This window comes from Elephas maximus, chromosome 3, assembly GCF_024166365.1.
Source record: "Elephas maximus indicus isolate mEleMax1 chromosome 3, mEleMax1 primary haplotype, whole genome shotgun sequence".
Taxonomy (NCBI): domain Eukaryota; kingdom Metazoa; phylum Chordata; class Mammalia; order Proboscidea; family Elephantidae; genus Elephas; species Elephas maximus.
This window is the reverse complement of record NC_064821.1, coordinates 188919158-188991246: the sequence shown is the minus strand read 5'-3', so window position 1 is coordinate 188991246 and position 72089 is coordinate 188919158. Positions and strand designations below refer to the sequence as shown.

Sequence of the window (72089 nt, the reverse complement as noted above, 5' to 3'; positions counted from 1 at the left end):
CTGGTGGATTCAAACTGCTGAGCTTTTTGTTAGGAGATGTAGCACTTAACCATGAAGTTTTGTCGTGAAAAACAGGTGAAGTTGTGCACTAAAGATTAGTAAGTAAACTCAATGTAGCCCGTGTATACCTAGTGTAATGGTTAATCCGACCCTGATTCATGCCCCTGCTTTTCTTGCTCTGCTGTACTAAGCTTTTCATGTACTCCTGATATAAGATGAAGGGGCAGCTCTGCCAAAGCACAACTGCAGTGGAGCTTGGAGGCAGCAATTCCCAGACTGGCTTTTATAACTAAATAAAGCTACACCATTACAGCCTAGGCACTGCATCTAGTCCTCTGAACTAAGGAGTCCTCCTGTGAATATGAATTTTTCCAACACTGATGGTGACTGTAGGGTAATGCTATTCATCTATATGCAAATCTTCCCTAATGGAATCAGCTTTGCTCTTCCCCGAAGCATGCTGGTGCTGAATTTGGGATGGACTTGGGCTAAGGTACAAGGTCAGGAGGGGCATGACTGGGCCAGCGGCCAAGGCCGAAGAATACCTTAGCAACAAGAAGGAAAACATCTGGGCCATGGCGTGAAGTCCTTGGGAACACTGACTGCCCAAGGATGTGGAAGAAAACAATGAGCCTTGGTCCCAGCTGGAATGGTATATAAGATTGGGTCCCTTGGTAGGTGCTAGTACTCCAGGAGCCTGGCAATTGCCTTTAGTTGCTTCACAGTTTCTGCATAGGGGTAGGCTTGGGCTTTATCTATCACTTCTTCAGGCATCACTTGTGTCTTCCCCAACTAGATAAGACCCAAGTATTTGACCAACAAACCAGGTCCCTGTGTTTTTCCCTCATTCACTGCCCATCCCCGTGACTGAAGGCCCCTGACTACCTCACAAGCTACAGTCTATAAAGAAGCAAATGAGTCAGAGGTCAGCATGACATCAGCAATACAGTGGAATATGGTCACCTAATCTCTTAAACTCCACCACTTGAGGCCAGTGACAACCATGCCACGGTGTATGGTGGGACTACACAGGTACCCTTTTGGGAGCACGGTGAAAGTCCACTGCCTCACCTCCCAACTGAAGGCAAACTGGTCCTGGCTGTCTGAGTGTGGAGGGATGCTAAAGAAAGAATTAGCCAAGTCAAGCACAAAGTGGTAAGTGTCCAGTGCCTCCCCTTTTGCTCCAACAGCTGTGTGATGTTGGATATAGCTGCAAATAAGGGGGAGTCACCTTACTCAATTCCCAGTAGTCTACTGTCATTTTCCAGGAGCCATCCAGCTTGCACATTGTCTAGACAGGACTACTGAAGGGGCTCTTGGCAGGTCTCAGAATCCCCACTGGGTATAGCTCCTGCATGGCCTCAATGATTTCTAGGTGCCCACCAGGAAGGTGGTACTGCTTAAGGGTCCTGACCCGAGCGGGGAAGTGCAACTGCACAGTGGACCATTTAGCTTTAACTTCTACTACAGCTTTTACGGCTTTCACTTGCAGATGGAACTCACCAGAGGTCTATAGCTCCAGCCTCAACAAGATATCTCTGCCCAGAATGTATTCCTGTATCAGAGCTGGTTAACTTTGTAGGCCTTTGGAGGTAGCCTTCCAATCTGTAGCACTAGTTTGACTTGACACACCCTGACAGCCCCAGCCACGTACCCATCAATAGCTGTTAGTGGGGGTCCAGTGTATAATCATTTAAATGTGTGGCCTCAGTTCCCCTGACACCCAACAGAGGGATTCCTATACCTGTGGTTTACCTTGGCCACACCCCTAGTCAAAGGGTGAGAGACACTCCCACCCCTCAGTGGGGGGAGTCTTGGGCTTGGCCTCCTCTCATGGGCTCTGGTCAATGCCTTTGTGGAACCCAGATCTTTTGTCAGGAACAATTCTACACCAAAGCAACACATTTTATAGAATAGACATTTTGATAGAACATATGGCACAAATAAGAAATGCCCTTGCAGGGAAGTGCTGCATTGACACCCCAGGCTGCTTTTCTGAGATGGATGGTCCAGGCCGGGGTTGTCTTCTGCCCTCCTATCGGCTACTTAAACCTATCTGTTGAAGTATTCAATTGCCCCTATGTCTTGGGGTGAGAAGAGTGTGAAGAGTTCATTCAAGATCCAGTGGAAGCCTCTGTATAAGATAAAAAGCCCCATTATGATTTAACTGCCAAGAACCCCCTTGCCTGTTGGCTCGGGAATCTGTCCCTGTACAGGTTTTAGCCTTGGCCAGGGTCTGGTAGGAGAGTCAGCTTTCCTGTGCTATGCAGCGTTTTCTGATGACAGTGGCAGTCCATGCATGTAGGCCCAGTCTATGAGGGTGTTTTGAATCTCCATGGATGGTCCTCTCTTAAATCCAGAAGTTGGTCGATTGCACACCTCTTTACCCTGGAGCAGACAGTGCTTCAGCCTCTGCAGTCTGCTGGTTAAGGCCGGTCTGTTCTTTGGCTGTTTCCCACTCTCAGCATAGAGGCTTTTCTGATGACTATCCACACAAGGAACAAAAATTCTCAGGGGCAGAACTGATTTTGTTATTTATTTATTTATTTTTTGTCCAGATGTTTCATCTCTATTGGGGCTTGCTTTCTATCTCAGTCCGAGGGTTGTCAGTGGCCAGGTTGAATGGCCAGTCAATTAGCTATTGCCCACGTCACTTGCGCCCTCTAACTATGGCCCTAACTACAGCAATTCCCATCAGGACTTAGAGGCAAAAGTTTACAAAGGTGTGCATTAATACATTATCTTCATCAGTACATACAATAAGGACTTGTAGGGGTCCCAAGGGACTTATCCATAGTCAGGCTGGTGTAAGTGTCTCAATGATGGTGACCTCAGACCAAAAGTATACCTCACCGGACTTTAATTGTAACACAAGACCTTTGCTCCTCGCTGCTGACAAAGAAATCAGGCTTAATCCTCTATTAAGAAATAATCATTCTTAATCATTTCTGAAAGAAGGTCTGGGAAAAGCTGGCAGAGCCCTCACTCATTTGTGGAGCCACATCACCACACCAAGCCCAAGCATGGGTCCAGCCCAGTTGCCTGGTAACCTGGAGGTGGGCCCCCCACTTTTATTTTCCCCTTACCATTGCAGCTGCAGCTAGGTTGCTGTTCAGTTTTCCTGGCCGGGTAGCTATCACTGAATTCTGAGTTCTCTTCAAGGTCACTCAATACAAGCTATCTTGAAGGGCTTTTGACTCCCTTTCCCCCCCGCCCCCTTTTTTCCCTGCTGTTTTAACTCTTACTTTGCACTGGGTGTTACAGGGTGTTCTCAGAGCCAGGGACCTGTTTATCCCCTTCAAGTAGCTCCAGTCTCACGCTCTACTGACTGATCTAGCCAGGCTTCGCTGGCCATCCGGGATTTCTCCCACAGAAAATCTTATTGGCCAGACCTCCCCACATAGAGATCGCTGGCCACCCTGGGATTTCCCCCAAAGATGCCTCTTGCTTCCACTAATGGGACACTAATATTGCAGTGGAGGAGGAATATGCTACGGACAAATCCTCCAGTTGCAGCTCTGCTTCTAGCTGCCTTAATAGGGCCCCAGTGGCTGGCTCTGCATCGGATGCCCCTCTCAATGATGCCAGTAGAAGCCACCCCACACAAGCTGCCTTGGCAGGGCAATCTGGTTTTTGCTTTGGGGCCTCCCATGAATATTGCCATTCCCAAAATAGCAGTCACACAACTCCCAGAACCAAAACACGAACAGCCTTCTTTTCTTTGTCAACATGCAAAGACTGTAGTAATTGCAACAATCCTGTGGCATTTTCAGGGTGTCCCCATACCCAAGCACAGGTCCCCAGGCATCAATAGCCTGGGCTAGTGTTCCCAGGGCATGCATACCTGGCCACCCTCTGGTCTTCCCCAGAGTAGCCTGCTTTTCCCCAAACAAGGAAAGGCATGGTGTGCCCTTCGGATTTCCGCTGACTACATCACTTGTCGGGGGACAGCCCCAGCAAGGAAAGACCCTCGCTATGTGTCCTGGCAGATAATCAAAAGAACTGACACATACCCCTTTCCAGATTCATACCTTCAGGGAAACTTACTGACACAGGCAAGCAGCTGCTTTCTCCAGGGGTGGCTGTCTGGAGCATTTTCTGCAACCACCTACCAAGGGACCCAATCTTATATACCATTCCAGCTGGGACCAAGGCTCATTGTTTTCTTCCACATCCTTGGGCAGTCAGTGTTCCCAAGGACTTCACGCCATGGCCCAGATGTTTTCCTTCTTGTTGCTAAGGTATTCTTCGGCCTTGGCCGCTGGCCCAGTCATGCCCCTCCTGACCTTGTACCTTAGCCCAAGTCCATCCCAAATTCAGCACCAGCATGCTTCGGGGAAGAGCAAAGCTGATTCCATTAGGGAAGATTTGCATATAGATGAATAGCATTACCCTACAGTCACCATCAGTGTTGGAAAAATTCATATTCACAGGAGGACTCCTTAGTTCAGAGGACTAGATGCAGTGCCTAGGCTGTAATGGTGTAGCTTTATTTAGTTATAAAAGCCAGTCTGGGAATTGCTGCCTCCAAGCTCCACTGCAGTTGTGCTTTGGCAGAGCTGCCCCTTCATCTTATATCAGGAGTACATGAGAAGCTTAGTACAGCAGAGCAAGAAAAGCAGGGGCATGAATCAGGGTCGGATTAACCATTACACTAGGTATACACGGGCTACATTGAGTTTACTTACTAATCTTTAGTGCACAACTTCACCTGTTTTTCACGACAAAACTTCATGGTTAAGTGCTACATCTCCTAACAAAAAGCTCAGCAGTTTGAATCCACCAGGTGCTTCTTGGAATCTCTACAGGGCAGATCTACTCTGTCCAATAGAGTCATTATGAATCGGAATGGACTCAACACTTTGTATTTGGATATATTGGTGTAAAAAATATACAAAAAACAAAGAAAAGCAACAAAGTGATTACATTAAGGGTCAGGATAGTAGTTACCTCTAGTGGTGAAGGAAATGAAGGGTCTTTTGAAGGGTTGTTAGTATTCTCTTTCTTGAATTTGGGTTTACTTACATGAGTGCCCAATTTAGAATTATTAACCACGTAAGCTCTAGTTTATAAGTTTTCTGTCAAAAATATTAGACTAGAGTCCTTTTCAAGAGTTTGCCATTAATGACAATCACTTGGAGTTATTCCGTGCAGCCTTGAGTAAAGACTACGTTTCAACATTCTTTTCAGAGCTTGGATCACAACAAGGACAAAATTCCCTATACAGAATTGCTGGCTATGATATGATGAGAAGCAATAAATTTGAATTCCCTTTAAGATAGGAAAACAACTAGACTTACTTTGCATTTGATTACCCCTCAGATAAGGTTTTATTTTGTTAGAATTTGAACTTATTCATCAGTTCTTTTCATCTCTTTTGTTAATAGCTTTGAACAAACATGTATTTTTAGTTAAAATGCAATACACAGAAAAAAAATACATATGACCGTAGAGTATTATTACAAAAATTTAAGCATGTGAACGCCGGCCTAATACAGCTGACAAACCTTGGATGAATACCAAAATTATTACTATGTCCTACAGACCCAACCTCTCCAACCTCATTTGCTGACACTCTAATCTCCGTTGCTGTTTTTTTGCTGCTATATTGCTCTGCCCTGTAACTTTCTACTCCCTCTTATTGAAACAATCTATCCTAGATATACCCATACCTCACTCTTCTGTTCATTCATGTCTCTGCCCGAAATGTCACTGTGAAGAACATGTCTAAACAATCATCTCTCAAGTACACCTCATGGGTATCACTCTCAGCTCTCCTCCATGCGCCTCTGCAGCACTCTCATTTCCCCTACTTAAGAACAAGGACTCTGTTTGGGCACCAGTACCAGTATCTCCAACATGTAGAATATTGCCTAGCACATAATAGGCAAACAGAAAACATTTGTGAATCAGTTAAGTAATCTCTCCCTGTATATTGAGCTGAAGACATTCTTTTCCCCATTTTACAGAGAAGGAAATGATACCTGAGGTAGTTGAAGTAACTTCTTAGGTTCACACAAGCTAGGATGTTGTTGAAATGGGTTTAAAACCACTGAAATAGTTCTTTGATATACCCAATCCAAAAGACACATCTCAAGCAAGACTGAATTGAGTGATGGGAAAGCCTGAATCTAAGACTTCAATTCATCTGATGGACATTCATCTGATGTAGCTGAAGGAAGAGTGTAAAAATGCAAAATGAAAACAAAAGCAATGTAGGCTCAACCACGAAACATGTACTTTATTGAAGAAGGAGAAACAGGACAAACTCTTTATAGGATAGAGATCACTGCCTAAATTAGATAACAGATGCCAAAGAGAGATCAGGCAAAGCTTCAATGCAAGAATGTAGATGTTGAACCTGTTCCTCATTTTCCAGTGACATGATATCAACTTCAGGATCTAAGCCTTCTCTCCATCAGCTCTTGTCTCAGAAGGAAGCCTTTTCTCCATCAGCTCTTGTCTCAGAAGGAAGGTTAGGGAAGATGTAGTCTGTCACCATGGCTGAGGGAGGAGGATGGAGTCCAGAGACTGGGAAGAGCCACTGGATCACATCATTTCATGATTCTGATGAATTCTGGTGTTGTTACTTGATTTTGGGTACACACTTCTGCTGGCAGGGTTGGAGTGGCAACACAGGAGGGCATTACTGCTGGCATGGTGGAGGAGGGCAACACACAGGTGGGCATGGCGGAGGAGGACAACACACAGGTGGGCATGGTGGAGGAGGGCAACACACAGGTGGGCATGGCGGAGGAAGGCAACACACAGGTGGGCATGGCTCAGGGCACTTAGGTGGGCACACCACAGGGCACTTAGGTGGGCACACCACAGGAGGTGGCAGGCAGGGCTGCTTACACTGCTGCTGATAGTAAGACATCTTTCCGGAGTCTCTGGGAATCTGAAAATCAACGCATAACAGTGTTGACTGTAGTGACACTCTTGCTGGCTAAGCAAGGCAGTATCCTTTGAATGAGTTCAGTCAATATTCATCTAGTCCCCAACAAAATATTCATAACTCTGTAGCTTTTCCCTCTTCCCTCTTAGCATCGTTTCCTGCTATGGATTGAATTGTGTTTCCCAAATATATCAGTTGGAATTCTCACGCCTATACCTATGGTGAAAACCCTGGTGGCATAGTGGATAAGAGCTACAGCCACTAAGCCAACGGTGGGCAGTTCAAATCCTCAGGGGCTCTTTGGAAACTCTGTGGGGCAATTCTTTTCTGTTCTATATGTCACTGGAAGTCAGAATCCACTCAACCGCTACTGGTTATACCTATGTTTGTAATTCTATTTAGAAATAGAGTTTTCTTTGTCATGTTAATCAAAGCATACCTGAGTGAAGTGGCTTCCAAGTCTAATCGCTTCCGATGTATAAAAAAGATCAGATTAGACCCAGAGATGCATACACAGGGGAAGACAGGCGTCCCTTGAGGATCATCTATAAGTCAAACAACCAAGGAACACCCAGGCCTACAAACAAGGAATGTCTCAACAGGGCCGAGACCCTGACTTGGACTCTTAGCCTCCAGAATTGCAAGAATATAAAATCTTGTTCTTTAAAGCCAGGTATTTGTGGTATTTCTGTTATGGCAGAGCAGAAAACTAAGACACTTCCCATCATCTCTCATTCTTTTTTGGCTTTTTTCTCACTCTACCATTTCTAAAAACATAAATATATCCTATATCGACGTAGCACTAGGTAGGGCTGAATTTAAATGTTATCTAGAGAAAGGATACCCGACTTGTAAACTTCTCAGCAATCCCAAAACAAATTGCTACCAATATCATCTGCCATGAAACCCTGACTGAAAGCCTAACTGATCTTGCCATGGGTTCTTTGGGAAAAACTGCAAATGCTCAAATGAAGTTCTAAGGGCTAGTACCCAGAGAAGCAAATCTTTGGAAACAAACTGAAATGTGGGACATAACTTCATTTCTTATTCCTTATTCTTCTTCCTATATGACTGCCCCTTTATCTTCATTTCCCATATGAACGTCAACAAAGCTCACCAAAGAGAAGCTAAAATATCATGTAATGACACCTGCCCTCCACAAAATTTATCGTCTTGATTTCCACAAAGCTTAAGCATTATTTTCTAAAACAAAAGAATCCACCACCAGTTAAAATCCTTATACTGCCCAATTATCCAAAAATGCCCTGCAAGTATTGCACTCACCACGGTCTCAAAGCCAGTGCCCAACTGAGTGTCAGTAGGATGGCAGCAGGCTGGTAGAGTGTCCTTTTATAAGAGCTAGCCACCCATTTACAAGGGGAAGTGGGACGATGTACTGATTTCTCAACCAAAATGCCATCTGCATGCAATTCCAAAAATGACTTACCACACTCATGCTGATTATCACAAAACTTCCTCATCCACCATCCTCCTCACCTGGGCAAATGCACAGTGATTCACTTGAGACTTTGTCTTAGAAGATGGAGCCAGTGTCATGTGGCATGTGAGGAATATGGGGGTTCTCCAACTGAAAGCTGGTAGAGTGTTTGTCTTCCCACAAATCCCCAAACACCGGGTTCCTTGTATATAAAATTTGCCTCCCTGTTCACCCTCCTCCCCAGCATCCAGCTTTGTCCCTGGGATGCAAAAAGTATGCTTTACCAAGTCTGATCTGAACACATTTACTCGTCACCAAAAATTTTTATTTTTAATGCATTTCACCCTCTTCGACGGCCTTTAGTTTTTAGGCCTCTTTTCTTGATCACTAATAGGCTTTAACAAGACCAGTGTCATCTTTCAGATATCTAGGCCATTAGAGTCACATGCTGGGGCTTTCCCTATGTCTCCATGTAGGGCAGATTTACATACTGACCTGTATCTATGGCCCTTATGACCATTAGCCTCTGTGGTCTATCAGAAACCCAAATTCTTTTTCTCCCATTTTCTTAAAACAACAGTTCAATATCTGAGCTGCATCCACTTAGAAGCTTTTGCCTTCATACTTCTAAAATACTTGGTGCTTATTTCCCCAACATAATTCAATCCAGTTGTCTTCCTCTCTGGTAGTCAATGTTTAAGCAGTATTTAGTGTTACACGCTACTAATTTGTTAACCTCCCTAGAGCCTATTTTCATCAGATCGAAATTACAAATGGCAATAATATCACCTCAAACGGTTGGTATAAAAAACTAAATGAGAATATGTACCTAAATACCTAGCATAATACACATTACATACTGACTTCTAAAGGATTATTGACAAGGTATAAAAATAATTATCCATAATAATTAACCAGCAGTCACACAAATGTTCAGATACGTCTTCAGGTAAACTGTGAGGCATTGGCAGGTTCTAAAGCAGTTTGGAAGGCACAAACTCAAAAACATCCTCAATGTCTACACATTCTTTCCAGTAAGAATACGCCTTCCAAATTTCTGGTAGGGGCATTCAATGCCTATGCCTTTCTCTGAAAGACCTTCAATACAACGATTACTGTAGTTCTCAACTGGAGTATGTTAGTGGACTAGAAAAATAAAATATTTTCTTTTGACTGTATATGAGAGGAATTCCTTAAGAACAAGCGTAACTTAGCCTGGCAAATTGAAGATGAAAACACAGAGCTCTTTTTCCTCTCATGATATCCAGGAAAGGACAGCATGGGGCAGCTGTTTCTCCATAGCACTACCAGACACAGAACTAATTTCAGCAGGCTACTAATCTTGTTTGCAATTAGGAAAGTGACTGTTTTCAGAGGTGCCAGAAGGAACAGGGTGTCATTGGAACTTGTGAGGGACTCATACAACATGCTATTTCATATAGAAATTCTAGGAATTAGAAGTGGCATGTGCTCTGGATACAGGAAATGATTCAGGAATACAAGACATTAAACAGATTTATCAACTTTAGACTTGCTTGTCTTGTCTCCTTTGGGGTTCCTAATTCAGGCATTAATATTGGATTCCAAAGTCATCTGATAAGTCATTGGGTTTATAAATAAAGTATGGTGGAATTCAGGCGGTGGGGGGTTGATTTTCTTAAGAAAAGAATTACTAATGAACATTTACAACCCTAGAGACAAAAATAATTATCCCTGGTTATAAAAAACAAAGAATCAAAGGGAAGATTGTTCATTCCTGTCAAAACTGTGAGCGCCTGAAGTGTTTGTAGAAATTAGATCTTTGCAAATCATGTACTAGTTACAAGAAGGGTACTGGCAGCTCTCCAATAAACTTGTTATTGTTACTTGCCAGTCCAGTCCATTCCAATTTATGGTGACCCATGTGTGCAGAGTAGAGCTCTTTCTTTAAGAGGTGGATTGCAAGGCCTGTCTTCTAAGATGCCTCTTCCTGGGTTCGAACCACAAACCTTTCAGGTCAGTAGTGCCACACAAACTTTTTGCACCACCCACGGACTTCATGACACCTAACGAAATTAATAATACGTACTTAATATTATCTAATAGTGGAATGACTTCAAATTTCTTCATTTTTCTCAAAATCAATTACCTACAGTACTTTTTCTATCTAATATCTCTCTTTAAATCTAGAACAGTCTCCAACACCACCCGCTTTATTTTCCTAATATTTGGTTGTTGGTAAGACCGGACCAGTTTTCTCCCTAATATCCCACCTTCTGGGCTTGTTTCATTGGTTATTTTGGTTTTACTTAATTTGTGCTTCTATTTTCCCCTCTAAATTGGAATTTAGACCTAAACTGCAAATCTCGCTAAGTGAAAGAAGCTAATTCCAAAACACTACATAATGTAGAGGTCCATTTATATAACATTGTGGAAGATGCAAAACTCCAGGGACAGAAAACTGAACAGAGTATGCCAGGGACTGGGACCAGGAGGAGAAAGGTTACGTAAAAGAAATAGAGAAATTTGAAATTACACCTTAATAAAAATTTATGTCTTATAATAAGACTAAATGGGTGTGGGAATATAACATTCTTAAGGACCAAAAGGCTTCTTATTGCAAAAATGTCAGCTTTGCTCAACCTAATCAATATAGCATAGGTGTCTCAGGGAGATAAATACTCAACTTTCAAAACAAGCCATACCAACATGGCTTCAGTCCCACAAGTCTACTAAAAATACTCCTTCTAAGTTCTACTATATCTTTCCAACCAGCAAATTAAATGAGTATTTCCCAGTTTTTATCTTCCTGGACTTCTCGTCTGAATTTCACAATGTTTTTTCAACCAACCTATCTTTCTTTAAACTTTCTACTTGTTGTTTTCCATGACATCTGTTTTCCCGATTTTCCTAAACGTGTGCCTGCTCTTTTTTCCCCACGGTTTCAATTTCTTTCTCCAAATGTCAAATGGTTCCCTGGCCCATGACTCCTACCACTTTATGCATTCTCCGGTTATGATCCCAACGACTCTTTTAATTTAACACCCACAAGTCTGTCGTTCACTCCTACATCTCCATTTGCATAGATGAGCTACTAGATTGCACTGTCTTGATTGTTATAGCCTTGGAATCACTTATGTCCTATTACCAGCTGGTTTGGGCTGTTACCAGATATATAAGCCTAAGAGTCCATTCACTATTCTTGAGTAGAATCTGATTTGGGGTCATCAAGTGTGTGGTGCAGACTGTCACCTATCCACCTAGAGAAGTAGTGGTGATAGTTGTGTGCACCAAATTCTGGGGGAGCAGGGTTTCACACTCCAAGGGGGGCAGGATGCTGACAGGCTTCCCCCAAGTGTCAGTGAGGTAGGTGTGTCTCTATTCCTAAAGCACTTTGGTGGGTGGGCTCTGCAGCTGTACCTTAGGCCCCCAATGCAAGTACCTCCTCTACAGATTGCTAGGTGTCATCATCCTTAGATGCCTAAGGCAAGAGGCTAGGTGGTCTGGGGGAGCTTCAGCCCTCAGTTCCCTGTTGTGGGTCAGTGAGGGCTCTGTTGAATACGCAGAGACATCAGACCTGGGAAACTTGTCTTTCCAGTAATCCGCTAAAACAGTTACAGTCAGATCCCTATCAGAATTGCCTTTGCATTATAATAGCCATCTTGTTCCCCGTAGGGATGAAAGCCCAAGACTGTGGATCACATACGTTTGGCTGGAGCTGGTTCTGTATTTTTTGTCCACTTAGGGAAGGATTTTTGGTCCCTGGGTATTTTGTAGCTCCTTCTCTCAGGCCAGAAGAACGGGTTAGGAAAAGACCAAAAAAAAGGAAAACCCGCAGTGTACTTCACTCTCTGGCTCCGGAAATCCCAATGTTAATGAAGCTGCCTGGGAGTGGGAGGGGAGGGTTCAGATAAATAGGAGAGAGTAGCACCCTGGAACTTAGACAAAGTTACTTATCTTGTTTGGTGATTACTGTTTTATCTGAGATTCCTGAGGGGTGTGTAGCCTGTGTGCACTGGCTGGGTCGAGATTGCCCCCGAGGGTCAGGCCCACATCCTGTGTTTGTGCTGTCTCAGAAACCGTGGTCACTTCTTGCGCTGCCAATCCAAAGCCCAGCGCCAAGTTTCCCTGGCTGGGACGCCGTACTCCAGGCTCCAAAACCAGTCGCTGCCTCCCGGTGACTTCTCCTCCTGTCAGCCGCATCGCTGCGCTGCCTGCCTGCACTGGCTGGGCTTACCCCGATGTCACTTCTGGGGGCTAGGGCTGCGTCCCGTGTTTGCGCCTTTTCAGGATGCCGTGCTCGGCTGCCCTGTGCCCAGTCCAAAGCCCGGCACAAAGGTTTCCTGACTGGGACGCTTGCTCCAGGCTCCGAAAAGAGTCGCTACTTCCCCGTGGTTGTTCGTTCTCAGTCTCCGTCACTCAGGTCAACTCTTTAGATCTGTGTTTGATGGTCAGGGTTTGTAGATTGTCATGTATGTGATCGATTCACTTGTGTTTCCGAGTCTTTGTTGCAAGAGGGATCTGAGGTAGCTTCTACCTAGTCAGCCATCTTGGCCCCGCCTCCTGACACTCTCATCTTCATTGTTGTTTTTTTGCTGCTATATTTCTCTGCCATGGACATTGCTTTTTCCCTTTATTGGAACAATCTATTTCCTCTTATTGGAACAACTTATACTAGATATACCCATGGCTCACACTTCTGTTCATTCATCCCTCTGCCCAAAATGTCACTGTGGAAGAACCTCTCTAAACAATCTTCTCTCAAGTACACCTCATGGGTATCACTATCAGGTCTCCTCCCTGCCCTCTGCAGCACTCTCATTTCTCCTACTTAAGGACAAGGAGTCTGTTTAGTCACCACTACCTGTATCTCCAGTGTGTAGAATATTGCCTAGGACATAATAGGCAAACAGAAAACATTTGTGAATCAGTTAAGTAATCTCTCCCTGTATATTGAGCTGAAGACATTCTTTTCCCCATTTTACAGAGAAGGACATGATACCTGAGGTAGTTGAAGTAACTTCTTAGGTTCACACAAGCTAGGATGTTGTTGAAATGGCTTTAAAACCACTGAAATAGTTCTTTAATATATCCAATCCAAAAGACACATCTCAAGCAAGACTGAATTGAGTGATGGGAAAGCCTGAATCTAAGACTTCAATTCATCTGATGGACATTCGTCTGATGTAGTTGAAGGAAGAGTGTAAAAATGCAAAATGAAAACAAAAGCAATGTAGGCTCAACCACGAAACATGTACTTTATTGAAGAAGCAGAAACAGGATAAACGCATTGTAGGATAGAGATCACTGCCTAAATTAGATAACAGATACCAAAGCGAAATCAGGCAAGGCTTCAGTACAAGAATGTAGACCTTGAACCGGTTCCTCATTTTCCAGTAACATGGTATCAACTTTAGGATCTAAGCCTTTTCTCCATCAGCTCCTGTCTCAGAAGGAAGGTTAGGGAAGATGTAGTCTGTCACCATGGCTGAGGGAGGAGGATGGAGTCCAGAGACTGGGAAGAGCCACTGGATTGCATCATTTCATGATTCTGATGAATTCTGGTGTTGTTACTTGAATTTGGGTACACACTTCTGCTGGCAGGTTTGGCATGGCAACACAGGAGGGCATTTCTGCTGGCATGGCAGAGGAGGGCAACACACAGGTGGGCATGGTGGAGGAAGGCAACACACAGGTGGGCATTTCTCAGGGCACTTAGGTGGGCACACCACGGGAGATTTCAGGCAGGGCTGCTTGCACTGCTGCTGATAGTAAGACATCTTTCCGGAGTCTCTGGGAATCCGAAAAATAAGCGCATGACAGTGTTTACTCTAGTGACACTCTTGTAGGCTAAGCAAATCAGTATCCTTTAAATGAGTTCAGTGAATACTCATCTAGTCCCCAACAAAATCTTCATAACTCTGTAGCTTTTCCCTCTTCCCTCTTAGCATCATTTCCTGCTATAGATTGAATTGTGTTTCCCAAAAATATGTGTTGGAACTGTCGCCCCTATCCCTATGGTGAAAACCCTGGTGGCATAGTGCATAAGAGCTACAGCCACTAACCCAAAGATGGGCAATTCAAATCCACAGGGGCTCCTTGCAAACTCTGTGGGGCAATTCCTTTCTGTTCTATTTGTCGCTGGAAGTCAGGATCCACTCAACTGCTACTGGTTATACCTATGTTTGTAATTCTATTTAGAAATAGTTTTCTTTGTCATCTTAATCAAAACATACCTGAGTAAAGTGGCTTCCAAATCTAATCACTTCTGATTCATAAAAAAGATCAGATTAGACACAAAGATGCATACACAGGGGAAGACAGGTCTCACTTGAGGATCATCTGTAAGTCAAACAACCAAGGAACACCCAGGCCTACAAACAAGGAAGGAATCAAAAGGGCCGAGACCCTGACTTGGACTCTTAGCCTCCAGAACTGCGAGAATATAAATTCCTGTTCTTTAAAGCTACCTATATTTGTGGTATTTCTCTCATGGCAGACCAGGAAACTAAGACACTTCCCATCATCTCTTATTCTTTTTTGGCCTTTTTCTCACTCTACCATTTCTTAAAACACAAACATATCCTATATTGAGGTAGCACTACATAGGGCTGAACTTCAATGTTATCTAGAGAAAGAATACCCGACTTGCTAAACTTCTGAGCAATCCCAAAACAGATTGCTACCAACATCATCTGCCATGAAACCCTGACTGAAAGTCTAACTGATCTTGCCACGGGTTCTTTGGGAAAAACTGTAAATGTTCAAATGAAATTCTAAGGGCTAGTACCCAGAGAAGCAAATCTTTCTAAACAAACAGAAATGTGGGACAGGACTTCATTTCTTATTTCTTATTCTTCTTCCTATAAGACTGTCCCTTTAACTTCATTCACCAAAGAGAAGCTAAAATATCACATAATTACACCTGCCCTCCACAAAATTCATCGTCTAGATTTCCACAAATCTTAAGCATTATTTTCTAAAACAAAAGCCCTTTCTACCATCAGTTAAAATCCTTAAACTACCCAATTGCCCAAAAATGCCCTGCAAGTATTGCACTCACCACGGTCTCAAAGCCGGTGCCCAAATGAGTGTCAGTAGGATGGCAGCAGGATGGTAGAGTGTCCTTTTATAAGGGCTAACAAACCATTTGCAAGGGGAAGCAGAACGATGCAGTGATTTCTCAACCAAAATGCCATCTGCATGCAATTCCAAAAATGACTTACCACACTCATGCTGATTATCACAAAACTTCCTCGTCCACCATCCTCCTCACCTGGGCAACTGCCCAGTGATTCACCTGAGACTTTGTCTTAGAAGATGGAGCCAGTGTCACGTGGCATGTGAGGAATATGGGAGTTCTCCTACTGCAAGTTTGTAGAGTGATTGTCTTCCCACAAATGCCCAAACCCCAGGTTCCTTGTATATAAAATTTGCCTCCCTGTTCATCCTCCTCCCCAGCATCCAGTTTTTTACCTGGGATGCAAAAACTGTACTTTACCAAGTCCGATCTGAACACGTTTACTCCTCACCAAAAATTTTTATTTTTAATACATTTCACCCTCTTCGACGGCCTTTAGTTATTAGGCTTCATTCTTGATCACTAATAGGCTTTAACAAGACCAGTATCATCTTTCAGATATCTAGGCCATTAGAGTCACACGCTGGGCTTTTCCACATGCCTCCATGTAGGGCAGATTTACATACTGACCTGTATCTATGGCCCTTATGACCATTAACTTGTTCTGGTCTGTCAGAAACCCAAATTCTTTTTCTCCCATTTTCTTAAAACAACAGTTCAAAATCTGGGTTGCATCCACTTAGAAGCTTTTGCATTCATACTTCCAAAATTCTTGGCTCTTATGTCCCCAACATAATTCAATCCAGGTGTTTTCCTCTCTGCTATTCAATGTTTAAGTAGTGTTCAGTGTTACACGCCATGAATTTGTTAACCTCCCTAAAGCCTATTTTCATCAGCACTAAGTAACAAATGGTAATAATATCACCTCAAAAGATTGGTATAAAAAACTAAATGAGAATATGTACCTAGATACTTAGCATAATACACATTACATACTGACTTCTAAAGGATTATTGCCAAGGTATAAAAATAATTATCCATAATAATTAACCAGCAGTCACACAAATGTTCAGATACATCTTCAGATAAACTGTGAGGCATTGACAGGTTTTAAAGCAGTTTAGAAGGCACACAATTAAAAGCATCCTCAATATGTATACATTCTTTCCAGTGAGAATACACCTCCCAGATTTCCTGTAGGGGCATTCAATGCCTATGCCTTTCTCTGAAAGACCTTCAATACAACGATTACTGTAGTTCTCAACTGGAGTATGTTAGTGGACTAGAAAAATAAAATATTTTCTTTTGACTGTATATGAGAGGAATTCCTTAAGAACAAGCGTAACTTAGCCTGGCAAATTGAAAATGAAAACACAGAGCTCTTTTTTCTCTCATGATATCCAGGAAAGGACAGCATGGGGCAGCTGTTTCTCCATAGCACTACCAGACACAGAACTAATTTCAACGGGCTACTAAACTTCTTTACAATTAGGAAAGTGACTGTTTTCAGAGGTGCCAGAAGGAACAGGGATGTCTTTGGAACATGTGAGGGACTCATACAACATGCTATTTCATATAAAAATTCTAGGAATTAGAAGCGGCATGTGCTCTGGATATAGGAAATAATTCAGGAATATGAGACATAAAACAGATTTATCAGCTTTAGACTTGCTTGCCTTGCCTCCTTTGGGGTTCCTAATTCAGGCATTAATATTGGATTCCAAAGTCATCTGATAAGTCATTGGGTTTATAAATAAAGTATGGTGGAATTCAGGGGGTGGGGGGTTGATTTCCTTAAGAAAAGAATTACTAATGAACATTTACAACCCTAGAGACAAAAATGATTATCTCTGGTTATACAAAGCAAAGAATCAAAGGGAAGATTGTTCATTCCTATCAAAAATGTGAGCGCCTGAAGCATTTGTAGAAATTAAATCTTTGCAAATCATGTACTAGTTACACAAAGGTTGCTGGCAGCTCTCCAATAAACTTGTTCTTCTTACTTGCCAGTCGAGTCCATTCCAAGTGATGGTGACCCATGTGTGCACAGTAGAGTTCTTCCTTTAACAGGTAGATTGCAAGGCCTGTCTTCCAAGATGCCTCTTCCTGTGTTTGAACCACAAACCTTTCAGGTCAGTAGTGCCACACAAACTTTTTGTACCACTCATGGACTTCATGACACCTAACAAAATTAATAATACATACTTAATACTATTTAACAGTGGAATGACTTCAAATTTCTTCATTTTTCTCAAAATCAATTACCTACAATACTTTTTCTATCTCATATCTCTCTTTAAATCTAGAACAGTGTCCAATACCATCCTCTTTATTTTCCTGATATTTGGTTGTTGGTAAGATCAGACCAGTTTTCTCCCTAATATCCCACCTTCTGGATTTGTTTCATTGGTTAATTTGGTGTTACTTAATTTGTTCTTCTATTTTCCCCTGTAAATTGGAATGTAGACCTAAACTGCAAATCACACTAAGTGAAAGAAGCCAGTTCCAAAACACTATATAATGTAGAGTTCCATTTATACAACATTGTGGAAGATGCAAAACTCTAGGGACAGAAAACTAAACACAGTATGCTAGGGACTGGGACCAGGTGGAGAAAGGCTGCGTAAAAGAAATAGAGAAATTTGAAATTACACCTTAATAAAAATTTATATCTAAACATAAGACTAAAGTTTCATGGGACTATAACATGCTTAAGGACTAAAAGACTTATTATTGCCAAAATGTCAACTTTGCTCAAGCTAGTCATAGCATAGGTGTCTTAAGGAGATCAATACTGAACTTTGAAAACAAGACGTAGCAATCTGACTTCAGTCCCACAAGTCTACTAAAAATAATCCTTCTAAGTTCTACTGTATATTTCACAATGTCAACCAATCCCTCTTTCTTTAAACTCTCTACTTGTTGTTTTTCGTGACATCTATTTTCCTGATTTTCCTAAACCTGTGCCTGCTCTTTGTTCCCCAAGGTTTGAACTTCTTTCTCCAAATGTGAAATGGTTCCCTGGCCCACGACTCTTACCACTTTATGCATTCTCTGGTTAAGATCTCAGCCACTCTTTAAATTTAACAGCCACAAGTCTGTCATTACCTCCTACATCTCCATTTGCATTCCAGAATCCACTTCAGATATAAGAATACCTTTGCCTGCTGAAATCTCTATCCCTATGTCCTCCAACTATCAACTGATTTTCTTTCCTATAAATGAGAAACACCTCCAGTATGCTCTACCATGTACACCTCCAAAAACTCAATAACTTCACTTATTTTGACTCTTTTTTCCCCTACTATGCTCCACTTCTCCAGTCAAATATCTAGTCTGCCAGTTTGGCATCACAAACATTTCCGAAATTCATTTCATCCTTTCTATGCTAACTAGCCCGGCCCTAGTTCAGGCCATCCTCGTCTCTTGCCCAGATTATTACCATAGCTTCCTAACTTCTCTCTCTTTCCCAGTCTTATTTTATTCAAAACCAGCTTCCGCATTGCAGTCAGAGTGACCCATTAAAAGTCAAATCTATGTCACTTGCATGCTTAAAGTGTCAGGTCCATTATACAGCCCTTCCTTCCCCTCTAGCTTCATTCTTTGTTACTCCATGCCTTGAACACTATACTGTTGTAATATCAAGATCCTTGTAATTTTTCTCACAGGCCATTTTTTTTTTCCTTCTGCTCAGTGCATTTGTTCACTATACCTCTGATACATCTTCTTCATGCTACTTTTACCTGTCTTATGCCGACACTGGATCCCTGGTGGTGCAGTGTTCAAGAGCTCAGCTACCAGTCAAAAGGTCAGCAGTTCAAATCCACTGCCACTCCCTGGGAATCCTATAGGGCAGTTCTACTCTGTCCTATAGTTGAATATGCACAGGAAGACTGGCACAACATGGTGGCATCAAGAGAGTGAAGCACAGTGAGTGTTGTTTTGTGTTCAAATATGACTGACAACCGGCAGACAAACAATTTCATGGAAGAGACCGTGTCCTGAAAAATGGAATGTGGTGAGTTATAATTTCCAAAGAGGAGACCACCTATGCCAAGGGCCCATGATTTCCCAGATATCTAGTCTTTCCACTATGTTAGCCTTCCCAAAAACATGCATCCACCTGTAGCAATCAGAAGTATAAGTAGCAGGATTAGATTTACTCCTACATAAACATCTCCTCCCCTCTCCTTGATGTAAATCTTATGGAAATTCTTTTTGTTTCCATCAATCAAGTTGATCCAAGATAAAAATAATTGGGCTCTCTGAGGACAGGAGAAACTTAAAGAAGACCCAAGTCTCTTCTTTCCTAGTCAGGCATGCCCAGGGCTTCACATGACACAATTTCTAACCCCTTTCCTGCCTTTTCTTCCTCCTTGCACCTATATGCTGAGTGGTCTGGTAGGGCAGATGTGAGAACCATTGTTAAAGTGTGTCTGACCACCAGATTTCCATGGATAGACTCAGAGAGAACTGGTTTTTGTCCAGCCTGATACCATATAGACTCCTGTGGTTGTAGTGTTAGTTGTGGTTATGGTTGAGGGAATGGAAGGTTTTTAGTCATTGAGAGTGAAGAGGGTATTGAATGCATATGAGCCTTTTCTCTCAGGGTACTTAAGTTAGTCATCTAGGCTTCTGATGTTTAACTGAAAATGAGCACATATGAGAAGCTTCTTTCATCAGTCCTTCTGGTGTTGTTGCTGTTGTTGTTCTCTTAGTCCCAGGAAATATTCCTAATAGCAACAGCAAGACAAACGGCCCCCTCTCTCTCCTCTTTCATACCTAAGCCCTGACCCTGCCCCCTCAAGTGAACAGAACTGGCACTTTCCAATAAAGGAAAGTAACATATTTGCTATCTTCCTCCTTACAATCTTCAGCTCATGGGCCTGAAGACCCGCAGAATAGATATGTCATTTCAGTCATCACTCATCCCCATGGTAGCCCACAATACCAATGTTTATAAAAACAAAGATGGATTCTGGATCTGATAAATAGCAGTCCTCCTCAAAATCCCCCTGGGCACTGAGCACCATCAGCACAAAGACATGAAATATTTTGATGTGCTCAGCGCTGTAAGTTCAGTGTGCTGGACCCTGGCCTGAAAGGGACAAAATTCAGGGGAGGAAGCTAGACAGGTAGGCATCAATCAGACCATAAAGGACCTTACATGTCATGCTAAGATATTTGGCCTTTATTTTGTAGGAGACACAAAGCCAGAGAAAGATTTTAATCAGGGAGAGTGAAATCTGTGATTATGAGAGCTTACTTTAATCATAGTGTGTACAAACGAGAAGGTGGGGCTGGAGGCAGAAGGAGTTTATTGGGCTAACATCAAAATCCAGCTGAGAACTGACAAAGATCAACAAAGGCAGAATAAGTAGGAATGGGAAGAATAGATCAGAGTCCAGGACCATGGAATATCTAGTAAAATTGGACACTGACACAATCTATTTTGACTCTACCACCACTACTACACAGGTCTCAGAACGTATAGGAGATATTCACTGCCGTCAATTTCATTCCAACTCATATGGGCACCATAGGACAGAGTAGATCTACGCTTGAGGTTAGATTCTCACTCATAGCAGCACCATAGGACATATTAGAACTGTCCTTGAGTTTTCCAAGTCTGCAATCTTTATGGCTGCAGACTGCCCTTTCTCCTACAGAGGGGCTGGTGGGTTAGAACTACCCACCTTTTGATTAGCAGCCCAGCACCTAATCACTTCACCACCAGGCCTGCTTATATGAGATATATGGAACCTTAATGACTGTGGCATGCCATATTACAGCCAGTGCTGTGAAAGAAAAACAAGTGAGCATCTCTTATGGAAAGAGAAAAGAGAAACCCTGAACTATGTAGGATAAATCTGAAAATTACAGGAAGTTATTTGGATATTCAAACCATGTGATTTGGTTTTACAACTGTTAACAATGAGAGATTGAGAGTGGACTTTGGCAGCTACTGTGCTACTAAAAGTACAATTTATTACCCTTAGACGACAGAAATTGAAAATACAAGATCTGAATCATGCCGCCTACTCAACACATCATTTTTGGGGTTTACTATTCGTCAGGCACTTGTTCAGATACTGGACTTGGCAATGGAGGAAAAGAAAAGAAAGATTCCTGTCCTCAGGGATCATATGTTCTCATGGCAGATATATGCCAAAATAATATAAAGTGACAAATAAATAAAATAATTTACAAATTATAGTAATGTTTTTCCTATTTTACCTATTGCATTGTCATGAGGACCAAGAACTCTTTATTCCCTCTACCATAATATTATTAAAAAAATATTTTAGAAGATTCAACAAAAATTACATCCTAACCAATTGTTGTTTGCTGAGGATGATATATAGATTTTAAAATGATATTGGCCTAATGTTTCCCAGGACGTATTAAACACAATACTCCAAGTTGACCACAAATGCTTCCATGATCCTATGAGTAAAGGAAAAGCTATATTCCAAATCACCATCTTGTATCTCTGAGCAATGACTTGGGAAAGGAGGAATCTGCTTTACACTTCAACAAATAATATTACTAGGACACATTATCTGACATAACAATTAACATCCACCCAAAAGAGTTGACTTCTCCCACCTACTGGGAAACCAGAGTGTTAGCCTGTTAAATGGTCACCATGAGTACTGTTGGAAATGTTCAGGTTCACAGGAGGACCCCTTAGTTGAAAGGACTCAATGCAGTGTCTGGGCTGTATTGCTGTTGTTGTTGTTAGGTGCCATTGAATTGGTTCCGACTCAAAGTGACCCATGCACAACAGAACGAAACACTGCCCGGTCCTGCGCCATCCTTACAATTGTTTTTATGCTTAAGCTCACTGTTAAAGCCACTGTGTCAATACACCTCGTTGAGGGTCTTCCTCTTTTCCACTGACCCAGTACTCTGCCAAGCCTGACGTGCTTCTCCAGGGACTGATCCCTCCTGACAACATGTCCAAAGTATGTAAGACGCAGTCTCGCCATCCTTGCCTCTAAGGAGCATTCTGGTTGCACTTCTTCCAAGACAGATTTGTTCCTTCTTTTGGCAGTCCATGGTATATTCAATATTCTTCTCCAGCACCACAATTCAAATTCGTCAACTCTTCTTCGGTCTTCCTCATTCATTGTCCAGCTTTCACATGCATATGATGTGATTGAAAATACCATGGCTTGGGTGAGGCGCACCTTAGTCTTCAGGATGACATCTTTGCTCTTCAACACTTTCAAGAGCTCCTTTGCAGCAGATTTGCCCAAACCAATCTGTCTTCTGATTTCTTGACTGCTGCAAGTAAAATGAAATCCCTGACAACTTCAATCCTTTCTCTGTTTATCATGATGTTGCTCATTGGTCCAGTTGTGTGGATTTTTGTTTTCTTTATGTTGAGGTGCGATCCATATTGGAGGCTGTGGTCTTTGATCTTCATTAATAAGTGCTTCAAGTCCTCTTCACCTTCAGCAAGCAAAGTCGTGTCATCTGCATAACACAGGTTGTTAATGAGTCTTCCTCCAAACCTGATGCCCCGTTCTTCTTCATATAGTCCAGCTTCTCGGATTATTTGTTCAGCATACAGATTAAATAGGTATGGTGAAAGAATGCAACTCTGACCCACACCTTTCCTGAGTTTAAACTAATCAGTATGCCCTTTTTCTGTCCGAACAACTGCCTCTTCATCTACGCAAAGGTTCCTCATGGGTACAATTAAGTGCTCTGGAATTCCCATTCTTCACAAAGTTCTCCATAATTTGTTATGATCCACAAAGAGAAATGCCTTTGAATAGTCAATAAAACACAGGTCAACATCCTTCTGGTATTCTCTGCTTTCAGCCAGGATCCACCTGACATCAGCAATGATATCCCTGTTTCCACGTCCTCTTCTGAAACCAGCCTGAATTTCTGGCAGTTCCCTGTCGATATCCTGCTGCAGCCTCGTCTGAATGATCTTCAGCAAAATTTTGCTTGCGTGTGCTGTTAATGATATTGTTCTATAATTTCCACATTTGGTTGGATCACCTTTCTTGGGAATCGGCATAAATATGGAACTCTTCCAGTCAGTTAGCCAGGAAGCTGACTTCCATATTTCTTGGCGTAGATGAGCGAGCACCTCTAGCACTGCATCTGTTTGCTGAAACATCTCAATTGATATTCCATCAATTCCTGGAGCCTTCTTTTCTGCCAGTGCCTTCAGAGCAGCTTGGACTTCTTCCTTCAGTACCATCGGTTTCCGATCATATGCCACCTCTTGAAATGGTTGAATATCTACTAATTCTTTTTGGTAAACTGACTGTGTATTCCTTCCATCTTCTTTTGATGCTCCCTGCGTCGTTTAATATTTTCCCCATGGAATCCTTCACTATTGCAACTCGAGGCTTGATTTTTTTCTTCAGTTCTTTTAGCTTGAGAAACACTGAGCGTGTTCTTCCCTTTTGGTTTTCCATCTCCAGCTCTTTGCACATGTCATTATAATACTTTATTTTGTCTTCTCGAGAGGCCCTTTGAAATCTTCTGTTCAGTCCTTTTACTTCATCAATTCTTCCTTTTCCTTTAGCTGACCGATGCTCAAGAACAAGTTTCAGAGTCTCCTCTGATATCCTTCTTGGTCTTTTCTTTCTTTCCTGTCTTTTCAGTCACTTCTTGCTTTCTTCATGGATCATGTCCTTCATGTCATTCTACAACTCGTCTGGTCTTTGGTCACTATAGTGTTCAATGTGTCAAATCTGTTCCTGAGCTGGTGTCTGAATTCAGGTGGGATATATTCAAGGTCATATTTTGGCTGTCATGGACTTGCTCTGATTTTCTTCAGTTTCAGCGTGAACTTCCATAGGAGCAATTGATGGTCTGTTTTACAGTCGGCCCCTGGCCTTGTTGTGACTGATGATATTGAGCTTTTCCATCATCTCTTTCCACAGATGTAGTCAATTTGTTTTCTGTGTATTCCATCTGGCGAGGCCCATGTGTATAGTCACCGTTTATGTTGGTGAAGAAGGTATTTGCAATGAAGAAGTCGTTGGTCTTGCAAAATTCTATCATTCGATCTCCAGCATTGTTTCTATCACCAAGGCCATATTTTCCAACTACTGGACCTTCTTCTTTTCCAACTTTCGCATCCCAATCGCTAGCAATTATCAATGTATCTTGATTGCATGTTCCATCGATTTCAGACTGCAGCAGTGGATAAAATCTTCTATTTCTTCATCTTTGGCCCTAGTGGTTTGGTGCATAAATTTGAATAATAGTCATATTAACTTTTCTTCCTTGTAGGCATATGCATATTATCCTATCACTGACAGCATTGTACTTCAGGATAAGTCTTGAAATGTTCTTTTTGATGATGAATGCAACACTGATCATCTTCAAGTCGTCATTACCAGCATAGTAAACGATATGATTGCCCGATTCGAAATGGCCAATACTAGTCCATTTCAACTCACTAATGCCTAGGATATTGATGTTTATGCATTCTGTTTCATTTTTGATGATTTCCAAATTTCCTAGTTTCATACTTCTTACATTCCAGCTTCCGATCATTAATGGATGTATGCAGCCACATCAGCAAATGAAGGTCCCGAAAGCTTTAATCCATCCATGTCATTAAGGTCAACTCTACTTTGAGGAGGCAGCACTTCCCTAGTCATCATTTGAGTGCCTGCCAACCTGGGGAGCTCATCTTCCAGTGCTATATCAATGTTCTGCTACTATTCATAAGGTTTTCACTGGCTAATGCTTTTCAGAAGTAGACTGCCTGGTCCTTCTTCCTAGTCTGTCTTAGTCTGGAAGCTCAGCTGAAAACTGTCCTCCATGGGTGACCCTGCTGGTACCTGAATACCGATGGCATAGCTTCCAGCATCACAGCAACACACAAGCCCCCACAGTACGACAAACTGACAAACTGACAGATAATGCTGTAGCATTATCTACTTTGAAAAGGCAATGTGGGAATTGCTGTCTCCAAGCTTCACTGCAGTTGTGCCTTGACAGAGCTGCTCCTTCATGCTATATCACACAAGAGTACATGAGAAATTTAGTACAGCAGAGAGCTTCCTTTCTAGAACAAGAGAGGCATGGGTATCAATCAGGGCAGATTAACCACTAAGCGAGGTACATGTGAGCTTAACTGTGTTTACTTACTAATCTGTGGTGCACAGTTTCACCTGTTTTTCACCACAGAACAGATGAAATTATGCACCACAGAATAATAAGCACAAGTAAGCCTAAGGATACTTTGCTTATTGGGTAATCTGTACCTAGTATGAATCCTATGGCTACTATTTATTAATCATGTGACTCTTAAGGAAGCTATTGAAACTTTCCGAGCCTCACTGTCCTTCCTTATCTATAAAATTGAGTAATAATGCTACCTTCTTCACAATGGGAATTAATTAAGTCAGTGAGTATAAAGTGCTTAGTACACTTGCTATGTTTGAGGCCATTTTTGCAGCTACTGTGTCAGTCCATTGCATTGAGGACCTTCCTCTTTTTCCCTGACCCTCTTGTTGGCCGACAGCCCCAGCAAGGAAAGACCCTCACTGTGCGTCTTGGCAGGTAATCCGAAGAACTGACACACAGCCCTTTCCAGATTCATACATTAAGGGGAAATTACCGACAAGGGCAAGCAGCTGTTCTCCAGTGGCGGACGGCTGGAGTATTTTCTGCAACCACCTGACAATGGACCCAAGCTTATATACCATTCCACCTCAGACCACGGCTCACTGTTTTTCCTCTCATGTCCTTGGGCAGTGAGTGTTCCCAGGGACTTCACATCCGGGTCCAGATGTTTTCCTTCTTGTTGCTAAGGCATTCTTCAGCCTTGGCTGTTGGCCCAGTCATGCCATTCCCAGCCTTTTACCGAAGCCCCAGTCCATCTCGAATTCAATCCCAGGATGCTTTGGGGAAGACCAAAGCTGATTCCATTAAAGGGGGGGTGTATAAGCTGAATAGCATTACCCTACAATCCACCCGTGTATACCCTCCCAATGTCCTTACAATCTTACCGCCCCCTCTTCCGCAATAGCCCTCGGACTTGGGAAGCAGAGGAACATTGCAAAACCAGACCACGTACTTAGTATAACCAGCAACACAGGAGATGACATAGTAATACGAGTCCCAATATCATTCAGAAGCCTATCCGCCAGGCAGACAGGAGGGATTGCAGGCAGCTGGAGACAGGGTTAGTCGCATCATGTTTGATAGAAGGGATGTGTTGCTGCAAGTCCTGCAGAGCCAAAGACACAATTTACAGGCATCAGAGGTATACATGCAACATTCAGTTTTCATTGTGGCACAGGTGCCAAACTGGGTGGTGGTCAGGATGTCAGTGTCCATCCTACTCTGAAAAATGACCTTCTGTATTTGTTGAGTCTCCCCATTCAGAAGGATGATAGCCCACCTGGTGTTGTTAAGCGCAGCTGTGGCAAGTCTGGCTAGTGCCCCTACATGCCACTCCACATGTGGAGTGGTGGCCTGGGGCGAGAACTGGGACAAATGGCAAAACTACCATGATGTGCGGTGGTATCTGTGCTGGGCTGTTAGAGTTTACTAATTGCTGGGAACACTGGGGAGGGTGGTGTAAACATTAGTAGCTAGGTACAGCCACCCCCAGGTGTAGTGCTCCACCCAGGTGTAGGGCAGTTACGGCCCCCCATGCAAGCCAGATATCCAAAGACACTCCTTAGGCAATGGGTATGCCCCTGCCCGTAGGCTTTCCTTTTGCTTCCTTAAGCACCTATTGGCAACAACTAGCGGGATTCTAGCACACTGTTGTCGGGGTTCCAAACCACCATCCTGCGGGGAAAAGAGGTCTTAGTCCTCTTCCGATGCTCCTAGCAAAGGGGAACTTGACCCTTTATAACAACTTGCTTCCACTTGCAGTAGGGTATAAAACACTGCTCATGACTTTCTCCAGCATGCTGTGCCTGTCTTTTGCTCCTCACCACAACTGAGACCAAAATCCCATTGGCAGTCTCTTCTTGCTTTGCCGATGCCACAGGCCCTACCCGTACCTGTCGGGGTAACAGGCTATGTCCAACTGGCACGGCTGACCTTGTATTAACACTCCTAAAGCCTTTTTTTGTTTTACAGTGAACTTTACCTGCTGGAAGGCCTCCTCTTCCTTTGTCTCTCAGTCCCACACTGCTCCTTTTTTCACAGTCTCTGTCTCTTTTCTTATACCCTCACTTTCTAGAAATCTCCCCAAATTTGTTCTTCCTTCCTTTCTTCAGTAACCTATATAGGGGACATAGGGTGTGGGCTACATGGGATATGAAGGGGTGCTAGTACTCCAGGAGCCTGGCAATTGCTTGCAGATGCTTCACAGTTTCTGCGCAGGGGTAGACTTGGGCTTTATCTATCACTGGTTCAGGCATCACTTGCGTCTTACCCAACCAGGTAACACCCAAGTATTTGACCAGCAAACCAGGCCTCTGCGGTTTTCCGTCATTCACTGTCCATCCCCACGACTGAAGGTGCGTGACTACCTCACAAGCTACAGCCTATAAAGAAGCAAATGAGTCAGAGGTCAGCATGACATCATCAATATAGTGGAATATGGCCACCTAGCAGAGGGACTCCACCGCTTTAGACCAGTGGCAAGCATGCGGCAGTGTATGGTGGGACTATGCAGTTACCCTTTTGGGAGCATTGTGAAAGTCTACTGTCTCACCTACCAACTGAAGGCAGACTGGTTCTGGCTGTCTGAGTGTAGAGGGATGCTAAAGAAAGAATTAACCAAGTCGAGCACAAAGTGGTAAGTGCCCAGTGAGTCCCCTTTTGTCCCAACAGCTGTGTGATATTGGGTATAGCTGCAAACAAGGGAGAGTCACCTTATTCAATTCCCAGTAGTCTACTGTCATTTTCCAGGAAAATCCAGCTTGTGCATTGGCCAGAGAGGACTACTCAAGGGGCTCTAGGCAGGTCTCAGAATCCCCACTGGGTGTAGCTCCTGCATGCCCACAATGATTTCTTGGTGACCACCAGGAAGGCGGTAATGCTTAAGGGCCCTGACCTGAGCTGGGGAGTGCAACTGCACAGGGGACCATTTAGGATTACCTTGTACTACAGCTTTTACGGCTCTCACTTGCAGATGGAACTCACCGGAGGTCTACAGCTCCAGCCTCAACAAAAAATCTCCGCCCAGAATGTATTCCTGTATCAGGGCTAGTTAACTTTGTAGGCCTTTGGAGGTAGCCTTCCAATCTGTAGCACTCGTTAGACTTGGCACGCCCTGACAGCCGCAGCCGCGTACCCATCAATAGCTGTTAGTGGGGGTCCAATGTATGATAATTTCAATGTGTGGCCTCAGTTCCCCTGAGACCCAGCAGAGGGATTCCTACACCTGTGGTGCACTTTGGCCACACCCCTAGTCAAAGGGTGAGGGACACTCCCACCCCTCGGTGGGGGAGGCTTGGGCTTCGCCTCATCTCATGGGCTCCGGTCAGAGCCTTTGGGGATCCCAGATCTTTTGTCAGGAACAATTCTACACCAAAGAAACACATTTGATAGAAGAGACAGTTTGATAGAACATACGGCACAAATAAGAAATGCCCTTGTAGGGAACTGCTGCATTTATATCCCAGACTGCTTTTCTGAGATGGATGGTGAGGCTGGGGTTGTCTTGTGCCTTCCTATCAGCCACTTAAACCTATCCTTTGAAGTTTTCAATTCCCCCTATTTCTTGGGATGATAGTGTGTAGAGTTCATTCAAGATCCAGTGGAAGCCTACGTATAAGATAAAAAGCCCCATTATGATTTACCTGCCGAGAACCCCCTGGCCTGTTGGCTCCGGAATCTCTCCCTGCACAGGGTTAGCCTTGGCCAGGGTCTGGTAGATGGGTCAGCTTTCCTGTGCTATCCTGCATTTTCTGATGACAGTGGCAGCCCACCCATGTAGGCCCAGTCCATGAAGGTGTTTTGAATCGCCATGGACGTTCCTCTGTTATATCCAGAAGGTGGTCGATTGCACATCTCTTTACTCTGGACCAGACAGTGCTTCAGCCTCTGCAGTCAGCTCGTTAAGGCCGGTCTGTTCATTGGCTGTTTCCCACTCTCAGCATAGAGGCTTTTCTGATGACTATCCACACAAGGAACAAAAATTCTCAGGAGCAGAACGGATTTTGTTATTTTTTATTTTTTTTTTGTCCAGATGTTTCATTTCTGTAGGGGCTTGTTTTATACCTCAGTCCGACGGTTTTCAGTGGCCAGATTGAATGGCCAGTCAGTTAGCTATTGCCCATGTCACAGTTCTCTTGTGCCCTCTAAAAATGGCCCTAACTGCAGCAATTCCCATCAGGACTTGGAGGCAAAAGTTTACAAAGGTGTGCATTAATATATCAACTTCACCAGGACATACAGTAAGGGTTTGTAGGGGCCCCAAGGGACTTAGCCATAGTCAGGCTGAGGTAAGTGTCTCAATGATAGTGACCTTCAGACCCAAAGCATACCTCACTGGACTTTAATTGTAACACAAGGCCTTTTCTCCTTGCTGCTGACAAAGAAATCAGGCTTAATCCTCTATTAAGAAATTATCATCCTTAATCATTTCTGAAAGAAGGTCTGGCAAAAGCTGGCAGAGCCCTCACTCATTTGTGGAGCCACATCACCACACCAAGCACAAGCCTGGGTCCAGCCCAGTTTCCTGGTAACCTGGGGGTAGGCCGCCCTCTTTTATTTTCCCCTTACCATTGCAGCTACAGCTAGGTTGCTGTTCAGTTAACTTGGCCGGGGTAGGTATCAGGGAATTCTGAGTTCTCTTCAGGGTCACTCAACACAAGTTATCTTGAAGGGCTTTTTACTCCTTTTTTTTTTTTTTTTTTTTTTCCTTTTTTCCCTGCTGTTTTAACTCTTTCTTTGCCCTGGGTGCTACAGGGTGTTCTCAGGCCAGGGACCTGTTTATCCCCTCCAACTAGCTCCAGTCCCACCCTCTAATGACTGAGCTGGCCAGGCTTCGCTGGTCACCCAGGATTCTCTTACAGAAAATCATATGGGCCAGACCTCCCCACATAGAGGTCGCTGGCCACCTCGGGATTCCCCCCAAAGATGCCTCTTGCTTCCGCAAACGGGACACTAATATTTCAGTGGAGGAGGAATATGCTGCAGGCAAATCCTCCATTTGCAGCTCTGCTTCCAGCTGTCTAATTAGGGCCACAGCGGCAGGCTCTGCATCGGATGCCCCTCTCAATGCTGCCAGTAGAAGCCACCCCACACAAGCTGCCTCAGCAGGGCAATTTGGTTTTTGCTTTGGGGTCTCCCAGTGGCCACGCAACTCCCAGAACCAAAACACAAACAGCCTCCTTTTCTTTCTCCACAAGCAAAGACTCTAGGAACTGCAACGATCCCTTTGGCATTTTCAGGGTGTCCCCATACTCATGCACAGGTCGCCAGGCATCAACAGCCTGGACTAGTGGTCCCAGGGTATGCATCCCTGCCCACCCTGGGGTTTTTCCCAACGTAGCCTACTTTTCCCCACACACGTGGAAAGGCATGGTGTGCCCTTCGGATTCCCGCTGACTATATCACTTGTCCGGGGACAGCCCCAGCAAGAAAAGACCCTCGCTATGTGTCCTGGCAGATAATCCAAAGAACTGAGGACATAGCCCTTTCCAGATTCATACCTTCAGGGAAACTTACTGACATAGGCAATCAGCTGCTTTCTCCAGGGGTGGCTGGCTGGAGTATTTTCTGCAACCACCAAGCAAGAGATCCAATCTTATATACCATTCCAGCTGGGACCAAGGCCCATTGTTTTCTTCCACGTCCTTGGGTGGTCAGTGTTCCCAAGGACTTCACGCCAAGGCCCAGATGTTTTCCTTCTTGTTGCTAAGGTATTCTTCAGCCTTGGCTGCTGGCCCAGTCATGCCCCTCCTGACCTTGTACCTTAGCCCAAGTCCATCCCAAATTCATCCCCAGCATGCTTCAGGGAAGAGCAAAGCTGATTCCATTAGGGAAGGTTTGTGTATAGATGAATATCATTACCCTACAGTCACCATCAGTGCTGTTGGAAAAATTCATATTCACAGGAGGACTCCTTAGATCAGAGGACTAGATGCAGTGCCTAGGCTGCATTGTTGTAGCTTTATGTATTTATAAAAGCCAGTCTGGGAATTGCTGCCTCCAAGCTCCACTGCACTTGTGCCTTGACAGAGCTGCCCCTTCATCCTATATCAGGAGTACATGAGAAGCTTAGTACAGCAGAGCAAGAAAAGCAGGGGCATGAATCAGGGTCAGATAAACCATCACGCTAGGTACACACAGGCTACATTGAGTTTACTTACTAATCTTTCGTGCACAACTTCACCTGTTTTTCAACACAAACTTCGTGGTTAAGTGCTACATCTCCTAACATAAAGGTCATCAGTTTGAATGTACCAGGTGCTTCTTGGAAACTCTATGGGACAGATTTACTCTGTGCCGTAGAGTCACTGAGAATTGGAATAGACTCAACACTTTCTATTTGGATATATGGGTGTAAAGAGAATATATTAAAAAAAAAAGCAACAAAGTGATTACATTAAGAGTCAGGATAGTGGTTACCTATAGTGGTGAAGAAAATGCAGGGTCTTTGGAAGAGTTGTTAATATTCTCTTTCTTGATTTTGGGTGTACTTATATGAGTGCCCAATTTAGAAGTATTAACCATGTAAGCTCTAGCTTATCAGCTTTCTGTCAATAATATTAGACTAGAGTTCTTTTCAAGAGTTTACTATTAATGACAATCACTTGGAGTTATTCTATGCACCTTGTATAAAGACTATGCTTCAACATTCTTTTTAGAGCTTGGATCACAACAAGTACAAAATTCCCTATACAGAATTGCTGGCTATAATATGATGAGAGTCAATAGATTTGATTTCCCTTTAAGATAAGAAAACAACTAGATTCACTTTCCATTTGATCACCCCTCAGAATAAGATTTTATTTTTTTAGAGTTTTAACTTATTCTTCAGTTCTTTTCATCTCTTTTGGTAATACCTTTGCACAAACGTATTATTAGTCAAAACGCTATACAAACAAAAAAGTACATATGATAGTAGAATATTATTATAAAAACTTAGGCATGTGACCATCAGTATAATATAGCTGTCAAACCTTGGATGAATACCAAAATTATTTCTATGTCCTACAGACCCAACGTCTCTAACCTCATTTGCTGACACTTTCATCTTCATTGCTGTTTTTTTGCTGCTATATTTCTCTGCCTTGGGCCTTGCTATTTCCTCTTATTGGAACAATCTATCCTAGATATACCCATGGCTCACACTTCTGTTCATTCATGTCTCTGCCCAAAATGTCACCGTGGAAGAACCTTTCTAAACAATCTTCTCTCAAGTACACCTCATGTGTATCACTCTCAGCTCTCCTCCCTGCCCTTCTGCAGTGCTCTCATTTCTCCTGCTTAAGGACAAGGACTCTGTTTGGTCACCAGTACCTGTATCTCCAGCATGTAGAATATTGCCTAGCACATAATAGGCAAACAGAAAACATTTGTGAATCAGTTAATTAATCTCTCCCTGTATATTGAGCTGAAGACATTCTTTTCCCCATTTTACAGAGGAGGAAATGATACCTGAGGTAGTTGAAGTAACTTTTTAGGGTCTCGCAAGCTACAATGTTGTTGAAACGGGTTCAAAACCACTAAAATGGTTTTTTGATATGCCCAATCCAAAAGACATATCTCAAGCAAGACTGAATTGAGTGATGGGAAAGCCTGAATCTACGACTTTAATTCATCTGATGGACATTCATCTGATGTAGTTGAAGGAAGAGTGTAAAAATGCAAAATGAAAACAAAAGCAATGTAAAGGCTCAACCACGAAACATGTGCTTTATTGAAGAAGGAGAAACGGGACAAACTCTTTATAGGATAGAGATCACTGCCTAAATTAGATAACAGATGCCAAAGAGAGATCAGGCAAAGCTTCAGTGCAAGAATGTAGACGTTGAACGTGTTAATCATTTTCCAATAATATGGTATCAACTTTAGGATCTAAGCCTTTTCTCTGTCAGCTCTTGTCTCAGAAGGAAGGTTAGGGAAGATGCAGTCTGTCACCACGGCTGAGGGAGGAGGATGGAGTCCAGAGACTGGGAAGAGCCACTGGATCACATCATTTCATGATTCTGATGAATTCTGGTGTTGTTACTTGATTTTGGGTACACACTTCTGCTGGCAGGGTTGAGGTGGCAGCACAGGAGGGCATTTCTGCTGGCATGGCGGAGGAGGACAACACACAGGTGGGCATGGTGGAGGAGGGCAACACACAGGTGGGCATGGCGGAGGAGGGCAACACACAGGTGGGCATGGTGGAGGAGGGCAACACACAGGTGGGCATGGTGGAGGAAGGCAACACACAGGTGGGCAAGGCTCAGGGCACTTAGGTGGGCACACCACAAGAGGTGGCAAGCAGGGCTGCTTGCACTGCTGCTGATAGTAAGACATCTTTTCTGAGTCTCTGGGAATCTGAAAAATAATCGCATGACAGTGTTTACTGTAGTGACACTCTTGCTGGCTAAGCAATTCAGTATCCTTTAAATGAGTTCAGTCAACATTCATCTAGTCCCCCCCAAAATATTAATAACTGTGTAGCTTTTCCCGCTTCCCTTTTAGCATCGATTCCTGCTATGGACTGAATTGTGTTTCCCAAAAATATGTGTTGGAAGTGTCACCCCTATACCCATGGTGAAAACCCTGGTGGCATAGTGGATAAGAGCTACAGCCACTAACCCAAAAGTGGGCAGTTCAAATCCACAGGGACTCCTTTGAAACACCGTGGGGCAATTCTTTTCTGTTGTATATGTCGCTGGAAGTCAGGATCCACTCAACCGCTACTGATTTTACCTATGGTTGTAATCCTATTTAGAAAGAGAGATTTCATTGTCATGTTAATCAAAGCATATCTAAGTGGAGTGGCGCCAAATTTAGTCACTTCTGATTTATAAAAAAGATCAGATTAGGCACGGAGATGCATACACAGGGGAAGACGGAAGTCACATGAGGATCATCTACAAGTCTAGCAACCAAGGAACACCCAGGCCTACAAACAAGGAAGGAATCAACAGGGCCGAGACCCTGACTTGGACTCGTAGCCTCCAGAACTGCGAGAATATAAATTCCTGTTCTTTAAAGTGAACTATCTATGGTATTTCTGTTATGGCAGACCAGGAAACTAAGACACTTCCCATTATCTTTTATTCTTTTTTGGCATTTTTCTCACACTACCATTTCTAAGAACAAAAATATATCCTATATTGAGGTAGCACTACGTAGGGCTGAATTTAAATGTTATCTAGAGAAAGGATACCCAACTTGCTAAACTTCTGAGCAATCCCCCCCCCAAATTGCTAACAACATCATCTGCCATGAAACCCTGAATGAAAGTCTAACCGATCTTGCCATGGGTTATTCGGGAAGAACTGCAAATGTTCAAATGAAGTTCTAAGGGCTAGTACCCGGAGAAGCAAATCTTTGGAAACAAACAGAAATGTGGGACAGGACTTTATTTCTTATTCCTCATTCTTCTTCCTTTAAGACTGTCCCTTTAACTTCATTTCCCATATGAACGTCAACAAAGCTCACCAAAGAGTAGCTAAAATATCACATAATTATACCTGCCCTCCACAAAATTCATCATCTAGGTTTCCACAAAGCCTAAAGCATTATTTTCTAAAACAAAAGTCCTTTCTACCACCAGTTAAAATCCTTATACTGCCCAACTGCCCAAAAATGCCTTGCAAGTATTGCACTTACCACAGTCTCAAAGCTGGTGCCCAACTGAGTGTCAGTAGGATGGCAGCAGGGTTGTGGAGTGTCCTTTTATAAAGGCTAGCCACCCCTTTAGAAGGGGAAGCGGAAAGATGCACTGATTTCTCAACCAAAATGCCATCTGCATGCAATTCCAAAAATGCCTTACCACACTCATGCTGATTATCACAAAACTTCCTCGTCCACCATCCTCCTCACCTGGGCAACTGCCCAGTGATTCACTTGAGACTTTGTTTTAGGAGATACAGACAGCATCATGTGGCAGGTGAGGAATATAGGAGTTCTCCAGCTGAAACCTGGTAGAGTGGTTGTCTTCCCACAAATCCCCAAACCCCAGGTTCCTTGTATATAAAATTTGCCTCCCTGTTCACCCTCCTGCCCAGCATCCCGTTTTGTACATGGGATGCAAAAACTATGCTTTACCAAGATTTATCTGAACACATTTACTCCTCACCAAAAGTTTTTATTTTTAATACAATTCACCCTTTTCGACAGCCTTTAGTTAATAGGATTCTTTTCTTGATCACTTATAGCCTTTAACAAGAGCAGTATCATCTTTCAGATATCTAGGCCATTAGAGTCACATGCTGGGGCTTTCCCTATGACTCCATGTAGTGCAGATTTACATACTGACCTGTATCTGTGGTCCTTATGACCATTAGCCACAGTGGTATATCAAAGTCTTTTTCTCCCATTTTCTTAAAACAACAGTTCAATATCTGAGCTGCATCCACTTAGAAGCTTTTGCATTCATACTTCCAAAATACTTGGTGCTTTTTTGCCCTACCTATTCAGTTGTCTTCCTCCCTGGTATTCAATGTTTAAGTAGTATTTAGTGTTATATGTCACTAATTTGTTAAGCTCCCTAGAGCCTATTTTCATCAGCTCTAAATTAGAAACAGTAATAATATCATCTCAAAAGGTTGGTATAAAAAACTAAACGAGAATACGTACCTAAATACCTAGCATAATACACATTACAGACTGACTTCTAAAGGATTATTGGCAAGGTATAAAAATAATTATCCATAATAATTAACCAGCAGTCACACAAATGTTCAGATACATGTTCAGATAAACTGTGAGGCATTGGCAGGTTCTAAAGCAGTTTAGAAGGCACAAACTCAAAAACATCCTCAATGTCTACACATTCTATCCAGTAAGAAAACTCTTCCCAAACTTCTTGTAGGGGCATTCATTGCCTATGCCTTTCTCTGAAAGACCTTCAATACAACAATTAAAGTGATTCTCAACTGGAGTATGTTAGTGGACTAGAAAAATAAAATATTTTCTTTTGACTGTATATGAGAGGAATTCCTTAAGAACAAGTGTAACTTAGCCTGGCAAATTGAAGATGAAACCACAGAGCTCTATTCTCTCTCATGATATCCAGGAAAGACAGCATGGGGCAGCTGTTTCTCCATAGCACTACAAGACACAGAACTAATTTCAGCAGGCTACTAATCTTGTTTGCAATTAGGAAAGTGACTGTTTTCAGAGGTGCCAGAAGGAACAGGGATGTCATTGGAACATGTGAGGGACTCATACAACATGCTATTTCGTATAGAAATTCTAGGAATTAGAAGTGGCTCTGGATTTTTTCTGGATACAGGAAGTAATTCAGAAATATAAGACATAAAAACAGATTTTTCAGCTTTAGACTTGCTTGCCTTGCCTCCTATGGGGTTCCTAATTCAGGCATTTATATTGGTTCCCAAAGTCATCTGACAAGGCATTGGGTTTATAAATAAAGTATGGTGGAATACGGGGGGTGGGGGTTGATTTTCTTAGAAAAGAATTAGTAATGAACATTTACAACCCTAGAGACAAAAATGATTATCTCTGGTTATACAAAGCAAAGAATCAAAGGGAAGATTGTTCATTCCTATCAAAAATGTGAGCACCTGAAAAGTTTGTAGAAATTAAATCTTTGCAAATCATGTACTAGTTACACGGAGGTTGCTGGTGGCGCTTCAATAAAATTGATATTCTTTCTTTCCAGTCAAGTCCATTCCAATTTATGGTGACCCATGTGCGCACAGTAAAGCTCTTCCTTTAAGAGGTAGTTTGCTAGGCCTGTCTTCCAAGATGCTTCTCCCTGGGCTCGAATCACCAACCTTTCAGGTCAGTAGTGCCACACAAACTTTTTGCACCACCCACGGACTTCATGACACCCAACAAAATTAATAATAAAAAAATTAGTAATAAGTACTTAATATTATCTAGTAGTGGAATGACTTCAAATTTCTTCATTTTTCACAAAATAAATTACTTACAAATTTTTTCTACTTAATAACTATCTTTAAATTTAGAATGGTCTACAACACTACCCTCTTTATTTTTCTGATATTTGGTTGTTGGTAAGACCAGACCAGTTTTCTCCTAAATATCCCACCTTCTGGATTTGTTTCATTGGTTAATTTGGTGTTACTTAACTTGTTCTTCTATTTTCCCCTGTAAATTGGACTTTAGAACTAAACTACAAACCACACTAAGTGAAAGAAACCAATTGCAAAACACTACATAAGGTAGAGTTCCATTTATATAACATTGTGGAAGATGCATAACTCTAGGGACAGAAAACTGAACAGAGTATGACAGGGACTGGGGCCAGGAGGAGAAAGGCTGCATAAAAGAAATAGAGAAATTTGAAATTACACCTTAATATAAATTTATATCTAAAAATAAGACTAAATGTGTGTGGCAATAGAACATGCTTAAGGACTGAAAGACTTATTATTGGGCTTTTTTTTAAGGACTAAAAGACTTATTATTGCAAAAATGTCAGCTTTGCTCAACCTAATCAATATAGCATAGGTGTCTTAGGGAGATAAGTACTCAACTTTCAAAACAAGCCATAGCAAGCTGGCTTCAGTCCCACAAGTCGACTAAAAATACTCCTTCTAAATTCTACTATATCTTTCCAACCATCAAATTAAATGAGTATTTCCCAGTTTTTATCTTCCTGGACTTCTTTTCTGAATTTTACAATGTCGACCAATCCATCTTTCTTTAAGTTCTGTACTTGTTGGTTTCCATGACATCTATTTTCGTGATTCTCCTAAACTTGTGCCTGGTCCTTGTTCGCCACGGTTTGAACTTCTTTCTCCAAATGTCAAATGGTTCCCTGGCCGATGACTCTTACCACCTTATGCATTCTCTGGTTATGATCCCAACCAGTCTTTAAACTTAACAGCCACAAATCTGTTATTGACCCCTACATGTCCATTTGCATTCCAGAGACCACTTCAGACTTAAGTATGCCTTTGCCTGCTGAAATCTCTATCCATATGTCCTCCAATTATCAACTGATTCTCTTTCCTACAAATGAGAAACATCTCCAGTATTCTCTACCTTGTACACCTCCAACCACTCAATCACTTCCATTACTTTGACTCTTTTTTCCTCTACTATGCTCCACTTATCCAATCAAATATCTAGTCTGCCAGTTTCTGTAATTCATTTCATCCTTCCTATGCTAACTAGCCTGGCCTTAGCTCAGGCCATCCTCATCTTTGGCCCAGATTATTACCAGACCTTCCTAACTACTCTCTCTTCCCCAGTCTTCTTTTATTCAAAACCAGCTTCCGCATTGCAGTCAGAGTGATCCATTAAAAGTCAAGTCTATGTCACTTGCATGCTTAAAGTGTCAGGTCCATTATACAGCCCTTCCTTCCCCTCTAGCTTCATTCCTTGTTACTCCATGCCTTGAAATCTATGCTGTTGTAATATCAAGATCCTTGTAATTTTTCTCACAGGCCATTTTTTTTTTTGTTCCTTCTGCTCAGTGCATTTATTCACTATACTTCTGATAAATCTTCTTCTTGCTATTTTTACCTGTCTTATGCTGACATTGGATCCCTGGTGCTGCAGTGGTTAAGAGCTGAGCTACCAACCAAAAGGTCAACAGTTCAAATCCACCAGCCACTCCCTGGGAATCCTATAGGGCAGTTCTACTCTGACCTATATTATTGCTATGAGTTATAATCTATTTGGTTAGCAAAGGATTTGGTTGTTTTTGTTTGTTTTGGCTTATCACTGACACTATTCTTAACAAAGCCATCACTCTCAATGAAAAGCCCTTTTGGGCCCTTTTCACTAAGGCATGTGTCCCACCTTAGTCTCCCAAAACACTCAGAGCTTCTTTTGTCATATCCATCTACATTTAGTGGACTTCCCACTCATCTGCTTCACCTGTAATGTGCAAGTTCTTTAAAAAGGTAGACTGCTCTTCCCTACTACTACATATTCAGGACATACCCTGAAACCTGGAACAGAGTAGGTGCTGAGTAAGTATTTGTTGAATATGCACAGGAAGACTGGCACAACATGGAGGCATCAAGAAAGTGATGCCCAGTGAGTCTTGTTTTGTGTTCAAACATAGCCTGTTACCCCGACAGGTACAGGTAGGGCCTGTGGCAACGGCAAAGCAACAAGAGAGTGCCAGTGGGATTTTGATCTCAGTTGTGGTGAGGAGCCAAAGACAGGCACAGCATTTTGGAGAAATTCACGCACAGTATATAATACCCTACTGCACGTGGAAGCAAGTTCTTATAAACGGTCAAGTTCCCCTTTGCTAGGAGCATCAGAAGAGGACTAATACCTCTTTTCCCCTCAGGGTGATGGGTTGGATCCCTGTCAACAGTGTGCTAGAATCCTGCTAGTTGTTGCCAATAGTTGGTTAAGGAAGCAAAAGCAAAGCCTATGGGCAGGGGCATACCCACTGCCTAAGGGGTGTCTTTGGACGTGTGGCTTGCACGGGGGGCCTTAACTGCCCTTCAACTGGGTGGGGCACTACACCTGGGGGGGTTGTACATAGCTGCTAATATTTACACCACCCTCCCCAGTGTTCCCAGCAATTGGGAAACTCTAACAGCCCGGCTCAGGTACCAGTGTACATCAAGGTAGTTTTGCCCCTTGTCCCAGTTTTTGCCCCAGGCCACCACTACACATGTGGAGAAGCTGGTAGAGGTGCTAGCCAGACATACCACAGCTATACTTAACAACACCAGGTGAGCTATCATTCTTCTGAATGGGGAGACTCAACAAATACAGAAGATCGTTTCAGAGTAGGATGGCCGTTGACACCCTGACCGCCACCCAGGGTCCTGTGCCACAATAAAAACTGAACGTTGCATGCATACGTCTGATGCCTCTAGATTGTGTCTTTGGCTCTGTAGGACTTGCAGCAACACATCCCTCCTATCAAACGTGACTCCACTGACCCTGTCTCCTGCTATCTGCAATTCCTCCCGTCTGCCTGGAGGACAGGCTTCTGAATGATATTGGGACTCGTATTACTATGTGTTCTCCTGTGTTGCTGGTTATACTAAGTATGTGGTCTGGTTTCACAACGCTCCTCTGCTTCCAAAGTCTGAGGGCTATTGCAGAAGAGGGGGTGGTAAGATTGTAAGGACATTGGCAGGGTATGCACAGGTGGATTGTAGGGTAATGCTATTCAGCTTATACACCCGCTCTCTAATGCAATCGGCTTTGTTCTTCTCCGAAGCATGCTGGGGATGAATATGGGATGGACTGGGTCTTCGGTAAAAGGCTGGGAATGGCATGACTGGGCCAGCAGCCAAGGCTGAAGAATGCCTTAGCAACAAGAAGGAAAACAACTGAACCTGAATGTGAAGTCCCTGGGGACACTGCGTGGCCAAGGAAACGAGAGGAAATACAATGAGCCTTGAATAGGACAATCATATAGTCTACTATGCTGGGAATGACAACTTGAAGAGGATCAGTCTTCCGTTCATTGTTAGAAAGAATGTTTCATGACCTATCCTGAAGTACAACGCTGTCAGTGATAGGATAATATCCAAACGCCTACAAGGAAGACCAGTTAATACAAATATTATTCAAATTTACGCACCAACCACTAGGGCCAAAGATGAAGAAATAGAACATTTTTTCAGCTGCTACAGTCTGAAATCAATGGAACATGCAATCAAGATACATTGATAATTACTGGCAATTGGAATGCTAAAGTTGGAATGAAAGAAGAAGGACCAGTAGGTGGAAAATATGTCCTTGGTGAGAGAAACAATGCTGGATATCGAATGATAGAATTTTGCAAGACCAACGACTTCTTCATTGTAAATACCTTCTTCACCAACATAAACGGTGACTATACAGATGGACCTCGCCAGATGGAAAGCACAGAAAACAAATTGACTACATCTGTGGAAAGAGATGATGGAAAAGATCAATATCATCAGTCAGAACAAGGCCTCGGGTCGATGTGGAACAGATCATCAATTGCTCATAAGTAAGTTCAAGTTGAAACTGAAGAAAATCAGAGCAAGTCCATGACAGCCAAAATATGACCTTGAATATATCCCACCTGAATTTAGAGACCATCTCGGAAACAGATTTGACACATTGAGCACTAGTAACCGAAGACCAGATGAGTGGTGGAATGACATCAAAAACATCATCCACGAAGAAAGTAAGAGGTCACTGAAAAGACAGGAAAGAAAGAAAGACCAAGATGGATGTCAGATGAGACTCTGAAACTTGCTCTTGAGCATCGGGCAGTTAAAGCAAAAGGAAGAATTGACGAAGTAAAAGAACTGAACAGAAGACTTCAAACGGCCTCTCGAAGAGACAAAGTAAAGTATTATAATGACATGTGCAAAGAGCTGGAGATGGAAAACCAAAAGGGAAGAACACGCTCGGCATTTGTCAAGCTGAAAGAACTGAACAAAAAATTCAAGCCTCGAGTTACAATAGTGAAGAATTCCATGGGGAAAACATTAAACGACGCAGTAAGCATCAAAAGAAGATGGAAGGAACTCAGAGTCATTATATGAAAAAGAATTAGTCGATATTTAACCATTTCAAGAGGTGGCATATGATCGGGAACTGATGGTACTGAAGGAAGAAGTCCAAGCTGCTCTGAAGGCATTGGTAGAAAAGAAGGCTCCAGGAATTGATGGAATATCAATTGAGATATTTCAGCAAACAGACGCAGCGCTGGAAGTGCTCACTCGTCCATGCCAGGAAATATGGAAGACAGCTTCCTGGCCAACTGACTGGAAGAGTTCCATATTTATGCCTATTCCCAAGAAAGGTGATCCAACCAAATGTGGAAATTATAGAACAATATCATTAATATCACACGCAAGGAAAATTTTGCTGAAGATCATTCAGACGAGGCTGCAGCAGGATATCCACAGGGAACTGCCAGAAATTCAGGCCGGTTTCAGAAGAGGATGTGGAACAAGGGATATCATTGCTGATGTCAGATGGATCCTGGCTAAAAGCAGAGAATACCAGAAGGGTGTTTACCTGTGTTTTATTGACTATGTAAAGGCATTTCACTGTGTGGATCATAACAAACTATGGATAACGTTGCAAAGAATGGGAATTCCAGAACACTTAATTGTGTTCATGAGGAACCTTTGCATAGATCAAGAGGCAGTTGTTCAGATAGAACAAGGGGATACTGATTGGTTTAAGGTCAGGAAAAGTGTGGGTCAGGGTTTTATTCTTTCACCATACCTATTTAATCTGTATGCTGAACAAATAATCCAAGAAGCTGGACTATATGAAGAAGAACGGGGCATCAGGTTTGGAGGAAGACTCATTAACAACCTGTGTTGTGCAGATGACACGACCTACCTTGCTACAGGTGAAGAGGACTTGAAGCACTTACTAATGAAGATCAAACACCACAGGCGTCAGTATGGTTTGCACCTCAACATAAAGAAAACAAAATTCCTCACAACTGTACCAATGAGCAACATCAGGATAAACGGAGAAAGGATTGAAGTAGTCAGGGATTTCATTTTACTTGGATCCACAATCAATAGCCATGGAAGCAGCAGTCAAGAAATCAAAACACAGATTGCATTGGGCAAATCTGCTGCAAAGGACCTCTTCAACGTTTTGAACAGCAAAGATGTCACCCTGAAGACTAAGGTACGCCTGACCCAAGCCATGGTATTTTCAATCACATCATGTGCATGTGAAAGCTGGACAATGAATGAGGAAAACCGAAGAAGAGTTCATGTCTTTGAATTGTGGTTTTGGCAGAGAATATTGAATATACCATGGACTGCCAAAAGAACAAACAAATCTGTCCTGGAAGAAGAGCAACCAGAATGCTCCTTACAGGTAAGGATGGCGAGACTGCATCTTACATACTTTGGACATGTTGTCAGGATATTTCATGTCTTTGTGCTGATGGTGCTCAGTGACCAGGGGGATTTTGAGGAGGACTGCTATTTATCAGATACAGAGTCCATCTTTGTTTTTTCAGACTTTGATATTGTGGGCTACCATGGGGGTGAGTGATGACTGAAATGACATATCTCTTCTTGGAGTCTTCAAGCCCATGAGCTGAAGATTGTAGGAGGAAGACAGTAAATATGTTACTTTTGCTTTATTGGAAAGCACCAGTTCTGTTTACTTGAGGGGGCAGGGTCAGGGCTTAGGTATGAAAGAGGAGAGAGAGAGCGGGCCGTTTTTCTTGCTGTTGCTATTAGGAATATTTCCTGGGACTAAGAGAATAGCAACAACACCAGAAGACCAGTTGAAAGAAGCTTCTCATATGTGCTCGTTTTCAGTTAAACATCAGAAGCCTAGATGACTAACTTAAATACCTTGAGAGAAAAGGCTCATATGTACTCAATACCTTCTTCACTCTCAGTGACTAAAAACCTTCCATTCCCTCAACCATAACCAGAAGTAACACTGCAAGCACAGGAGCCTCCATGGTATCAGGCTGTTCAAAAACCAGTTCTCTCTGAGTCTATCCATGGAAACCTGGTGGTCAGACACACATTAAGAATGGTTCTCACATCTGCCCTACCAAACCACTCAGCACATAGGTGCAAGGAGGAAGAAAAGGCAGGAAAGGGGTTAGAAATTGTGTCATGTGAAGCCCTGGGCATGCCTGACTAGGAAAGAAGAGACTTGGGTCTTCTTTAAGTTTCTCCTGTCCTCAGAGAACCCAATTATTTTTACCTTGGGTCAACTTGATTGATGGAAACAAAAATAATTTCCATAAGATTTACATCAAGGAGAGGTGAGGAGATCTTTGTGTAGGAGTAAATCTAATCCTGCTTCCTATAATTCTGATTGGTTCAGGTGGATGCATGTTTTTGGGAAGGCTAACAAAGTGGAAAGACTAAATATCTGGAAAATCATGGGCCCTTGGCATAGGTGGTCTCCTCTTTGGAAAGTATAGCCAACCACATTCAATTTTTCAGAACACAGCCTCTTCCATGAGATTGTCTCCTGGTTGTCAGTCATGTTTGAACACAAAACAACACTCACGGGGCATCATTCTCTTGATGCCTCCATGTTGTGCCAGTCTTCCTGTGCATATTCAACAAATACTCACTCAGCACCTACTCTGTTCCAGGTTTCAGGGTATGTCCTGAATATGTAGTATTAGGGAAGAGCAGTCTACCTTTTTAAAGAACTTGCACATTACAGGTGAAGCAGATGAGTGGGAAGTCCACTAAATGTAGATGGATATGACAAAAGAAGCTCTGAGTGTTTTGGGAGACTAAGGTGGGACACATGCCTTAGTGAAAAGGGCCCCAAAGGGCTTTTCATTGAGAGTGATGGCTTTGTTAAGAATAATGTCAGTGATAAACCAAAACAAACAAACAAAAACAACCAAACCCTTTGCTAACCAAATAGATTACAACTCATAGCAATAATATAGGTCAGAGTAGAACTGCCCTATAGGATTCCCAGGGAGTGGCTGGTGGATTTGAACTGTTGACCTTTTGGTTGGTAGCTCAGCTCTTAACCACTGCAGCACCAGGGATCCAATGTCAGCATAAGACAGGTAAAAATAGCAAGAAGAAGATTTATCAGAGGTATAGTGAATAAATGCACTGAGCAGAAGGAAAAAAAAAAAAATGGCCTGTGAGAAAAATTACAAGGGTCTTGATATTACAACAGCATAGATTTCAAGGCATGGAGTAACAAGGAATGAAGCTAGAGGGGAAGGAAAGGCTGTATAATGGACCTGACACTTTAAGCATGCAAGTGACATAGATTTGACTTTTATTAAGCTTCAAGTGAACATTTACAAATCCAATCAGTCTGTCACATATAAGTTTACATACATCTCACCCCCTGCTCCCACTTGCTCTCCCCTTCTTGAGTCAGCCCTTTCAGTCTCTCCTTTTGTGACAATTTTGCTGGCTTCTCTCTCTCTCTATCCTCCCATCCCCCCTCCAGACAAGAGTTGCCAACACAATCTCAAGTGTCCACCTGATATAATTATTTCACTCTTCATCAGCATCTCTCTCCCACCCGCTGACCAGTCCCTTTCATGTCTGATGAGTTGTCTTTGGGTATGGTTCTTGTCCTGTGTCAACAGAAGGTCTGGGGAGCATGGCCGCCGGGATTCCGCTAGTCTCAGTCAGACCATTAAGTTTGGACATTTTATGAGAATTTGGGGTCTGTATCCCACTGATCTCCTGCTCCCTCAGGGGTTCTCTGCTGTGCTCCCTGTCAGGGCAGTCATCTATTGTGGCCGGGCACCAACTAGTTCTTCTCGTCTCAGGATGATGTAGGTCTCTGGTTCATGTGGCCCTTTCTGTCTCTTGGGCTCTTAGTTGTCGTGTGGCCTTGGTGTTCTTCATTTTCCTTTGCTCCAGGTGGGTTGAGACCAATTGATGCATCTTAGATGGCCACTTGTTAGCATTTAAGACCCCAGACGCCACATTTCAAAGTGGGATGCAGAATGATTTCATAATAGAATTATTTTGCCAATTGACTTAGAAGTCCCTGCAAACCATGTTCCCCAGACCCCCGCCCTTGCTCCGCTGACCTTTGAAGCATTCATTTTATTCCGGAAACTTCTTTGCTTTTGGTCCAGTCCAACTGAGCTGACCTTCCATGTATTGAGTGTTGTCTTTCCCTTCACCTAAAGCAGTTCTTATCTACTGATTAATCAATAAAAACCCTCACCCACCCTCCCTCCCTCTCCCCCTCGTAACCACAAAAGTATGTGTTCTTCTCAGGTTTACTATTTCTCAAGATCTTATAATAGTGGTCTTATACAATATTTGTCCTTTTGTCTCTGACTCATTTGGCTCAGCATAATGCCTTCCAGGTTCCTCCATGTTATGAAATGTTTCACAGATTCGTCACTGTTCTTTATCGATGCATAGTATTCCATTGTGTGAATATACCACAATTTATTTACCCATTCATCCGTTGATGGACACCTTGGTTGCTTCCAACTTTTTGCTATTGTAAACAGAGCTGCAATAAACATGGGTGTGCATATATCTGTTTGTGTGAAGGCTCTTGTATCTCTAGGGTATATTCCGAGGAGTGGGATTTCTGGGTTGTATGGTAGTTCTATTTCTAACTGTTTAAGATAACGCCAGATAGATTTCCAAAGTGGTTGTACCATTTTACATTCCCACCAGCAGTGTAAAAGAGTTCCAATCTCTCCGCAGCCTCTCCAACATTTATTATTTTGTGTTTTTTGGATTAATGCCAGTCTTGCTGGTGTGAGATGGAATCTCATCGTAGTTTTAATTTGCATTTCTCTAATGGCTAATGATCGAGAGCATTTTCTTATGTATCTGTTGGCTGCCTGAATATCTTCTTTAGTAAAATGTGTGTTCATATCCTTTGCCCACTTTTTGATTGGGTTGTTTGTCTTTTTGTGGTTGAGTTTTGACAGAATCATGTAGATTTTAGAGATCAGGCGTTGGTCGGAGATGTCATAGCTGAAAATTCTTTCCCAGTCTGTAGGTGGTCTTTTTACTCTTTTGGTGAAGTCCTTAGATGAGCATAGGTGTTTGATTTTTAGGAGCTCCCAGTTATCGGGTTTCTCTTCATCATTTTTGGTAATGTTTTGTATTCTGTTTATGCCTTGTATTAAGGCTCCTAGGGTTGTCCCAATTTTTTCTTCCATGATCTTTATCGTTTTAGTCTTTATGTTTAGGTCTTTGATCCACTTGGAGTTAGTTTTTGTGCATGGTGTAAGGTATGGGTCCTGTTTCATTTTTTTGCAAATGGATATCCAGTTATGCCAGCACCATTTGTTAAAAAGGCTATCTTTTCCCCAATTAATTGACACTGGTCCTTTGTCAAATATCAGGTGTTCATACGTGGATGGATCTATTTCTGGGTTCTCAATTCTGTTCCATTGGTCTATGTGCCTGTTTTACCAGTACCAGGCTGTTTTGACTATTGTGGCTGTATAATAGGTTCTGAAATCAGGTAGAGTGAGGCCTCCCACTTTCGTCTTCTTTTTCAGTAGTGCTTTTCTTATCCGGGGCTCCTTTCCCTTCCATATGAAATTGGTGATTTGTTTCTCTATCCCCTTAAAATATGACATTGGAATTTGGATCAGAAGTGCGTTAAATGTATAGATGGCTTTTGGTAGAACAGACATTTTTACTATGTTAAGTCTTCCTATCCATGAGCAAGGTATGTTTTTCCACTTAAGTATGTCCTTTTGAATTTCTTGTAGTAGAGCTTTGTAGTTTTCTTTGTATAGGTCTTTTACATCCTTGGTAAGATTTATTCCTAAGTATCTTATCTTCTTGGGGGCTACTGTGAATGGTATTGATTTGGTTATTTCCTCTTCGGTGTTCTTTTTGTTGATGTAGAGGAATCCAAGTGATTTTTGTATGTTTATTTTATAACCTGAGACTCTGCCAAACTCTTCTATTAGTTTCAGTAGTTTTCTGGAGGATTCCTTAGGGTTTTCTGTGTATATAATCATGTCATCTGCAAATAGTGATAACTTTACTTCCTCCTTGCCAATCCGGATACCTTTTATTTCTTTGTCTAGCCTAATTGCCCTGGCTAGGACTTCCAGCACGATGTTGAATAAGAGCGGTGATAAAGGGCATCCTTGTCTGGTTCCCGTTCTCAAGGGAAATGCTTTCAGGTTCCCTCCATTTAGAGTGATATTGGCTGTTGGCTTTGCATAGATGCCCTTTATTATGTTGAGGAATTTTCCTTCAATTCCTATTTTGGTAAGAGTTTTTATCATAAATGTGTGTTGGACTTTGTCAAATGCCTTTTCTGCATCAATTGATAAGATCATGTGGTTTTTGTCTTTTGTTTTATTTATGTGATGGATTACATTAATGGTTTTTCTGATATTAAACCAGCCTTGCATACCTGGTATAAATCCCACTTGATCAGGGTGAATTATTTTTTGGATGTGTTGTTGGATTCTATTGGCTAGAATTTTGTTGAGGATTTTTGCATCAATGTTCATGAGGGATATAGGTCTATAATTTTCTTTTTTTGTAATGTCTTTACCTGGTTTTGATATCAGGGAGATGGTGGCTTCATAGAATGAGTTGGGTAGTATTCCGTCATTTTCTATGCTTTGGAATGCCTTCAGAAGTAGCGATGTTAACTCTTCTCTGAAAGTTTGGTAGAACTCTGCAGTGAAGCCGTCCGGGCCAGGGCTTTTTTTTGTTGGGAGCTTTTTGATTACCGTTTCAATCTCTTTTTTTGTTATGGGTCTATTTAGTTGTTCTACTTCTGAATGTGTTAGTTTAGGCAGGTTGTGTTTTTCCAGGAATTCATCCATTTCTTCTAGGTTTTCAAATTTGTTAGAGTACAATTTTTCATAATAATCTGAAATGATTCTTTTAATTTCATTTGGTTCTGTTGCTATGTGGTCCTTCTCGTTTCTTGTTCGGGTTATTTGTTTCCTTTCCTGTATTTCTTTAGTCAGTCTAGCCAATGGTTTATCAATTTTGTTAATTTTTTCAAAGAACCAGCTTTTGGCTTTGTTAATTCTTTCAATTGTTTTTCTGTTCTCTAATTCATTTAGTTCAGCTCTAATTTTTGTTATTTGTTTTCTTCTGGTGCCTGATGGATTCTTTTGTTGCTCAGTTTCTATTTGTTCAAGTTGTAGGGACAGTTCTCTGATTTTGGCTCTTTCTTCTTTTTGTATGTGTGCATTTATCGATATAAATTGGCCTCTGAGCACTGCTTTTGCTGTGTCCCGGAGGTTTTGCTAGGAAGTATTTTCATTCTCGTTGCTTTGTATGAATTTCCTTATTCCCTCCTTGATGTCTTCTATAACCCAGTCTTTTTTCAGGAGGGTGTTGTTCATTTTCCAAGTATTTGATTTCTTTTCCCTAGTTTTTCTGTTATTGATTTCTAGTTTTATTGCCTTGTGGTCTGAGAAGATGCTTTGTAATATTTCGATGTTTTGGACTCTGCAAAGGTTTGTTTTATGACCTAATATGTGGTCTATTCTAGAGAATGTTCCATATGCGCTAGAAAAAAAAGTATATTTTGCAGCAGTTGGGTGGAGAGTTCTTTATAAGTCAATGAGGTCAAGTTGGTTGATTGTTGTAAGTAGATCTTCCGTGTCTCTATTGAGCTTCTTACTGGATGTCCTGTCCTTCTCCGAAAGTGGTGTGTTGAAGTCTCCTACTATAATTGTGGAGGTGTCTATCTCACTTTTCAATTCTGTTAAAATTTGATTTATGTATCTTGCAGCCCTGTCATTGGCTGCATAAATATTTAATATGGTTATGTCTTCCTGATCAATTGTCCCTTTTATCATTATATAGTGTCCTTCTTTATCCTTTGTGGCGGATTTAAGTCTAAAGTCTATTTTGTCGAAAATTAATATTGCTACTCCTCTTCTTTTTTGCTTATTGTTTGCTTGATATATTTTTTTCCATCCTTTGAGTTTTAGTTTGTTTGTTTCTCTAAGTCTAAGGTGTGTCTCTTGTAGGCAGCATATAGATGGATCGTGTTTCTTTATCCAGTCTGTGACTCTCTGTCTCTTTATTGGTGCATTTAGACCATTTACATTCAGCGTAATTATAGATAAATAAGTTTTTAGTGCTGTCATTTTGATGCCTTTTTATGTGTGTTGTTGTCAATTTCATTTTTCCACATACTTTTTTGTACTGAGGCGTTTTTCTGAGTAAATTGTGAGATCCTCATTTTCATAGTGTTTGACTTTATGCTAGTTGAGTCGTTATGTTTTTCTTGGCTTTTATCTTGAGTTATAGAGTTGTTATACCTTTTTGTGGTTACCTTATTATTTACGCCTATTTTTCTAAGTAAAAACCTAACTTGTATTGTTCTATATCGCCTTGTATCACTCTCCATATGTCATTTCAATGCCTCCTGTATTTAGCCCCTCTTTTTGATTATTGTGATCTTTTACCTATTGACTTCCATGATTCCCTGCTATGTGTATTTTTTTTTTCAATTAATCTTAATTTGTTTGTTTTTGTGATTTCCCTATTTGAGTTGATGTCAGGACGTTCTGTTTTGTGACCTTGTGTTGTGCTGATATTTGATATCATTGGTTCTCTGACCAAACAATATCCTTTAGTATTTCTTGTAGCTTTGGTTTGGTTTTTGCAAATTCTCTAAACTTGTGTTTATCTGTAAATATCTTAATTTCGCCTTCGTATTTCAGAAAGAGTTTTGCTGGATATATGATCCTTGGCTGGCAGTTTTTCTCCTTCAGTGCTCTGTATATGTCGTCCCATTTCCTTCTTGCCTGCATGGTTTCTGCTGAGTAGTCTGAACTTATTCTTATTGATTCTCCCTTGTAGGAGACCTTTCTTTTATCCCTGGCTGCTTTTAAAATTTTCTGTTTATCTTTGGTTTTGGCGAGTTTGATGATAATATGTCTTGGTGTTTTTCTTTTTGGATCAATCTTAAATGGGGTTCGATGAGCATCTTGGATAGATATCCTTTCGTCTTTCATGATGTCAGGGAAGTTTTCTGTCAGGAGTTCTTCAACTATTTTCTCTGTGTTTTCTGTCCCCCCTCCCTGTTTTGGGACTCCAATCACCCGCAGGTTATCCTTCTTGATAGAGTCCCACATGATTCTTAGGGTTTCTTCATTTTTTTAAATTCTTTTATCTGATTTTTTTTCAGCTATGTTGGTGTTGATTCCCTGGTCCTCCAGATGTCCCAGTCTGCATTCTAATTGCTCGAGTCTGCTCCTCTGACTTCCTATTGCGGTGTCAAATTCTGTAATTTTATTGTTAATCTTTTGGATTTCTACATGCTTTCTCTCTATGGATTCTTGCAACTTATTAACTTTTCCACTATGTTCTTGAATAATCTTTTTGAGTTCTTCAACAGTTTTATCAGTGTGTTCCTTGGCTTTTTCTGCAGTTATCCTAATTTCATTTGTGATATCATTAAGCATTCTGTAAATCAGTTTTTTATATTCTGTATCTGATAATTCCAGGTTTGTATCTTCATTTGGGAAAGCTTTTGATTCTTTTGTTTGGGGGGTTGGAGAAGCCGTCATGGTCTTTTTCTTTAAGTGGTTTGAAATGGATTGCTGTCTCCGAGCCATCACTGGGAAACTAGTTTTTCCAGAAAATCCGCTGACTGGTACGCTGGCTCCAGGCTCTGAAAACAATCGCTGCTTCCCCGTATTAGTTCGTTCTCCGTCTCTAAATCTGTGTTTGTTGTTCAGGGTTCGTAGATTGTTATGTATGTGATCGATTCACTTGTTTTTCCGTGTCTTTGTTGTAACAGGGATCCGAGGTAGCGTCTGCCTAGTCCGCCATCTTGGCTCCCTCCTCAGATTTGACTTTTAACGGATCACTCTGACTGCAATGCGGAAGCTGGTTTTGAATAAAAGAAGACTGGGGAAGAGAGAGTAGTTAGGAAGGTCTGGTAATAATCTGGGCCAAAGATGAGGATGGCCTGAGCTAAGGCCAGGCTAGTTAGCATAGGAAGGATGAAATGAATTACAGAAACTGGCAGACTAGATATTTGATTGGATAAGTGGAGCATAGTAGAGGAAAAAAGAGTCAAAGTAATGGAAGTGATTGAGTGGTTGGAGGTGTACAAGGTAGAGAATACTGGAGATGTTTCTCATTTGTAGGAAAGAGAATCAGTTGATAATTGGAGGACATATGGATAGAGATTTCAGCAGGCAAAGGCATACTTAAGTCTGAAGTGGTCTCTGGAATGCAAATGGACATGTAGGGGTCAATAACAGATTTGTGGCTGTTAAGTTTAAAGACTGGTTGGGATCATAACCAGAGAATGCATAAGGTGGTAAGAGTCATCGGCCAGGGAACCATTTGACATTTGGAGAAAGAAGTTCAAACCGTGGCGAACAAGGACCAGGCACAAGTTTAGGAGAATCACGAAAATAGATGTCATGGAAACCAACAAGTACAGAACTTAAAGAAAGATGGATTGGTCGACATTGTAAAATTCAGAAAAGAAGTCCAGGAAGATAAAAACTGGGAAATACTCATTTAATTTGATGGTTGGAAAGATATAGTAGAATTTAGAAGGAGTATTTTTAGTCGACTTGTGGGACTGAAGCCAGCTTGCTATGGCTTGTTTTGAAAGTTGAGTACTTATCTCCCTAAGACACCTATGCTATATTGATTAGGTTGAGCAAAGCTGACATTTTTGCAATAATAAGTCTTTTAGTCCTTAAAAAAAAGCCCAATAATAAGTCTTTCAGTCCTTAAGCATGTTCTATTGCCACACACATTTAGTCTTATTTTTAGATATAAATTTATATTAAGGTGTAATTTCAAATTTCTCTATTTCTTTTATGCAGCCTTTCTCCTCCTGGCCCCAGTCCCTGTCATACTCTGTTCAGTTTTCTGTCCCTAGAGTTATGCATCTTCCACAATGTTATATAAATGGAACTCTACCTTATGTAGTGTTTTGCAATTGGTTTCTTTCACTTAGTGTGGTTTGTAGTTTAGTTCTAAAGTCCAATTTACAGGGGAAAATAGAAGAACAAGTTAAGTAACACCAAATTAACCAATGAAACAAATCCAGAAGGTGGGATATTTAGGAGAAAACTGGTCTGGTCTTACCAACAACCAAATATCAGAAAAATAAAGAGGGTAGTGTTGTAGACCATTCTAAATTTAAAGATAGTTATTAAGTAGAAAAAATTTGTAAGTAATTTATTTTGTGAAAAATGAAGAAATTTGAAGTCATTCCACTACTAGATAATATTAAGTACTTATTACTAATTTTTTTATTATTAATTTTGTTGGGTGTCATGAAGTCCGTGGGTGGTGCAAAAAGTTTGTGTGGCACTACTGACCTGAAAGGTTGGTGATTCGAGCCCAGGGAGAAGCATCTTGGAAGACAGGCCTAGCAAACTACCTCTTAAAGGAAGAGCTTTACTGTGCGCACATGGGTCACCATAAATTGGAATGGACTTGACTGGAAAGAAAGAATATCAATTTTATTGAAGCGCCACCAGCAACCTCCGTGTAACTAGTACATGATTTGCAAAGATTTAATTTCTACAAACTTTTCAGGTGCTCACATTTTTGATAGGAATGAACAATCTTCCCTTTGATTCTTTGCTTTGTATAACCAGAGATAATCATTTTTGTCTCTAGGGTTGTAAATGTTCATTACTAATTCTTTTCTAAGAAAATCAACCCCCACCCCCCGTATTCCACCATACTTTATTTATAAACCCAATGCCTTGTCAGATGACTTTGGGAACCAATATAAATGCCTGAATTAGGAACCCCATAGGAGGCAAGGCAAGCAAGTCTAAAGCTGAAAAATCTGTTTTTATGTCTTATATTTCTGAATTACTTCCTGTATCCAGAAAAAATCCAGAGCCACTTCTAATTCCTAGAATTTCTATACGAAATAGCATGTTGTATGAGTCCCTCACATGTTCCAATGACATCCCTGTTCCTTCTGGCACCTCTGAAAACAGTCACTTTCCTAATTGCAAACAAGATTAGTAGCCTGCTGAAATTAGTTCTGTGTCTTGTAGTGCTATGGAGAAACAGCTGCCCCATGCTGTCTTTCCTGGATATCATGAGAGAGAATAGAGCTCTGTGGTTTCATCTTCAATTTGCCAGGCTAAGTTACACTTGTTCTTAAGGAATTCCTCTCATATACAGTCAAAAGAAAATATTTTATTTTTCTAGTCCACTAACATACTCCAGTTGAGAATCACTTTAATTGTTGTATTGAAGGTCTTTCAGAGAAAGGCATAGGCAATGAATGCCCCTACAAGAAGTTTGGGAAGAGTTTTCTTACTGGATAGAATGTGTAGACATTGAGGATGTTTTTGAGTTTGTGCCTTCTAAACTGCTTTAGAACCTGCCAATGCCTCACAGTTTATCTGAACATGTATCTGAACATTTGTGTGACTGCTGGTTAATTATTATGGATAATTATTTTTATACCTTGCCAATAATCCTTTAGAAGTCAGTCTGTAATGTGTATTATGCTAGGTATTTAGGTACGTATTCTCGTTTAGTTTTTTATACCAACCTTTTGAGATGATATTATTACTGTTTCTAATTTAGAGCTGATGAAAATAGGCTCTAGGGAGCTTAACAAATTAGTGACATATAACACTAAATACTACTTAAACATTGAATACCAGGGAGGAAGACAACTGAATAGGTAGGGCAAAAAAGCACCAAGTATTTTGGAAGTATGAATGCAAAAGCTTCTAAGTGGATGCAGCTCAGATATTGAACTGTTGTTTTAAGAAAATGGGAGAAAAAGACTTTGATATACCACTGTGGCTAATGGTCATAAGGACCACAGATACAGGTCAGTATGTAAATCTGCACTACATGGAGTCATAGGGAAAGCCCCAGCATGTGACTCTAATGGCCTAGATATCTGAAAGATGATACTGCTCTTGTTAAAGGCTATAAGTGATCAAGAAAAGAATCCTATTAACTAAAGGCTGTCGAAAAGGGTGAATTGTATTAAAAATAAAAACTTTTGGTGAGGAGTAAATGTGTTCAGATAAATCTTGGTAAAGCATAGTTTTTGCATCCCATGTACAAAACGGGATGCTGGGCAGGAGGGTGAACAGGGAGGCAAATTTTATATACAAGGAACCTGGGGTTTGGGGATTTGTGGGAAGACAACCACTCTACCAGGTTTCAGCTGGAGAACTCCTATATTCCTCACCTGCCACATGATGCTGTCTGTATCTCCTAAAACAAAGTCTCAAGTGAATCACTGGGCAGTTGCCCAGGTGAGGAGGATGGTGGACGAGGAAGTTTTGTGATAATCAGCATGAGTGTGGTAAGGCATTTTTGGAATTGCATGCAGATGGCATTTTGGTTGAGAAATCAGTGCATCTTTCCGCTTCCCCTTCTAAAGGGGTGGCTAGCCTTTATAAAAGGACACTCCACAACCCTGCTGCCATCCTACTGACACTCAGTTGGGCACCAGCTTTGAGACTGTGGTAAGTGCAATACTTGCAAGGCATTTTTGGGCAGTTGGGCAGTATAAGGATTTTAACTGGTGGTAGAAAGGACTTTTGTTTTAGAAAATAATGCTTTAGGCTTTGTGGAAACCTAGATGATGAATTTTGTGGAGGGCAGGTATAATTATGTGATATTTTAGCTACTCTTTGGTGAGCTTTGTTGACGTTCATGTGGGAAATGAAGTTAAAGGGACAGTCTTAAAGGAAGAAGAATGAGGAATAAGAAATAAAGTCCTGTCCCACATTTCTGTTTGTTTCCAAAGATTTGCTTCTCCGGGTACTAGCCCTTAGAACTTCATTTGAACATTTGCAGTTCTTCCCGAATAACCCATGGCAAGATCGGTTAGACTTTCATTCAGGGTTTCATGGCAGATGATGTTGTTAGCAATTTGGGGGGGGGATTGCTCAGAAGTTTAGCAAGTTGGGTATCCTTTCTCTAGATAACATTTAAATTCAGCCCTACGTAGTGCTACCTCAATATAGGATATATTTTTGTTCTTAGAAATGGTAGTGTGAGAAAAATGTCAAAAAAGAATAAAAGATAATGGGAAGTGTCTTAGTTTCCTGGTCTGCCATAACAGAAATACCATAGATAGTTCACTTTAAAGAACAGGAATTTATATTCTCGCAGTTCTGGAGGCTACGAGTCCAAGTCAGGGTCTCGGCCCTGTTGATTCCTTCCTTGTTTGTAGGCCTGGGTGTTCCTTGGTTGCTAGACTTGTAGATGATCCTCATGTGACTTCCGTCTTCCCCTGTGTATGCATCTCCGTGCCTAATCTGATCTTTTTTATAAATCAGAAGTGACTAAATTTGGCGCCACTCCACTTAGATATGCTTTGATTAACATGACAATGAAATCTCTCTTTCTAAATAGGATTACAACCATAGGTAAAATCAGTAGCGGTTGAGTGGATCCTGACTTCCAGCGACATATACAACAGAAAAGAATTGCCCCACGGTGTTTCAAAGGAGTCCCTGTGGATTTGAACTGCCCACTTTTGGGTTAGTGGCTGTAGCTCTTATCCACTATGCCACCAGGGTTTTCACCATGGGTATAGGGGTGACACTTCCAACACATATTTTTGGGAAACACAATTCAGTCCATAGCAGGAATCGATGCTAAAAGGGAAGCGGGAAAAGCTACACAGTTATTAATATTTTGGGGGGGACTAGATGAATGTTGACTGAACTCATTTAAAGGATACTGAATTGCTTAGCCAGCAAGAGTGTCACTACAGTAAACACTGTCATGCGATTATTTTTCAGATTCCCAGAGACTCAGAAAAGATGTCTTACTATCAGCAGCAGTGCAAGCAGCCCTGCTTGCCACCTCTTGTGGTGTGCCCACCTAAGTGCCCTGAGCCTTGCCCACCTGTGTGTTGCCTTCCTCCACCATGCCCACCTGTGTGTTGCCCTCCTCCACCATGCCCACCTGTGTGTTGCCCTCCTCCGCCATGCCCACCTGTGTGTTGCCCTCCTCCACCATGCCCACCTGTGTGTTGTCCTCCTCCGCCATGCCAGCAGAAATGCCCTCCTGTGCTGCCACCTCAACCCTGCCAGCAGAAGTGTGTACCCAAAATCAAGTAACAACACCAGAATTCATCAGAATCATGAAATGATGTGATCCAGTGGCTCTTCCCAGTCTCTGGACTCCATCCTCCTCCCTCAGCCGTGGTGACAGACTGCATCTTCCCTAACCTTCCTTCTGAGACAAGAGCTGACAGAGAAAAGGCTTAGATCCTAAAGTTGATACCATATTATTGGAAAATGATTAACACGTTCAACGTCTACATTCTTGCACTGAAGCTTTGCCTGATCTCTCTTTGGCATCTGTTATCTAATTTAGGCAGTGATCTCTATCCTATAAAGAGTTTGTCCCGTTTCTCCTTCTTCAATAAAGCACATGTTTCGTGGTTGAGCCTTTACATTGCTTTTGTTTTCATTTTGCATTTTTACACTCTTCCTTCAACTACATCAGATGAATGTCCATCAGATGAATTAAAGTCGTAGATTCAGGCTTTCCCATCACTCAATTCAGTCTTGCTTGAGATATGTCTTTTGGATTGGGCATATCAAAAAACCATTTTAGTGGTTTTGAACCCGTTTCAACAACATTGTAGCTTGCGAGACCCTAAAAAGTTACTTCAACTACCTCAGGTATCATTTCCTCCTCTGTAAAATGGGGAAAAGAATGTCTTCAGCTCAATATACAGGGAGAGATTAATTAACTGATTCACAAATGTTTTCTGTTTGCCTATTATGTGCTAGGCAATATTCTACATGCTGGAGATACAGGTACTGGTGACCAAACAGAGTCCTTGTCCTTAAGCAGGAGAAATGAGAGCACTGCAGAAGGGCAGGGAGGAGAGCTGAGAGTGATACACATGAGGTGTACTTGAGAGAAGATTGTTTAGAAAGGTTCTTCCACGGTGACATTTTGGGCAGAGACATGAATGAACAGAAGTGTGAGCCATGGGTATATCTAGGATAGATTGTTCCAATAAGAGGAAATAGCAAGGCCCAAGGCAGAGAAATATAGCAGCAAAAAAACAGCAATGAAGATGAAAGTGTCAGCAAATGAGGTTAGAGACGTTGGGTCTGTAGGACATAGAAATAATTTTGGTATTCATCCAAGGTTTGACAGCTATATTATACTGATGGTCACATGCCTAAGTTTTTATAATAATATTCTACTATCATATGTACTTTTTTGTTTGTATAGCGTTTTGACTAATAATACGTTTGTGCAAAGGTATTACCAAAAGAGATGAAAAGAACTGAAGAATAAGTTAAAACTCTAAAAAAATAAAATCTTATTCTGAGGGGTGATCAAATGGAAAGTGAATCTAGTTGTTTTCTTATCTTAAAGGGAAATCAAATCTATTGACTCTCATCATATTATAGCCAGCAATTCTGTATAGGGAATTTTGTACTTGTTGTGATCCAAGCTCTAAAAAGAATGTTGAAGCATAGTCTTTATACAAGGTGCATAGAATAACTCCAAGTGATTGTCATTAATAGTAAACTCTTGAAAAGAACTCTAGTCTAATATTATTGACAGAAAGCTGATAAGCTAGAGCTTACATGGTTAATACTTCTAAATTGGGCACTCATATAAGTACACCCAAAATCAAGAAAGAGAATATTAACAACTCTTCCAAAGACCCTGCATTTTCTTCACCACTATAGGTAACCACTATCCTGACTCTTAATGTAATCACTTTGTTGCTTTTTTTTTTAATATATTCTCTTTACACCCATATATCCAAATAGAAAGTGTTGAGTCTATTCCAATTCTCAGTGACTCTACGGCACAGAGTAAATCTGTCCCATAGAGTTTCCAAGAAGCACCTGGTACATTCAAACTGATGACCTTTATGTTAGGAGATGTAGCACTTAACCACGAAGTTTGTGTTGAAAAACAGGTGAAGTTGTGCACGAAAGATTAGTAAGTAAACTCAATGTAGCCTGTGTGTACCTAGCGTGATGGTTTATCTGACCCTGATTCATGCCCCTGCTTTTCTTGCTCTGCTGTACTAAGCTTCTCATGTACTCCTGATATAGGATGAAGGGGCAGCTCTGTCAAGGCACAAGTGCAGTGGAGCTTGGAGGCAGCAATTCCCAGACTGGCTTTTATAAATACATAAAGCTACAACAATGCAGCCTAGGCACTGCATCTAGTCCTCTGATCTAAGGAGTCCTCCTGTGAATATGAATTTTTCCAACAGCACTGATGGTGACTGTAGGGTAATGATATTCATCTATACACAAACCTTCCCTAATGGAATCAGCTTTGCTCTTCCCTGAAGCATGCTGGGGATGAATTTGGGATGGACTTGGGCTAAGGTACAAGGTCAGGAGGGGCATGACTGGGCCAGCAGCCAAGGCTGAAGAATACCTTAGCAACAAGAAGGAAAACATCTGGGCCTTGGCGTGAAGTCCTTGGGAACACTGACCACCCAAGGACGTGGAAGAAAACAATGGGCCTTGGTCCCAGCTGGAATGGTATATAAGATTGGATCTCTTGCTTGGTGGTTGCAGAAAATACTCCAGCCAGCCACCCCTGGAGAAAGCAGCTGATTGCCTATGTCAGTAAGTTTCCCTGAAGGTATGAATCTGGAAAGGGCTATGTCCTCAGTTCTTTGGATTATCTGCCAGGACACATAGCGAGGGTCTTTTCTTGCTGGGGCTGTCCCCGGACAAGTGATATAGTCAGCGGGAATCCGAAGGGCACACCATGCCTTTCCACGTGTGTGGGGAAAAGTAGGCTACGTTGGGAAAAACCCCAGGGTGGGCAGGGATGCATACCCTGGGACCACTAGTCCAGGCTGTTGATGCCTGGCGACCTGTGCATGAGTATGGGGACACCCTGAAAATGCCAAAGGGATCGTTGCAGTTCCTAGAGTCTTTGCTTGTGGAGAAAGAAAAGGAGGCTGTTTGTGTTTTGGTTCTGGGAGTTGCGTGGCCACTGGGAGACCCCAAAGCAAAAACCAAATTGCCCTGCTGAGGCAGCTTGTGTGGGGTGGCTTCTACTGGCAGCATTGAGAGGGGCATCCGATGCAGAGCCTGCCGCTGTGGCCCTAATTAGACAGCTGGAAGCAGAGCTGCAAATGGAGGATTTGCCTGCAGCATATTCCTCCTCCACTGAAATATTAGTGTCCCGTTTGCGGAAGCAAGAGGCATCTTTGGGGGGAATCCCGAGGTGGCCAGCGACCTCTATGTGGGGAGGTCTGGCCCATATGATTTTCTGTAAGAGAATCCTGGGTGACCAGCGAAGCCTGGCCAGCTCAGTCATTAGAGGGTGGGACTGGAGCTAGTTGGAGGGGATAAACAGGTCCCTGGCCTGAGAACACCCTGTAGCACCCAGGGCAAAGAAAGAGTTAAAACAGCAGGGAAAAAAGGAAAAAAAAAAAAAAAAAAAAAAGGAGTAAAAAGCCCTTCAAGATAACTTGTGTTGAGTGACCCTGAAGAGAACTCAGAATTCCCTGATACCTACCCCGGCCAAGTTAACTGAACAGCAACCTAGCTGTAGCTGCAATGGTAAGGGGAAAATAAAAGAGGGCGGCCTACCCCCAGGTTACCAGGAAACTGGGCTGGACCCAGGCTTGTGCTTGGTGTGGTGATGTGGCTCCACAAATGAGTGAGGGCTCTGCCAGCTTTTGCCAGACCTTCTTTCAGAAATGATTAAGGATGATAATTTCTTAATAGAGGATTAAGCCTGATTTCTTTGTCAGCAGCAAGGAGAAAAGGCCTTGTGTTACAATTAAAGTCCAGTGAGGTATGCTTTGGGTCTGAAGGTCACTATCATTGAGACACTTACCTCAGCCTGACTATGGCTAAGTCCCTTGGGGCCCCTACAAACCCTTACTGTATGTCCTGGTGAAGTTGATATATTAATGCACACCTTTGTAAACTTTTGCCTCCAAGTCCTGATGGGAATTGCTGCAGTTAGGGCCATTTTTAGAGGGCACAAGAGAACTGTGACATGGGCAATAGCTAACTGACTGGCCATTCAATCTGGCCACTGAAAACCGTCGGACTGAGGTATAAAACAAGCCCCTACAGAAATGAAACATCTGGACAAAAAAAAAATAAAAAATAACAAAATCCGTTCTGCTCCTGAGAATTTTTGTTCCTTGTGTGGATAGTCATCAGAAAAGCCTCTATGCTGAGAGTGGGAAACAGCCAATGAACAGACCGGCCTTAACGAGCTGACTGCAGAGGCTGAAGCACTGTCTGGTCCAGAGTAAAGAGATGTGCAATCGACCACCTTCTGGATATAACAGAGGAACGTCCATGGCGATTCAAAACACCTTCATGGACTGGGCCTACATGGGTGGGCTGCCACTGTCATCAGAAAATGCAGGATAGCACAGGAAAGCTGACCCATCTACCAGACCCTGGCCAAGGCTAACCCTGTGCAGGGAGAGATTCCGGAGCCAACAGGCCAGGGGGTTCTCGGCAGGTAAATCATAATGGGGCTTTTTATCTTATACGTAGGCTTCCACTGGATCTTGAATGAACTCTACACACTATCATCCCAAGAAATAGGGGGAATTGAAAACTTCAAAGGATAGGTTTAAGTGGCTGATAGGAAGGCACAAGACAACCCCAGCCTCACCATCCATCTCAGAAAAGCAGTCTGGGATATAAATGCAGCAGTTCCCTACAAGGGCATTTCTTATTTGTGCCGTATGTTCTATCAAACTGTCTCTTCTATCAAATGTGTTTCTTTGGTGTAGAATTGTTCCTGACAAAAGATCTGGGATCCCCAAAGGCTCTGACCGGAGCCCATGAGATGAGGCGAAGCCCAAGCCTCCCCCACCGAGGGGTGGGAGTGTCCCTCACCCTTTGACTAGGGGTGTGGCCAAAGTGCACCACAGGTGTAGGAATCCCTCTGCTGGGTCTCAGGGGAACTGAGGCCACACATTGAAATTATCATACATTGGACCCCCACTAACAGCTATTGATGGGTACGCGGCTGCGGCTGTCAGGGCGTGCCAAGTCTAACGAGTGCTACAGATTGGAAGGCTACCTCCAAAGGCCTACAAAGTTAACTAGCCCTGATACAGGAATACATTCTGGGCGGAGATTTTTTGTTGAGGCTGGAGCTGTAGACCTCCGGTGAGTTCCATCTGCAAGTGAGAGCCGTAAAAGCTGTAGTACAAGGTAATCCTAAATGGTCCCCTGTGCAGTTGCACTCCCCAGCTCAGGTCAGGGCCCTTAAGCATTACCGCCTTCCTGGTGGTCACCAAGAAATCATTGTGGGCATGCAGGAGCTACACCCAGTGGGGATTCTGAGACCTGCCTAGAGCCCCTTGAGTAGTCCTCTCTGGCCAATGCACAAGCTGGATTTTCCTGGAAAATGACAGTAGACTACTGGGAATTGAATAAGGTGACTCTCCCTTGTTTGCAGCTATACCCAATATCACACAGCTGTTGGGACAAAAGGGGACTCACTGGGCACTTACCACTTTGTGCTCGACTTGGTTAATTCTTTCTTTAGCATCCCTCTACACTCAGACAGCCAGAACCAGTCTGCCTTCAGTTGGTAGGTGAGACAGTAGACTTTCACAATGCTCCCAAAAGGGTAACTGCATAGTCCCACCATACACTGCCGCATGCTTGCCACTGGTCTAAAGCGGTGGAGTCCCTCTGCTAGGTGGCCATATTCCACTATATTGATGATGTCATGCTGACCTCTGACTCATTTGCTTCTTTATAGGCTGTAGCTTGTGAGGTAGTCACGCACCTTCAGTCGTGGGGATGGACAGTGAATGACGGAAAACCGCAGAGGCCTGGTTTGCTGGTCAAATACTTGGGTGTTACCTGGTTGGGTAAGACGCAAGTGATGCCTGAACCAGTGATAGATAAAGCCCAAGTCTACCCCTGCGCAGAAACTGTGAAGCATCTGCAAGCAATTGCCAGGCTCCTGGAGTACTAGCACCCCTTCATATCCCATGTAGCCCACACCCTATGTCCCCTATATAGGTTACTGAAGAAAGGAAGGAAGAACAAATTTGGGGAGATTTCTAGAAAGTGAGGGTATAAGAAAAGAGACAGAGACTGTGAAAAAAGGAGCAGTGTGGGACTGAGAGACAAAGGAAGAGGAGGCCTTCCAGCAGGTAAAGTTCACTGTAAAACAAAAAAAGGCTTTAGGAGTGTTAATACAAGGTCAGCCGTGCCAGTTGGACATAGCCTGTTACCCCGACAGGTACGGGTAGGGCCTGTGGCATCGGCAAAGCAAGAAGAGACTGCCAATGGGATTTTGGTCTCAGTTGTGGTGAGGAGCAAAAGACAGGCACAGCATGCTGGAGAAAGTCATGAGCAGTGTTTTATACCCTACTGCAAGTGGAAGCAAGTTGTTATAAAGGGTCAAGTTCCCCTTTGCTAGGAGCATCGGAAGAGGACTAAGACCTCTTTTCCCCGCAGGATGGTGGTTTGGAACCCCGACAACAGTGTGCTAGAATCCCGCTAGTTGTTGCCAATAGGTGCTTAAGGAAGCAAAAGGAAAGCCTACGGGCAGGGGCATACCCATTGCCTAAGGAGTGTCTTTGGATATCTGGCTTGCATGGGGGGCCGTAACTGCCCTACACCTGGGTGGAGCACTACACCTGGGGGTGGCTGTACCTAGCTACTAATGTTTACACCACCCTCCCCAGTGTTCCCAGCAATTAGTAAACTCTAACAGCCCAGCACAGATACCACCGCACATCATGGTAGTTTTGCCATTTGTCCCAGTTCTCGCCCCAGGCCACCACTCCACATGTGGAGTGGCATGTAGGGGCACTAGCCAGACTTGCCACAGCTGCGCTTAACAACACCAGGTGGGCTATCATCCTTCTGAATGGGGAGACTCAACAAATACAGAAGGTCATTTTTCAGAGTAGGATGGACACTGACATCCTGACCACCACCCAGTTTGGCACCTGTGCCACAATGAAAACTGAATGTTGCATGTATACCTCTGATGCCTGTAAATTGTGTCTTTGGCTCTGCAGGACTTGCAGCAACACATCCCTTCTATCAAACATGATGCGACTAACCCTGTCTCCAGCTGCCTGCAATCCCTCCTGTCTGCCTGGCGGATAGGCTTCTGAATGATATTGGGACTCGTATTACTATGTCATCTCCTGTGTTGCTGGTTATACTAAGTACGTGGTCTGGTTTTGCAATGTTCCTCTGCTTCCCAAGTCCGAGGGCTATTGCGGAAGAGGGGGCGGTAAGATTGTAAGGACATTGGGAGGGTATACACGGGTGGATTGTAGGGTAATGCTATTCAGCTTATACACCCCCCCTTTAATGGAATCAGCTTTGGTCTTCCCCAAAGCATCCTGGGATTGAATTCGAGATGGACTGGGGCTTCGGTAAAAGGCTGGGAATGGCATGACTGGGCCAACAGCCAAGGCTGAAGAATGCCTTAGCAACAAGAAGGAAAACATCTGGACCCGGATGTGAAGTCCCTGGGAACACTCACTGCCCAAGGACATGAGAGGAAAAACAGTGAGCCGTGGTCTGAGGTGGAATGGTATATAAGCTTGGGTCCATTGTCAGGTGGTTGCAGAAAATACTCCAGCCGTCCGCCACTGGAGAACAGCTGCTTGCCCTTGTCGGTAATTTCCCCTTAATGTATGAATCTGGAAAGGGCTGTGTGTCAGTTCTTCGGATTACCTGCCAAGACGCACAGTGAGGGTCTTTCCTTGCTGGGGCTGTCGGCCAACAAGAGGGTCAGGGAAAAAGAGGAAGGTCCTCAATGCAATGGACTGACACAGTAGCTGCAAAAATGGCCTCAAACATAGCAAGTGTACTAAGCACTTTATACTCACTGACTTAATTAATTCCCATTGTGAAGAAGGTAGCATTATTACTCAATTTTATAGATAAGGAAGGACAGTGAGGCTCGGAAAGTTTCAATAGCTTCCTTAAGAGTCACATGATTAATAAATAGTAGCCATAGGATTCATACTAGGTACAGATTACCCAATAAGCAAAGTATCCTTAGGCTTACTTGTGCTTATTATTCTGTGGTGCATAATTTCATCTGTTCTGTGGTGAAAAACAGGTGAAACTGTGCACCACAGATTAGTAAGTAAACACAGTTAAGCTCACATGTACCTCGCTTAGTGGTTAATCTGCCCTGATTGATACCCATGCCTCTCTTGTTCTAGAAAGGAAGCTCTCTGCTGTACTAAATTTCTCATGTACTCTTGTGTGATATAGCATGAAGGAGCAGCTCTGTCAAGGCACAACTGCAGTGAAGCTTGGAGACAGCAATTCCCACATTGCCTTTTCAAAGTAGATAATGCTACAGCATTATCTGTCAGTTTGTCAGTTTGTCGTACTGTGGGGGCTTGTGTGTTGCTGTGATGCTGGAAGCTATGCCATCGGTATTCAGGTACCAGCAGGGTCACCCATGGAGGACAGTTTTCAGCTGAGCTTCCAGACTAAGACAGACTAGGAAGAAGGACCAGGCAGTCTACTTCTGAAAAGCATTAGCCAGTGAAAACCTTATGAATAGTAGCAGAACATTGATATAGCACTGGAAGATGAGCTCCCCAGGTTGGCAGGCACTCAAATGATGACTAGGGAAGTGCTGCCTCCTCAAAGTAGAGTTGACCTTAATGACATGGATGGATTAAAGCTTTCGGGACCTTCATTTGCTGATGTGGCTGCATACATCCATTAATGATCGGAAGCTGGAATGTAAGAAGTATGAAACTAGGAAATTTGGAAATCATCAAAAATGAAACAGAATGCATAAACATCAATATCCTAGGCATTAGTGAGTTGAAATGGACTAGTATTGGCCATTTCGAATCGGGCAATCATATCGTTTACTATGCTGGTAATGACGACTTGAAGATGATCAGTGTTGCATTCATCATCAAAAAGAACATTTCAAGACTTATCCTGAAGTACAATGCTGTCAGTGATAGGATAATATGCATATGCCTACAAGGAAGAAAAGTTAATATGACTATTATTCAAATTTATGCACCAAACCACTAGGGCCAAAGATGAAGAAATAGAAGATTTTATCCACTGCTGCAGTCTGAAATCGATGGAACATGCAATCAAGATACATTGATAATTGCTAGCGATTGGGATGCGAAAGTTGGAAAAGAAGAAGGTCCAGTAGTTGGAAAATATGGCCTTGGTGATAGAAACAATGCTGGAGATCGAATGATAGAATTTTGCAAGACCAACGACTTCTTCATTGCAAATACCTTCTTCACCAACATAAACGGTGACTATACACATGGGCCTCGCCAGATGGAATACACAGAAAACAAATTGACTACATCTGTGGAAAGAGATGATGGAAAAGCTCAATATCATCAGTCACAACAAGGCCAGGGGCCGACTGTAAAACAGACCATCAATTGCTCCTATGGAAGTTCACGCTGAAACTGAAGAAAATCAGAGCAAGTCCATGACAGCCAAAATATGACCTTGAATATATCCCACCTGAATTCAGACACCAGCTCAGGAACAGATTTGACACATTGAACACTATAGTGACCAAAGACCAGACGAGTTGTAGAATGACATGAAGGACATGATCCATGAAGAAAGCAAGAAGTGACTGAAAAGACAGGAAAGAAAGAAAAGACCAAGAAGGATATCAGAGGAGACTCTGAAACTTGTTCTTGAGCATCGGTCAGCTAAAGGAAAAGGAAGAATTGATGAAGTAAAAGGACTGAACAGAAGATTTCAAAGGGCCTCTCGAGAAGACAAAATAAAGTATTATAATGACATGTGCAAAGAGCTGGAGATGGAAAACCAAAAGGGAAGAACACGCTCAGTGTTTCTCAAGCTAAAAGAACTGAAGAAAAAAATCAAGCCTCGAGTTGCAATAGTGAAGGATTCCATGGGGAAAATATTAAACGACGCAGGGAGCATCAAAAGAAGATGGAAGGAATACACAGTCAGTTTACCAAAAAGAATTAGTAGATATTCAACCATTTCAAGAGGTGGCATATGATCGGAAACCGATGGTACTGAAGGAAGAAGTCCAAGCTGCTCTGAAGGCACTGGCAGAAAAGAAGGCTCCAGGAATTGATGGAATATCAATTGAGATGTTTCAGCAAACAGATGCAGTGCTAGAGGTGCTCGCTCATCTACGCCAAGAAATATGGAAGTCAGCTTCCTGGCTAACTGACTGGAAGAGTTCCATATTTATGCCGATTCCCAAGAAAGGTGATCCAACCAAATGTGGAAATTATAGAACAATATCATTAACAGCACACGCAAGCAAAATTTTGCTGAAGATCATTCAGACGAGGCTGCAGCAGGATATCGACAGGGAACTGCCAGAAATTCAGGCTGGTTTCAGAAGAGGACGTGGAAACAGGGATATCATTGCTGATGTCAGGTGGATCCTGGCTGAAAGCAGAGAATACCAGAAGGATGTTGACCTGTGTTTTATTGACTATTCAAAGGCATTTCTCTTTGTGGATCATAACAAATTATGGAGAACTTTGTGAAGAATGGGAATTCCAGAGCACTTAATTGTACCCATGAGGAACCTTTGCGTAGATGAAGAGGCAGTTGTTCGGACAGAAAAAGGGCATACTGATTAGTTTAAACTCAGGAAAGGTGTGGGTCAGAGTTGCATTCTTTCACCATACCTATTTAATCTGTATGCTGAACAAATAATCCGAGAAGCTGGACTATATGAAGAAGAACGGGGCATCAGGTTTGGAGGAAGACTCATTAACAACCTGTGTTATGCAGATGACACGACTTTGCTTGCTGAAGGTGAAGAGGACTTGAAGCACTTATTAATGAAGATCAAAGACCACAGCCTCCAATATGGATCGCACCTCAACATAAAGAAAACAAAAATCCACACAACTGGACCAATGAGCAACATCATGATAAACAGAGAAAGGATTGAAGTTGTCAGGGATTTCATTTTACTTGCAGCAGTCAAGAAATCAGAAGACAGATTGGTTTGGGCAAATCTGCTGCAAAGGAGCTCTTGAAAGTGTTGAAGAGCAAAGATGTCATCCTGAAGACTAAGGTGCGCCTCACCCAAGCCATGGTATTTTCAATCACATCATATGCATGTGAAAGCTGGACAATGAATGAGGAAGACCGAAGAAGAGTTGACGAATTTGAATTGTGGTGCTGGAGAAGAATATTGAATATACCATGGACTGCCAAAAGAAGGAACAAATCTGTCTTGGAAGAAGTGCAACCAGAATGCTCCTTAGAGGCAAGGATGGCGAGACTGCGTCTTACATACTTTGGACATGTTGTCAGGAGGGATCAGTCCCTGGAGAAGCACGTCAGGCTTGGCAGAGTACTGGGTCAGTGGAAAAGAGGAAGACCCTCAACGAGGTGTATTGACACAGTGGCTTTAACAGTGAGCTTAAGCATAAAAACAATTGTAAGGATGGCGCAGGACCGGGCAGTGTTTCGTTCTGTTGTGCATGGGTCACTTTGAGTCGGAACCAATTCAATGGCACCTAACAACAACAACAGCAATACAGCCCAGACACTGCATTGAGTCCTTTCAACTAAGGGGTCCTCCTGTGAACCTGAACATTTCCAACAGTACTCATGGTGACCATTTAACAGGCTAACACTCTGGTTTCCCAGTAGGTGGGAGAAGTCAACTCTTTTGGGTGGATGTTAATTGTTATGTCAGATAATGTGTCCTAGTAATATTATTTGTTGAAGTGTAAAGCAGATTCCTCCTTTCCCAAGTCATTGCTCAGAGATACAAGATGGTGATTTGGAATATAGCTTTTCCTTTACTCATAGGATCATGGAAGCATTTGTGGTCAACTTGGAGTATTGTGTTTAATACGTCCTGGGAAACATTAGGCCAATATCATTTTAAAATCTATATATCATCCTCAGCAAACAACAATTGGTTAGGATGTAATTTTTGTTGAATCTTCTAAAATATTTTTTTAATAATATTATGGTAGAGGGAATAAAGAGTTCTTGGTCCTCATGACAATGCAATAGGTAAAATAGGAAAAACATTACTATAATTTGTAAATTATTTTATTTATTTGTCACTTTATATTATTTTGGCATATATCTGCCATGAGAACATATGATCCCTGAGGACAGGAATCTTTCTTTTCTTTTCCTCCATTGCCAAGTCCAGTATCTGAACAAGTGCCTGACGAATAGTAAACCCCAAAAATGATGTGTTGAGTAGGCGGCATGATTCAGATCTTGTATTTTCAATTTCTGTCGTCTAAGGGTAATAAATTGTACTTTTAGTAGCACAGTAGCTGCCAAAGTCCACTCTCAATCTCTCATTGTTAACAGTTGTAAAACCAAATCACATGGTTTGAATATCCAAATAACTTCCTGTAATTTTCAGATTTATCCTACATAGTTCAGGGTTTCTCTTTTCTCTTTCCATAAGAGATGCTCACTTGTTTTTCTTTCACAGCACTGGCTGTAATATGGCATGCCACAGTCATTAAGGTTCCATATATCTCATATAAGCAGGCCTGGTGGTGAAGTGATTAGGTGCTGGGCTGCTAATCAAAAGGTGGGTAGTTCTAACCCACCAGCCCCTCTGTAGGAGAAAGGGCAGTCTGCAGCCATAAAGATTGCAGACTTGGAAAACTCAAGGACAGTTCTAATATGTCCTATGGTGCTGCTATGAGTGAGAATCTAACCTCAAGCGTAGATCTACTCTGTCCTATGGTGCCCATATGAGTTGGAATGAAATTGACGGCAGTGAATATCTCCTATACGTTCTGAGACCTGTGTAGTAGTGGTGGTAGAGTCAAAATAGATTGTGTCAGTGTCCAATTTTACTAGATATTCCATGGTCCTGGACTCTGATCTATTCTTCCCATTCCTACTTATTCTGCCTTTGTTGATCTTTGTCAGTTCTCAGCTGGATTTTGATGTTAGCCCAATAAACTCCTTCTGCCTCCAGCCCCACCTTCTCGTTTGTACACACTATGATTAAAGTAAGCTCTCATAATCACAGATTTCACTCTCCCTGATTAAAATCTTTCTCTGGCTTTGTGTCTCCTACAAAATAAAGGCCAAATATCTTAGCATGACATGTAAGGTCCTTTATGGTCTGATTGATGCCTACCTGTCTAGCTTCCTCCCCTGAATTTTGTCCCTTTCAGGCCAGGGTCCAGCACACTGAACTTACAGCGCTGAGCACATCAAAATATTTCATGTCTTTGTGCTGATGGTGCTCAGTGCCCAGGGGGATTTTGAGGAGGACTGCTATTTATCAGATCCAGAATCCATCTTTGTTTTTATAAACATTGGTATTGTGGGCTACCATGGGGATGAGTGATGACTGAAATGACATATCTATTCTGCGGGTCTTCAGGCCCATGAGCTGAAGATTGTAAGGAGGAAGATAGCAAATATGTTACTTTCCTTTATTGGAAAGTGCCAGTTCTGTTCACTTGAGGGGGCAGGGTCAGGGCTTAGGTATGAAAGAGGAGAGAGAGGGGGCCGTTTGTCTTGCTGTTGCTATTAGGAATATTTCCTGGGACTAAGAGAACAACAACAGCAACAACACCAGAAGGACTGATGAAAGAAGCTTCTCATATGTGCTCATTTTCAGTTAAACATCAGAAGCCTAGATGACTAACTTAAGTACCCTGAGAGAAAAGGCTCATATGCATTCAATACCCTCTTCACTCTCAATGACTAAAAACCTTCCATTCCCTCAACCATAACCACAACTAACACTACAACCACAGGAGTCTATATGGTATCAGGCTGGACAAAAACCAGTTCTCTCTGAGTCTATCCATGGAAATCTGGTGGTCAGACACACTTTAACAATGGTTCTCACATCTGCCCTACCAGACCACTCAGCATATAGGTGCAAGGAGGAAGAAAAGGCAGGAAAGGGGTTAGAAATTGTGTCATGTGAAGCCCTGGGCATGCCTGACTAGGAAAGAAGAGACTTGGGTCTTCTTTAAGTTTCTCCTGTCCTCAGAGAGCCCAATTATTTTTATCTTGGATCAACTTGATTGATGGAAACAAAAAGAATTTCCATAAGATTTACATCAAGGAGAGGGGAGGAGATGTTTATGTAGGAGTAAATCTAATCCTGCTACTTATACTTCTGATTGCTACAGGTGGATGCATGTTTTTGGGAAGGCTAACATAGTGGAAAGACTAGATATCTGGGAAATCATGGGCCCTTGGCATAGGTGGTCTCCTCTTTGGAAATTATAACTCACCACATTCCATTTTTCAGGACACGGTCTCTTCCATGAAATTGTTTGTCTGCCGGTTGTCAGTCATATTTGAACACAAAACAACACTCACTGTGCTTCACTCTCTTGATGCCACCATGTTGTGCCAGTCTTCCTGTGCATATTCAACTATAGGACAGAGTAGAACTGCCCTATAGGATTCCCAGGGAGTGGCAGTGGATTTGAACTGCTGACCTTTTGACTGGTAGCTGAGCTCTTGAACACTGCACCACCAGGGATCCAGTGTCGGCATAAGACAGGTAAAAGTAGCATGAAGAAGATGTATCAGAGGTATAGTGAACAAATGCACTGAGCAGAAGGAAAAAAAAAATGGCCTGTGAGAAAAATTACAAGGATCTTGATATTACAACAGTATAGTGTTCAAGGCATGGAGTAACAAAGAATGAAGCTAGAGGGGAAGGAAGGGCTGTATAATGGACCTGACACTTTAAGCATGCAAGTGACATAGATTTGACTTTTAATGGGTCACTCTGACTGCAATGCGGAAGCTGGTTTTGAATAAAATAAGACTGGGAAAGAGAGAGAAGTTAGGAAGCTATGGTAATAATCTGGGCAAGAGACGAGGATGGCCTGAACTAGGGCCGGGCTAGTTAGCATAGAAAGGATGAAATGAATTTCGGAAATGTTTGTGATGCCAAACTGGCAGACTAGATATTTGACTGGAGAAGTGGAGCATAGTAGGGGAAAAAAGAGTCAAAATAAGTGAAGTTATTGAGTTTTTGGAGGTGTACATGGTAGAGCATACTGGAGGTGTTTCTCATTTATAGGAAAGAAAATCAGTTGATAGTTGGAGGACATAGGGATAGAGATTTCAGCAGGCAAAGGTATTCTTATATCTGAAGTGGATTCTGGAATGCAAATGGAGATGTAGGAGGTAATGACAGACTTGTGGCTGTTAAATTTAAAGAGTGGCTGAGATCTTAACCAGAGAATGCATAAAGTGGTAAGAGTCGTGGGCCAGGGAACCATTTCACATTTGGAGAAAGAAGTTCAAACCTTGGGGA

At 42.3% G+C, this 72089-nt stretch overlaps 1 protein-coding gene and 2 long non-coding RNA genes across 5 annotated transcripts in view; 1 reads left to right on the top strand and 2 right to left on the bottom strand.

Annotated features, from left to right (window-relative positions):
- Positions 1–16366: 16366 nt before the first annotated feature.
- Positions 16367–30998, bottom strand: LOC126073659 (uncharacterized). Its single transcript, XR_007516822.1, has 3 exons — positions 29151–30998; positions 26462–27890; positions 16367–17578 (listed from the first exon to the last, which is right to left on the bottom strand). It is a non-coding gene; the product is annotated as an uncharacterized LOC126073659 (long non-coding RNA).
- A 2530-nt stretch (positions 30999–33528) lies between these two features.
- Positions 33529–33828, bottom strand: LOC126073657 (small proline-rich protein 2E-like). Its single transcript, XM_049880542.1, has 2 exons — positions 33695–33828; positions 33529–33616 (listed from the first exon to the last, which is right to left on the bottom strand). Exons 1-2 carry the CDS (start codon positions 33826–33828, stop codon positions 33529–33531), a joined length of 222 nt encoding a protein of 73 aa, XP_049736499.1.
- A 25567-nt stretch (positions 33829–59395) lies between these two features.
- The window catches only part of LOC126073658 (uncharacterized), a 372441-nt gene continuing 359747 nt past the window's right edge, over positions 59396–72089 (top strand). The window contains exons 1-2 of one of the 3 annotated variants that reach the window (XR_007516819.1): positions 59396–59456; positions 60997–61313. This is a non-coding gene — a long non-coding RNA (uncharacterized LOC126073658). The other 2 variants (XR_007516820.1, XR_007516813.1) reach the window with 2 other exon arrangements.

Bases quoted from the DNA above. Each gene is read 5' to 3' on its own strand.
- LOC126073657 (XM_049880542.1), bottom strand. From the start codon at position 33,828: ATGTCTTACTATCAGCAGCAGTGCAAGCAGCCCTGCTTGCCACCTCTT. The intron at 33,617-33,694 runs ACCATGCCCACC...CCCACCTGTGTG, and splicing joins CCTGTGTGTTGCCCTCCTCC to TTGTCCTCCTCCGCCATGCC.